This window comes from Candoia aspera, chromosome 3 (assembly GCF_035149785.1).
Source record: "Candoia aspera isolate rCanAsp1 chromosome 3, rCanAsp1.hap2, whole genome shotgun sequence".
In the NCBI taxonomy this organism is placed as follows: Eukaryota; Metazoa; Chordata; class Lepidosauria; order Squamata; family Boidae; genus Candoia; species Candoia aspera.
In genome coordinates, this window is record NC_086155.1 from 195,774,667 (window position 1) to 195,828,191 (window position 53,525).

Sequence of the window (53,525 nt, forward strand, 5' to 3'; positions counted from 1 at the left end):
AACAACTGTATTATTTATTCATTCATCAGCACTACTGTACTTGGCCTGATAAATGCAAATGCCAATTAAAACCTGTTGTCCTTTTTTAAAGACTCACAGGGCATTTAGAACTGGCATGGGACAATTTAAGCTGCTGGCACATCTATGGAAAATCTTGTAATAATACACAATGCTAGATTACAGTTTGTATTTGTGCAAGATGCTGAATTCTTTTTTAATACATGAAATAGTTTGTTTTTTTTTACTAAGCCTGGCACCAACTCAAGAGAATGTATTTGCATAGCATCCTTAATTTTCTTAGTGAATTAACCCATTTTCTGAGTCTGCATAATACACTGAATCCCAAACTAACCAACCAACTAAATGGGTTGAATTTATACAACAAGCTAACTCACAAAAAGGGGCTCTGCATGTTGTGTGAAACCAGTTATTAGTCATCAACTGTCCTGGGTTAAATAAGCTGTTTGAAATCACCCATAATGAGCACCAATTGTATTCTCAAGGCACATAGCCATCCTACAAAATTAATCATTCCCACCAATAGCAAATGTGGGTAGTCAAGTACCAGTCAGTTCAGTAAAGGACCAGTCAAAAACAACTTATTCTTGCATAAAAATGTACTTCAGTAAAAACAAATGGAAGGACACTTAATGGTACCAAAAAGACATGGACCAAGTGGGGTCAAAGATTTGCAAAACATTGCATGTCTGTTGGGAAATGAAGACAAAGAAAGATGGAGTGAAGTTAGAATTTGCCATCAACCATCATCTAAGGTTAAACAGGATACCAGAAGGTCACACACTTCCTCACACTAAAATGGTCTGAAGTTTACCCTAAAGAAACAGGCCACAACTGGTCTTTTGCTTGAAGCTATCCCATTAAAGTGTCAAAAAATCAGTCTGAGCCTTCAGCAGGAAAGGTTTCAGGAGGACACTGCTTTTATGCCCTGTGCTTTATCTCCGCAGGAGCCCTAGAGATGGTAACGCTGTTCCAGCTTCAGCCAACTTGGATCTTCCTCTTAGGATCAACTGCAACATTTTCCTAGGGCTGTCCTTGTAACTCTTATGAAATAAATGTTCATACACCTTCAGGTCACCAAACAATCTTTGAAAATGTTAAGACTTTTTAATAAAAAAAAACATCAACTGTAGCATTACAAATTACGGAGCGTTCTTGAATTGCTCTAATTCATCATGCCCACCCAATGCCTAGTTCATGCATCGTGACAAGACAGAGGTGAACAAACATCTGGAAACACGGGGTTTATTTAAAAGTCTGGGATGCGGGGCTGAGGACCACAACAGGTGGGATGATGATGCAAAACAAGCCAAATCCCACCAGGATTAGTTTTGGAAGGAACTCTTTATTTGGGGTAGGTAAGCTTTTTTTCCTAATGGGAAAAAAGGAAAGTTACACTTTTTAGAATCTGGTTTGAGTGTTGCCCCCAGTTTTCATCATGCAAGCCACCAATGGCAGTGGTGTCATTGGAAAGTTCATAAATACATTAAAAAGTCTGGAGACTACATGCTGCTCTAGTGCTGCCTATCCTTGAGCTAAGTTATGGTCTGTTTAACCATTGTTGAGCAAGGCAAAGACTGTTGGCACAGTACACTTAAAATGGTTAAGAAATTAATTCATTTTCTGGTTCACACAATACTTGGAACCATTAACTAACCAGATGGCCAAGTTGGTTCAACATGCTAATCCACATGCAAACCAAGATTAAAATTAACCAAGGTTAGCATGCCATGTGAACACAGTAGGCCTTAAACTGACCTACATAAGGGTGTTGGGCAAGATGCATCAACATTTGTGCACTGTTCACACGTAAAATGAAGCCAGAAAGCATAGCTTCAAAGCCACAATGGCTGGGACCATACATCACCCTAAACCAAAACCAAAACCCATGATAGTTTAATGTGCTGTGTGAACAAGGCTTAAGTTTCCTGCAAGCTTAACATCCTATGCAATGCTGCAACATGGACTTGTGGTTCCTTTGTAGCTGCCCTTCATACATTTTGTTGGACCAAAAATGGCAGCATGGCAGAAGGGAAAAAAAAAATGAGGCAGTCCTCACCAATGCTTTTCCCCATACTTGGCTTTTTGGTGCCATCTAGTGGTAATTCAGACTTTTGCAGACCTCATCTGGCAGCCTTCATGACCCCAATGGCAGATCAAACTGCCTGGTTGGAAAAAGTTGTTTTTCTGAGTGACAGCAACATTTCAAAGGAATGAGGCCTTATAGCTCCTCCCCTTTCATCCCCAGGCTCCACCCACCTCACTTCTTAACAAAATCAGAAGTTGGCAGATAGAGCACTTCTTCATATAGATATTCAGTCTCCCAGGTTTAAAAATTAGTATAATTTTAGGTCATGCAGTAAACTATATCATGCTTGCGTACAGAGGAAGGACCAATCTGGAAACAAGGTAAAAAAAGTTTGTCATTGTTCAAAATATTATAAGCAAAAGGAACACCAAATAAAAAACCCTAAATGTGTGGCTTTATTATATTTAAGTTTCTATTTTCTATGAAGCTTAAATATGTCTATCACATAGTTAACAATCATTGTCATTTTACATGTATGATACACAGTACAGGACTTAAAAAAGCAGGGGACAAGGGAATGCAGGAAAAATTACATTTCCTCAGCCTAAGTAAGTGATTCTGCTGTACCATTTTAAGAAGCTTTGGACCAAGGGACCCTTTAAGAAGCTGCACACCAAGAGATCTTTTAAAAGAAGACCAAAAACATATGCCTTACATTAAAGATTCAAAACACAACGGACACCAATTTAATATATTTAAGATTTGTTGCAAGATTAAAAATACACTAATAATTTTAATGTCCTGTTTCAAATTAATAAATATAATATAAAAATATACAGCACTTCATGAGAGGATGGGTGGGCTGAATTTTAAGAGAAAGTTAAATTTCACTTTCAAACGTATGCAGGTATGTTTTTAAAGAAAGGATTTCTGGGTAGCTTCGACTGGTCTTCCGAAAGAAGTCTAAGCCGGTAAGCTGTTCGATATCACGTACTCTAGCCGTGTGCATTTTCAGAAGTTCTTCAACCCACCGTGATTCATCTTCAGAAGAGTTCTGGAAAGGAAAAAGCAACTTTAAAAAAAAAAAATAATAATATTCTTAACATACACAATTAACAAAACAACCTTTAAACTTAAAAAAAAAAGTTTAAAAATTAGAAAAGAATTTTTCAAACTATCTAAAAATACAAACTAATAAAAGAGAAAAAGAAAAAAAAATCTATCTTATATTTTATACTTATTAATAGACACTGGTTTATCAGTAAATACACTACTATTATATAATCAGTACAAAATATTATTGTAAAATATCACAAAACCTCTACCATAGTAAGGAAAAAGCCACTTAGCTCTGTGGGTGCTGTCTCTTGTGAAGAAAGTATTACACCTTCCATAATTATTTACATGAAGTGTAATCATAATGTAAATAATTGTGATCAAAGTGATCTTTGATGAAAAGAGTGAATCTGTTGTGAAATGCTGGCAGGAAAATCAATTTGGAGTCCTTTGATTCTCATATATACTTACAAGGATTTTAAATGCTTCTTCAGAAGCCTCCCTCAAAATGCATTAGGTGGCAATTTAGAGAGAAATAGACCTTTTCTATGATGATGTCCAGTGATGGACAGCACAGATGTTCCCATGGACATTAGTTTGGTTTCTACATTGTTGTCTTTTTCAGTACAAAGGACCATTTTTAGTGTTTTGGCTTATTTTTCTTAAGCAGGCAGGGAAATAAAAAATCAGATACTTCCTGAGAACACCAAACCAAGGCAAGATTGACTCACATGCTTTAGTTATTTAAAAAAACAAAATGAACCGAGTTTTGGTTACTTGGACCTTCAACAATGGGAAGAACTATACCTCAGGATCAAAATGTGTTGAAAGCACTGAAAATGCCAGACACAATCCCCAGCATATCTATTCAGGGATAAACAACCTGGAATCTCCAGATATTTGGGACCAATTTTCATCAGCCCCAGCCAGCATACCCAATACAGTTGTTACACAAAATATTTGGAGAGAACCAGCTTGCTCTCTGCTCGACCCAATGATCTAGAATTCATAAGAATAATAAAGGTTTTATTTTAAGAGATAAGAGCTTCTCCTCCAACCATTTAGTAATATCAAACTCCCCAAATCAAACTCTTCCCTTGTTCTCTTTAAGACCATTCTTTACTCCCCATGTTCCACCTTAACATGTGGCTTTAATTGGGCAGTAAAAATGTGCAGGAAATTCACTACTTCACTTTCATTTCATATTATTTCATTATCATATTCATATGGAAGTATTTACTAAACTGTTTTATATTGAAAAGGATACCTATCAACTTAACCTTAATTTCAAACAAAACATCAGTGCAGTGCCAGGCAGACCAGTTCCATAGGGCCCAAATCCAAATCCAACCTAACAACTTCCTTGCTTGTTCAAAATTAGATTGCTAAATGCTCACATGGGGAGATTTTAGAAAATTGCAAGTAGTCACCTGGTGGTGATTTATCATCTGAATATTCCTAAAGTTCAAAGCAGCTCTAGACTGAAGGAAATGCATTGAGCTCTACTACTCTAGTATTAATTCTGTCTACAAATCATTCCTGATGTACTTTCAGTCCAATCCTCATTTCCCCCACTATGTCTTTTCCATCCACAAATTGAAGATGCATTCAATATGGCTCATCTATACCTTTGTGAGTCTGGAGCTCTCAATACCTTCAACCGATCAGTGCTCAGTCTAAGCTAGCTAATAGTTAAGGGCAGAGAAGGTAAGCCAGTTAGCATTCTCTCCACTTCAGAGTTGCTGAGTTAGGTGCCACCTCCAGTTTTCAATGCTTCAAAAAATGACAAGTAGCTTTCCTCCTTGAAAAAGAAGTAAAAACCTTTTGGTGCCTCCAAACAATCACTCCAGATCGTTTTCCACATTTATCTGGGTGCATTTGTCTGACAGTTTGTAAAATCAATGAGTTGGTTGCAAGGGAAATTGAGGGTTAAATTATTGCCAAATGCAGAGGAGCCTCAAAAGTATGCCTTTCCCCATAGTGCCAGTGCAGCAAGCCCAATGGACAGTGTTACCACAAATCCTGAGCTAAGTTGTCAACTTTACAAGCAACTCATTCATGTAACCCACTTGCCCTGGCACAAAGGCAGCCTGCTTTTATTATTTATTTCCATGAATACCCCATGAATAGCAATTTAAAGACATATGCATTTGTGAAATGTTGAAAAGCAAGGTAATTTCACCCATACATTATAGCAATGGCTTCAAACATGTCTCTGTTTCTATTGTGTGGATAGCAATGTCTTGGATCCTTAACTGCAGTAAGATCTCTGGGAAACCTACATAATTACATGCAAAATGAATATATGTGTGCGTGTGTATGTGTGTTTAACTGGAAAGGAGACCTGGAGAGTCTGCAATTTTAAGTACAGAGAGAACACAAAAGAACTTTGTTGGCCAAATCATAGCATTCCTCTCTCTGAAATCTCTGAGTCAAGGTTGACTCCTGATGATTACATGGACATGCCCATGCTCTTTCTTGACAAGCATATGGAAGGGGTCTAACATTGCCATCTGTTTTTGTTTGTTTGTTTGTTATACTTCTCAGAGTATTTACAGACCACAAATACATGTAAATAAACAGTGTATTACAGGCATGACATCTGCTTCCAGTGATCTCCCCCTGAACCTGGACTAAAAACGATGAGATGACCGTATAATGAAAGACAAGACATTCACACCACATGGACACAAACACTCTCCCAGGCCACCTTGCAACTACATAAATACCAAAAAAAAAAAAAAAAAAAACCCACCCCAGACTCCATTCATAAGAATTTCTCTAAAATTCTCTTCTTATCTGAAGGACATTTCAAAAGCCAATTCTCTTCCATCAAGCAGAGTAAGAAGTGTAACAGGATAAATTGTCAGCATGGCGCTATCCTTTATGGCTGGCTATGCAACCTTTGCTTAAAACACCTTGTTTTTCTCACAGTCTGCCAAAGTTAAACAGTTCTAGAAGTTTCTCCTACTGAGTGTTTTGCTCAAATCTGATTATCTCCCATTCCCTCCTATTGGTCTAGGCCTGCCTTCTGGCAAACAGAGAACAAACCTGGTCCTGGGCAGGGTGGTGGGCTGTCAAAAAAGTCAGGGTAGTACCAACCAACCCTTTTTAATATGTTCTTCCATGTGGCCACCATCTTGAGTTTGTTTTACTCGGCCTCCCTGGTCTGTTTCATCAGCTTTGGGACCTGTTTTAATTCTGCAACTATAACATGGTTCAAAAGACTTTTGAAAACATTGCTTCAGACTTTGTTTGGCACTTTGGTTTTGTGACTCCTGCTGCCCCACCCCAAGAAAGTCAACAGGAACCAGTTTGAGCTTACATTGCAGCTTTCATCGTTGTCAGGCCTGTGGGGGAAAATGTACGATAAAACGGAAAGAGGTCCATCACACTTGTCGGCAGGCTGAGTGAAGTCTAGACAACTTGTTATGATACTGTAGTAGTGAGTTGGAACTGGGATTGAACTTCCTTCCACATACCTAGAAGATAGGATAGATTTTTAATCTTTTTCCAAACCTATTTTAAAGGAGACAAGGCAGCACAGGTTCTGAGAAATGATCTACCACTGATTTATTGGGTCTGAACCAATTATTTAAACAGTCTTTCTTGCTACACAAAAGAACGAAGAAATCCCTACCTAACTGATCATAATGAGGGGAAGAAAAATAGCCTCACCATTGCATGGATTATATTTCAGTCCAGTGTTTCTCAACTGTGGCGACTTGAAGACGTGTGGACTTCAACTCCCAGAATTCCCCAGCCAGCCCAACTGGCTGAGGAATTCTGGGAGTTGAAGTCCACACATCTTCAAGTCACCATGGTTGAGAAACACTGCTTCAATCCCTACAAAGTTTTAAAAAAAAATCTTTGACAAGGGAAAAAAAAGTACAATATTAACACACATAAAAATCTTTTTTATAGCTGCAGGTAACTTAAGCAGACTGATTTTGTGTAACTCACCCCACCCCATCAAAAGGCTTGGCTTGTAGATTGAAGTGAATTTAGCCAAACAAAGTTGCTGGATAAATCTCTGGGTTTGGGAATGGATACAAGAAAACTGCAGACTCCTAGCCAAAGCTTCTCTAGCATGGATTACAGTCATGGAGAGGGGTTGCCAGTCAGCGCTGACAGTATTGGGCCAGTTAGATGAGTGGTCTGGATTCTGTTAAAGCTTGTCTTCAATGCCAAGAATTCCAGATATAAAGGACTGGGTTTCAGAGATGCCTGATTTAGCCATTTTTGAGAAAATTATATATTCTGTTAATCAGACAATGTCACATTACCTCTCCCTTTAGGAAAAAAAAATCTTGAACAGGCTGGGGGAACTTTGTAAGTTTAGTTTTCCTCTTTAAACTTACAAAATCAGGTGAACTTGGGATATAGTTGTAATTATAGACTCTGCTTTTTCTCTCTTTCTGTATTTACTGGCTGTTTTTTCCTTTCTCTTTGGTGATTGTTCATTTTTATTTTATGTATGTTTAATAAAGCTTACAGTTTTTTAAAAAGCTAGTTTTCCAACATTCTAAGTGTAATGCATTTATGAACATTTTCATGGAGTTTAGTTGATAGAAAGAAGAATGAAATTGATAATAAAAAAAATAATCACGATGGAAATAAATCAGCTCGTTTCCTGGACCCCATCTGATTCTGGATCAAGTCCTAAATCATTTTGAGATCTTTTCATGGGAATTGATATATACGTGTTTCAAATAAATAGTTAAGCACCAGCCAAAAGACTTAGCACAAGATGGCTCCTTCTTAGGTGAACATGCATAGGGTTGCAACGTGGGAGCAGAAGATCCTTACAGTTTGATTTTGTCTGGGGTGTCATGCAAGCCGTCAAAGTCATAGTCAAAGATTGGTCCACTGATCACATTGACTCCATTCCGTTCAATGGCATATCTCTTCACCAAAACCCGCTGAAAATAATTCCAGACCTCTGTATAGGTACAAAAAAATACAGGCAAGATTATCCTAAAAACCACCAGAGAAAGCATTACATCGTAACAGGAAACACTATTCCCTGAGTAAAGTCCTTACTTTGCTACTCAAAGCTGTTTTGCAGAAGAACATATACTAGTAATAAAGCCAAGACTTTTATTTTCTCATTTTTATAAAGCCCCCCAACTGCATAACAACACTGGACAGTAGAACAGAATAGATGTAGCTCAGGGTTGAACTGAGGAGTCCTTGGTGCTCTCTGAGCCTTGTTGGTCTCTGAGCCTTTGCACTGAAGATGTTGCCTAGTCTGGCAATGAAATGGCTGCAAGAAAACAACAAGGCTCAGAGAGCACCAAGGACTCCACATGCGGGACAGCTTACAATAAAAATACTCTGGAACAAGCACCAAAAAGAAAAAGCAATGCACATCTGGAAGAGCAATAAAACATTCATCCTAATGCACACAGTCCACAAAAGGCCAGCCCCTCAACTAGCAAAGCCCGGTGGAGCCACACTTTAAAGAGGTCCATCACACTTGTCATGCTTTAAAGACCATTTCAGTGAGCCCAAGGTGGGGAGCATAGGGATCCCTGGGGGGATGCTGTTCCAGAGGGCAGGCACTGAGCAGGTCCACTTCCCGAGTCCATCAGATGACGCTGTTTAACCAATGGGACCCAGAGCATGCCATTCATGTCTCATCATACAGGATGGGCAGAAGCTACAGTCCCTCAGGTAGCTAGAATTAAAATGAGGACTCAAGCTCCTATTAAAGTTAGAATGAAGGACAAAAGAAAAGTGTCCCATTACATTACATTTTGAGTGATGTGATTGATGGGCAATACAGTTCCTATTGTCCCATCTACTTAGGCCAGTAGGTCAGTGACCACTTGTTTTCCTTTAACAGCAGCTCACTTTCCCCTGCTTCAGAAATTACAAATTTAATGAGTGAAGTTCATCTCATTTGCAAAAGCAATTTGTCAAGTAACATGGCCATCTGAACCACTCTGGACTTCTGCCATGTTTCAGAGAATCTCATTCTCTGGAATCTTTGGGCCTATCTTCAACAAGGGTCTGATGTGACTTATAAAGCCCACAAATGGCATGAAGTACAGGGCACCAATGCCATAAAAGAAGGAAAATAAGGAGTCTGGTAGCACCTTTTCGGACTAACAAATTTCATTAAAAAGCATAAGCTTTCATAAGCTTTTCAGTTGTAGTCTTTGGCTGCCATAGGCTAACATGGCTTTCATCCTACAACATCTACATTAAAAAAGAAGCATAAACTGTAGATTTGGGGAAATCTTGCAAGAATCGGGCCATCTATTTATTCCTTTGGGCACCCAGCATCTAAAACATAAAGATATTGATCTCTGCTATAAGCAAAAATATCAAGTATTGAAGATATATTTTTGATTTGAGCACAAATGCTGGATGAACCTCACCATACCCACATGACTATGATACATCCAGTGCAAAAAGTGTAAAAGAAGACCTTCGTTCCTGAACTGTTTATAACACGCTGGCTAAATCTCCTATGCTGGCAGCTGATGCCTACAATGGGTATTTTTCTTGACAGTCAATAAATCAGCTATGGAAGGAGACATGGAATGCCTTACGCACCATATTCTGATATACATTAAATGGAATATCCCAAAACTTACATAGATCTGCATCTCTATGAGCATTCTTTAGATAGGAGATTTTGGTATTTTGATAGTAATAGTAATGATTCTGCTGCCATGATTATCTAAACTGGATTTTAGTGGGATTATAAAACAGAAAAAGGAGTATTTTTAACTGATGCATTTCAGTTCCACATAATACTAGCTACAAATCCTAAAATCAGCCTAACATTAAGTAAAGATAGGGATTTCCTCCCTTCTTTCCCCAGCAAACAGAAGGGGCATGAACAAAGAACAACCCAGTGCCCTTCGGTGGCTGGTACCGCTGTGCAGGCTGGACAAATACCACATTGTTCTTCTCCTACAAAACAAGATGAGCTCTACCAGGACTGTTTTCCCCATGGCATTACCTACATCCACAGTGATGCCACTGGCACTTCCAGTCATCTAAGTTAGGTGGGTCATGCCTTTCAGCCTCAGCTTATTTTAAGGAATTTCGCAATTACTTAGTGCAAGGGTAATTAATTTCAATTTGTTACTGAATACTGGATACAAGCAGTATTCCTCCAGCTTGAATGAGGCACCATCTGTGACCATTTCTGGAGCTCCCTAATCTTTCAGAGTGACTCCGTGCCCTTATTATTATCTCTCGGTTTAGATTACTGGAATGTTCTACATGGAGCTATCCTTGGAGACTCCTCGGGAGCTCTAGTTGGTCCCACATTAGTTAAACTAGGGCTTAACTAATTTTAAAAGACCAGAGCATCAAATGCCACTTTTATTACAGCTACACTGGTTACCACTTTGCCTATGAGTGCAATTCAAGATGCTGATTATGACCTTTAAAACCCTAAAAAGCTTGAAACTAAAGTATCTAGAAGATAGTATGCTTCTTCAGGAATCTGACCAAGCTTGAAAGAATAGCTAAAAAGGCCCCCCTCTAAATTTCTCCCCATTAAGCCATATTAATATCCACATGGAAGCAGACTTTTGGTGGCTCCCCACTCTGTGAATTCATTATTACTTGAAAATAATCTATTTGAATTCTCATCAAAGTGTAAAGCAAATATGTGGCTTCTCCAAAGCAAATTTTAAAACTATTTTTATTTATTTACCAACATTTATACACCATTCTACCTCAAAGACACAGAGAGGCAAAAACCATGTACTTACTTTTGAAAGCAGGATACATGGGAATGACATTTGTTATCAGGAAAGCATCATATTTCGCTTCTGCCGAGGAACTGAGTTCTGAAAATAAATTTAAAAGATGTTTTATGGCATGCCAGAATTAATTATACCGGTAAACTTCAGGGCTGATGCAAAGACTAGCTCTAGGTGGTAACCAAGAACTAGCAGAGATCCTATTCTTAGAAGAGGTTGCCAGCATGTGAAACCATCTGGGCTGAAGCCACTTCCTGCCTTCTTGCCCCAAAACATGGAATTAGTGGTATGCCTCTTCAAGTCTCAAAATTGTGCAGCTGAAAAGAAGACATTCTCTTTGCGTACAACATCTATTTTGCATTGACAGCTTGTATCTATGCCAATCCCAAGAAACCTAAAAATCTACGGGTGTCCCACATCAGCTTACGAGGAGGAAAAAGGAATCCGTAAGACAACTGTCTGTCCACTCTGTATGCAGTACAGCTCTGGCTATTGCTTGGAGAAATGCGCAAATCCGGTCTTACACAACTGATCAACTGCTCTGGGACACCAGATACCTCTGCCTGCATCAAAAGAAGAAGATAGGCATGAGACATTTTTTAAAAAATGTATTCTGTGTGCAGTAGTAGTCCTCATTTACTGACCACAACTGGGACTGCCAACTCGGTCACTAAGCACCGTGGTTGTTAAGCAAAAATTCACGTAACTGCACCAGACTTATGACATCTCTTCCGCTTCCATCATTAAGTGAATCACCATGGTCATTAAGTGAGACATCATGTGACTACGACTTGCAATTTCACTTCTGTGTTCTCCATTAATTCTGCTTGTTGGAAGCTGGTTGTGAAGCTTGCAACTGCTGATTACGTGACTGCGGGATGCTGCGATGGTTGTAAATGTGAGGACTGGACACAAAGCTCTTTTTTTTAACTGTCATAACTTCAAGCGGTTGCTAAAGAAGGCAGTTGGTAAGTGAGGACTACCTGTATTGTTGTAAATAAATATATCCTGCAACTCCTTCAGGAGTTCAAGGCAGTGTTCCTAACACTCCCTCCTCCAATTTTTCTCTTGTTGAGCAGAGAGTGACTGGTTGTAGGTCACCTAGTGAGCTTTTATGGCTCAAGGTGGACTCGGACCTGGGTCTCCCCAGTCCTAGTCCATCATCTTAACCATTACTGGCTCCAATTTTTCAACCCTCACCCTCTCCCTCCTTCCCCAAATATATATAGTTGCAAATTATATACATTGAAAGATTACTGTGCTGAACAGAGGCTGGATAAACTGAGGATGCTATCAGCTCCTAGTCTCCCCATCCCCACTACCCAAAAAGAGAAACAGGCTAACATATTGACCTGTTTTGAAATAGTGTAAGATGTCCAGAGAGGCATCTGGAATGTTTCGCTGTAGCCACTTTCAAAGTCATGATGATGCAAGATACTGTATTTTGTACGATAAAGCACAGCCGGACGGCCATAAAGGAGGTGCTTCTCTGTGAATTAAAGACAACAGTGGGGGAACAATGAAGTTTCAGTACACAATTTTCTCAAAGCCATTTTATACAACTCTACAATAAAAACAGGCCCATGTGTTCTTCCCCCACACACAGCCATATTGTACCGCAAGGAAGATTTAATGCAGGAGTTTGGAGAGCTGATGCAGAAGGTAAGAATGAACTGGAAATTCTTTAGTCTCCATCCGTCTGATGACATGCTTTGACTAAATTACCTTAGTTTGGGCCTTTTTGATGTTATTCAGCAGCAAATGCAGTTCAGTACTAGAGGAGTATTGGGAGCAGCCAGAATCTATACAACCACTAGAGGGCAACAAAGAGATGCAAAGGTCCCTTGGTTCCACCTAGTGGTTGGCTAGACTTCTGCAGTTCAGGTCTGGTACCATTAGTATATAAAAGCCAATCCTATTGTTTTTCATGACAGTCTACAAAATAACTTGTGTCCAAATCTATACAACATTATAAACATTAAGGAAATGACAGAGGCAGTGATGCTGACCATGAGGGAGAAAAGGCATATCTAACATTTACATAGAGGCAATATTTTTTTGAGGGCAACTGAAAATTTAAAAGTTATTATGCAAACATTGGAGTTTCCAAGAACTCTTTTGTCAGGGAATATCATCGAGCATAATATTGCTCTGTTTGACTTTTTACTGATGTTAACTGCCATGAATACCTGTGGATAGCAGTGATATATAAATAAAATAGATAGAATTGGTCAATCAAAAATGCAAAAAAAGGGGAGGGGGAAGTAATTGGTCTTTGAGCTACAGGCTACAGTCTGCAAACATGTGAAATGGGTCCTATCACACCCAGAACTGCTTTCAGATTCCACCAAAACTTGCTGGGAGGAAGAACCAGGCACATTTTCTATTTCCACATTTTTCAACTCAGAAAATCCAAACCTGCTTTTCTTCATAATGGGATACAGGTTCCTTGGTAAATGGAAAATAAAAGAAAGATCAACTAGGCAGTCTTTAGATTAACAAAGCTAGAGATAATTTAAGATATTGTACTAGGTAAGAAGAAGCCAAATCAAGTAAGATTACCTGGTGACGGGAGGCATCCATCCTCAGATAATACATTCTCAGGGTCGTTGGTATAAAATCCTTCTCCTCCTGTGTAGGTTCTCGCTGTTGAATAATATCTTAAATTATAACATCTTAATTTAGGCCCAGCTTTAATATAAAGACTGCATAGTGGATCTCTCATTGAATTTGCGCCAAGCTGATTTTGAGCTAATTCAACAAGAGATGGGGAGATAGGGTAGAAAAGAGCTCACAGACACCATGTCTAGGTAAGTATAGTTAGAACAGCTAGTTGAAAAGAGGAGTTAGTTCATGATTCGGTTAACATGCAAAAGCAATTCACTGATTTACATATATTTGCATATGTTGTTGAACACCAACAAATTGCTTTTGCAGTTGCGTTGATCAAAGCTTAGCTACCGAATCTCTTAAAACCTCGCTGTACCGATGGAATGCACAAATTAAAAAATCAGATTTATATTTGATTTAGAATGCATAATTTTAGAGAGAGGCCCACACACCGATATGATTGTCAATAATCAGTCTTTTGCTGAACTTTCTGTTGGATCCTTACCTTCCGTTCCTTTGCTATAAGGACGGCGATTCAGTTCATCCAACCTATTCTGTTTAAAACAAAAACACACACAAGAAAGGATGATCTTCTTTCCATCTCTGATTCCCTACAAAGCCATTCTGGTCTTATTAAAAGAGTTACTGGTCACTTTTCCTAACCAAAAGGCACATTCTACCAGTTGATGCAAAAGTTTTGCAATTGGCCAGATCAAAATGGATTCCCAAGATCATTAGTCCCTCTACTCAGAGGGAGGTTTAGGCTATTTCATACAACCTCTCCAAGGCAGTTTGGGCTGAATGGGTTTGGGAAAGGTTCACCAGCATTCAGCTGATTTACCAACATGCTCAGATAGGTACATCATATCATATAGCTTATGCCAGAATTGGCAGGTGGAACTCCACACCCTGCTGACATCACAGAATGGGTGCTGACACTAGACTGGCTTCCTCACCTATCTCTTGGGTAAGGTAAAGGTAAAGCTTTCCCTTGATATTAAGTCCAGTCTTGTCCGACTCTAGGGGGCGGTGCTCATCTCCGTTTCAAAGCCGAAGAGCCGGAGTTTGTCCGTAGACACTTCCGTGGTCATGTGACTAAACGGAATGCTGTTACCTGCCTGCCGAAGCAGTACCTATTAATCGACTCACATTTGAATGTTTTCGAACTGCTAGGTTGGCAGCAGTTGGGACTAGCAACGGGAGCTCACCCCGTCACGCGGATTCAAACCACCAACCTTCCGATCGGCAAGCTCAGCAGCTCAGGGGTTTAACCCGCAGTGCCACCGCGTCCCTTAGTATCTCTTGGGTGCAAATATCTATTTATTTTCACTATAACTACTGCACACTGTCAGATTCTGTTCATTCATTCATTCAGCCCATGCACCCCTAGGCAGAGATAATCTTCATTTTTGGCCATATAAATAATCAGTGATAATTTGCTCTTAAGAGCCACTCATTCAGAGGCCAGCTTTGGATTTGGTATTGTTTTTCATGATGATTTACTCTTGCTATTAACAAGGAAAGATGACCTATTGTCAGCCTTGCAAGGTGGTCCAGACAAGAAGCACACCCAGGAGTACTAGCTCTATCTTCATTGTAAGGTTACATTAACAGAATCTTGCAAGTCTGAAAGTACATCTCTCCCTCCTCGCCTTTTCAGCCCCCAAACTAGGGAGGGTTCCTTCTGAGATGTTTGCCACATCCCCATTTTTTCTGTGGGCTCAGCTGCCTCTTATCTGTTACTTAGTCTGGGGCTCTTCCTCCTGTCTCCCAAGGTCATTCCCACATACCATTACAGCAATGTTTTTTTCACAGAGCATACTTCGTGCACTGTCATCAAAATAAAGAGCTGGAATAAACCTACTTTCTAGGTTGTAAGGGCAGGTATGGAAATGACAGGCTGGGAGAACCCCCCTCCTTGTTGGGGATTCAGAAGTAATAAAACAGAGTTGTTTTGGAGGGCTCTCTCCTGATTTGATCATGCCAACTATACTTTTATTGTTTGTATTGTTATGTTTGGTGTTGTTTTTGTTGTCTTTAATGGAAGTTTGTATCATGGAATTAACTTTTATATTTTATGTAAACTGTTGAGAGTCTTTTGATTGCCGCGGGATAGAAATATGTAAAATGAAATAAAATGCATGAATGAATGAATGAATGAATGAATGAATGCTGTAAAATGGCACATGAAGGAGAAGTGAGTTCCCTGCCTTCACTGATGTTAGCTATGGGATGATGGCAGAATCCTTGTAGTTACTACACAGACTTTGATTGTTGACGGTCTGGAAGACTGGATATGAACAAGGTCACCCTGAAAGTATTAGGAGATCCTTCATAATTAATTTGCTAGTGCAGTGTTTCCCAACCTCAGCAACTTTAAGAAGTATGGACTTCAACTCCCAGAATCCTCCAGCCAGCAGTTAAGGAGTTGAAGTCCAGGCATCTTAAATTGCCTGAGATTGAGAAACATTGGTCTAGTGGCTGGTGGAGAGGGAGACAAAATCAACGCAGTCTCCATTTTGCCAGAGGAATCAATAGGGAGAGGAAAACGGTAAAACAGCATACAAAGCAACAATGGACTGGATTTTACACAATACAGGTAGTCCTCAACTTACAACCATTTGTTTAGCAACCAAAGTTACGACAGTGCTGGAAAAAGTGACTTGCGACCGGTCCTCACACTTACAACCATCGCAGCATCCCTGTGGTCATGTGATCAAGATTCAGACACCTGGCAACCAGTATGAATTTGCAACAGTTGCAGCATCCCAGGGGCATGTGATTGCCATTTGCGACCTTCCCAGCTGGCTTCTGACAAGCAAAGTCAATGGGGGAAGCCGGCTTCACTTAACAACCATGTGATTCACTTAAGAACGGTGGCAAAAAAGGTCATAAAATTGGTGTGATTCACTTAATGACCACCTCATTTAGCGACAAAAGTTCCAGCCCTAATCATGGTCATAAGTCAAGGACTACCTGTATCAGCTGTTACTGCTATAGGATCATTTTACAATGAAGGTCTAGGATCTGAAAATTTTAATACATAAATAGATTACAGTATATGCCACAGAGTTCCAGCTGATGGTGTGATTCTAGATAGATATAATTCACCTCTTTCTAGCAGACTGAGAAGCAATCACCTTCTGGTCTTCCAGGTACCAGTGAACGTCATGAGTTTACCTTATCATCACAACTGCATCCCAGGTCATAGTCAGATGAAGGTATTGTAGCTACTGGATAGAGTGGCCTCGCTACTTCCTCAGGCATGATAGGTCTATAGGTACTGCTCCGCAGGAGGTGATTTAAGCTTCCATGTGACCCGTTATTAGGAACAGGCTTCAAGCCAAGGAGATCTGGAGCAGGATTAAAAATAGCAAGGAAATGCGGTTACAAATCAGCTAAGGTTTGATTCAAGTCCTGCAGACTAATTTGCTGCTGCATTTCCAAAATTCTAAGCTGGAATTACAATGGCAACAGGACAGAGGCAGGCACAGTTTCCCCTTTGGTGCACTGATGAGACTCACAGTGTTATCATATGAAGACACATGCCCACTGATTTCCTTTCGATGGTGGCTAAGAAATTTTGCTCAAATTCTTTTGTAGGCAGAAGGCAGAAAAATTCCCTTGAAAATATAGCAACTAAACCAGGTTTAGCTTACTGGATTCAACTTTGCACTTATTTATATTACTCAATAATTAGGATAACACATTATAGTAAGCCTTCATGTACTTCCTTTCTTTTTAGATTAGGGTGTTGTAAGAACCAACCATCATGGTTTATTTTAAAAATTAATACCTTACTGCAATATGTGAACCTTTTCGTTAACAAACCATGTTTGCAGAAGTTGGACTTTAGTGCTATATGTGAACTCAGCCTGTGGAAATTGACAGACCCTATTCATATACATCCAATCTGGAACCTTTTCTTGGTCTTCCTAAAGCAGCCTTTCCTAACCTGTTAACTTCCAGATAATGGCTTTTGGGTCCAGATAATGATGATGATGATACAACATTTGATGTTGATGATGATGATGATGATGATGATGATGATGATGATGGTGCTGGTGCTGGTGATACAACATTTCTGGAGAATACCAAAGACTCTTATAGAGTTTAGTTCTAAAATGAAAAACCTTAAGGACTTCAGTTAAGTCCTGTGAAGATACTCCTATTCAGTATAAAGTAGAGGGAGAAACAGGAATCCACCCACCCACCCATCCATCCACCCACCCACCCGTCCATCCATCCATCTGTCCATCCCGAGCATGTACTGTGTCTACCCAACGATCATGCAGTTGATTTCAAATAAAGAGTACATAAAGCCTACTGCACATATACACTCAACCACAATGCTCAGTACATCTGTTATATATACCACATTTATGCGTGCAGAATGTTATGCATGTGTAAACACCAAAGCAAAAATATGAGCTGGAGATAGGCAATCTTGCCCATCCCAACACTTCTAAGATCTGAACCACTGCACAGAATTTAAATGTTATGTAAATGAATTTGTCCAACTGGTCTTTCTGGTACAGGGCAGTCAAAGCTCTTTGAAGCAATATGAGGGTAAAAGGAAAATGCTCCTAGACTAGAAAAACTGGATAATGGTAAGTTTCATTTTGAAGGGAGGTTTATATTTCCTATCTTTCCCAAGAGCTTTAATATACTCAGCCTTGACATCCAAAATGTGAAACCATTTGTAAGAACTGACTTTGCAATTGAAGTAAGTGTGTTTTTTTCCAGTTTGTTTTGCTAACACTACAAACGATTGGACTGACAGCAGAAACCTTATTTCTCCCACAGACTATCTTCCTGGGATGTTCCTCAACATGTGTCTTCAAGCAGGTAGAACGTCTCAGTTGTGAAACTCACACATCCTCTGAATGTCCTTCTCAGGCTATTTCTGCAATTTATACCCCATTAATTTCTGCATTTAATATATCATTATTTAATATATCATTCAATCCCCCTGCCGCCCAGGCTCTCAGTAACTACAGGTCACCCTTGTTTAGCGACTTCCTTGTTTAGCAACTGTCTGCAGTTACAACAGTGATGAAAAAGTAACTTCATGACCAACCCTCACATTTACAACCTTCACAGGTCTGTAAAGCAAAAGAAAGCTGAAGTAAGATCATCAGCACGGTTGCAGTTTCACTTAGTGACCACTTTGCTTAATGACCATGTTGCCAGTCCCAATTCAGGTTGCTAAACAAGGACTACCTGTACAGAGAATAAATTTAGGGTTTGGTTCTTCTGTTAGATAGCTTGCAATAGAAACAAGCTAAGTGAATCCTAAGATGTTAGCCAAAATGAAAGCTGAGAAAAGGAACAGCATATTTGTTTTCAACTGTAAACTTTTTTTTAAAAAAAAGTGATACTACTTACCACACATAAGGTTGTACAATTCAATATTCTCAAATGGAGGTACTTTTGTCTTGTATTTAAATGAAGGGCCATAGCCTAGAAAAACTGTCTGAGAAAAACACAGTAATAATAACGCCATCAGCTCCTGTGTGAGTTTTTCTGTTGCTGAAGTTCAAGAATGAAGGAAGGACCCACCAAGGATTAGCCTTTTCTAGGTGCAAAACAGCCTCCCAAATTCATTGGCTTGATGGTCTCTTTTTACAGGATTTGCTAAATTAGCTCTCTGTTCCCAATTTTGTGTCAAGATAGCGAACAAAATTTTAGTTCTTTTGAAATGTAAGCTGTGGTCTTGCTTTTGATCTTAAGGGACCGTTTTTTGTTCTATCTTGAGGGATTCCCCCCCCCGTTTTATATTTTATTCTAGTTTCATTCCAAAACATTTGGGTATAAACCACCTGGAATGTCCAAAGATGAATACAATAAGCTGCAATGAATCTTTGAACGTTTTCTCACTACAGCATTGCAATCAGAAGACTGAGGGAACATGGCTTCTAATTAAAATACACATTTATAAGTTAATTATGCCAACAATACTATTTACTGACTACCATCTGCTACTCCAGGTAGTTTATTGCCCCTACCTGCATACTGTTGATCTTGTTGTCGTAGCCATGATCTCCATGAAAATAGCATTTTCCACTTATTTTCTTAAACATATCTCCAGGCCTCCTAAACACATTAAGAAGATTCTTTAATATACCAGCAGTTAATTTCTATGAGCATTAGTGTTCAACTTCAAGTGGGCTGTAGAAAATATAGCTGATCCACAAATCTGTTTGGATAGAAACAGCCAACTTTTGTTTTCTTTTCCAAATGGTGGTTGAGAATAGCAGCATTCTCAGCAAGCCACAATGACACAAATTTAACAACACACACACAGTAACACCATTGTACAAATCTTGCTTCTGTGTAGCTGCATCCCAGCAGCTGACAAGTACATGAGTTATATGATTTATGCCTTTGCACCATGATGCATATTCCATCACTTGTCCCCTGTGGACACCCATTGTCCTGGAGCTGAAAACCAATTTTGCAACATAGTCCAATCCCTTCTTGATGCCACATATGTGCTATCAATAGAAGAGAATACATGTAGCTCAGGGTTGAACTGTGAAGTCCTTGGTGCTCTCTGAGCTTGGTTGTTCCCTTGCAGACATTTCATGACCCAACTAGGTAACATAATCAGTAATGAAATTTCTGCAAGCAAACAGCCAAGCTCAGAGAGCACCAAGGACTCTACATATGTGCTATCATCAACCTCCATCATCAGATTAATATCATTCGATAAGCATATGTTAGGAGCATTATATATAAGATGCATTAGAGAAACAACTCATAGAAATTCTAAAAACAATTTTCATTTCTTTCTTTAAAAAGAGAGCAATTTTTTTTAGTACATCTTGACTAAAATCTAGTGGGTTTTCAATGGCTGGAAAATACTGTTCTACAGGCTAAATCTGGCCTCCAGGCTGGGGATTGGCTATCATCTGCAAGCTAAGGAATGCTTCTATAAAATAAAGACACTTTGAAAAAAATAGTAAGAAGTTATCTAAATTATGTTATAATTCTATAGCTGCCCAACATTAAAGAGACACTATGAAATAAGGAACCCACTTTGCTCTTACTACATTTTTGGGCCAAAGACTAACCAAAATACAAAAAATTATTTCCATAGCCATACAGATTGGGTGCAGAACTATCATATCACAGATGATTTCTTAACTGTGGCCCAAAATCACACTGAACTAATCAGTTAAGAGAGTTTGCAAATATCACATTTGGTTAAATGGGAGATCTACAGCAAGTCAAAAGGACAAGAAAATCCTTATTTACTTGGCCACATGCCATCTTCTTTCCACCAACAAATGAATATCCTCAATTCTTCGGTTATTTGCATAATGCAAACGCTTGGGAAGATATTGCTTCAAGTATGGTTTGAAATGCTGGTCTGGCTTCTTGCACTGAAACAAAGCAAGAATGTTCAGAAAATGGCTGTGCAAGACATTAGCCAATCTACCTGCTAACTGGAAAAACCATTGTTTAGAGAGGATAAACAATCCCCATTTTATAATTGTAAGGGAAACTGTAAGACCTGGAGAAATCTATCTGTGTGATCACTAAGAGTTGACATTGACTTGATGGTACATACATAATCAGTGCATCAAGACCAAATGGTCCATTGATCCATCTTGTATCCTAGCATCATATTCTCCTCTGTCTGAAAGCAGCGCCAAAATAGTTTTTACCCATCATTTAAACTTTGCTTCCCTTTCTCCACTGGCAATGTTGGGAATTAATGTTCTGCAAATATTCTGCAGTAGTACAGCCCAGTGCTGCAAGACATGGTAAGAACCACCACAACCATCATACAACTTTTCCAAAGCTTGGGCTTTGAGTGTCTTTAAAGAAGCCATGTTTGTTATTGTTTTAAAAAAACAAAATAGAAGTATTTCAGTGATGAGTGAAGACATTCAAGCTTCTATTTTCCAAAAAACAATACTTCAAATCCAAGCCAGGGCTCATTTTAAATGTTAATACAACACTAATTATATTACTTGTAATGTGCAACTTAAAACATCAAGTTTTCAACACAATCCTGACAAAACTTTTCTTTCTCAGGAGAATGAAACATCAAACTGCAGGCAATCCAGCAGAACCATAAAATCTATTTATCTATGAAATCCACATTTATGAGGATTCCTCCGAGAATGCTCTAAATCTCCAGTTAAAGCCATGCCAGAGATAATAAACCCAACTATACATACAATAACTACTTTTTTAAAGTGTGCTCTAAGAAGGAGGGGAGTACTAAGGAGATACTTACTGTGAGATTGGCTACAACGGCTTTTGGGTCAACTGTTCCGTGGATGGGGAGATTTCAAACAGAACGAGAGAGAAAAGAAAAGTCAAAACTGAGCCATTAGCTGAGTTTTCAGCACAAGAATGTTCATATGTAATTAGCTGCATTAAACTAAACAACAGGTTTGTTTATAGAAATATTTTTTTTTCTCACCAAAGAATCACAGTAGGCCTCAAGGAAGAACATGATGGGGAAAAATGAAACTCAGATCTCAAGATAAAACACTGCTAGGCCAAGCTGGGCACACCGTAGAACCTGCACAAGGTTGTTGTTGTTGTTTTTCGCAAACATTTGCAGAAATGCACCATCTAATTTCTATTTTCTCATGGTTCTTGCAGTTTAGTTCATTGTGAAGCAAAATCTTTTAGATCTCAAGTTTTTTCAAGTATTAGTCTGGTCTAGTGGTTAAGGCTCCAGGCTAGGAACCAGGAGACCATGAGTTCTAGTCCTGCCTTAGGCATGAAAGCTGGCTGGAGGGCTTTGGGCCAGTCATTCTCTCTCAGCCCAACCCACCTCATAGGGTTGTTGTTGCGGGGAAAACAGGAAGAGGAAGGAGTATTAGGTATGTTCCCCACCTTAAGTTATTTGTAAAAATAATAAAGGCGAGATAAAAAAATAAAATAAAATAAAAATAACTATTGGGACTTATCAGTCAGGTAAAAGAGCAATTGTCTTTCTAAATAGCAATCACATCTCTCTGAAGGTAGAAGGATCTTTATAAATATGTATGTTCCCTGCCACCACATCTATTGGAAGCTGAGCCACAGAGAGGGCACAGAAGGAAATGGACACATTCCAAAGTACAGGGTGAATGTAGAAAAGTTAACTTACATTTAACATTACTATTAGCTTTGGCACGAATACGCCCCAGTGTTCCAGGTATCAATGTTATGTCATCCACGTTAGACAGATAGTTGCTCAAATATTCAGTTCTTTCACAAGCAGCATCTTCCATGCCTACAGAATAAGCACCACTGCATTATTATAAGAATTATGTGTAGATATTTGCTATCCAGATGTTGAGGGATGGGGGTAATTTTATGTCTCTTTCAGCTTTAAAACACATATTGTCCATGCATTTTTTGCCTACAACAAATACAACCAAAAGTATTGTGAGTCAACTTTCCCAAGAGGCTTCCTTCCATGTTAGAAGAGTTTGATCCTTAAGATTTTACAAATCTATAACAACGAAGTGTTTTTTTTAAGTGGTAAGAAATCAGAGGAAAAATTCTTTGAAAAGGAATCAGGGGATGCACATATTAGTCTAAGCTTATTGTTTAAGCTAGAAATAACTTTTTCATATTTAAATGATGCTGAAAAATGACTGCCATTTCAGCAATTAAAACGTATTAATGTACTGGATTAAGTTTTAAAGATTAAAATATTCCCACAAATATCCTGTAAGTAGCAGTAAGAGGAGATTTCTAACCCCAAGGCTCTGAACAACAGCCAAGAAGTCTTATCAAGTTGTGCTGGTAAAAAATGCAAATTAGAGAATAAAATTATATGAGATCATCAAACATGTCTATAATCAGTTCAAACTATTTCTGATTTTTAAAAAACCACAAAGTTGCACTATGAATTAACTATAAAGAACCTATGTTCGGAAATCTGTTCACAATCAATTTATTCTCAAATCTTTATATCTTTGGCTGAACCCATATGGTGTGCTGGTACATGACAATTTCTACATCTAAATGCAGTTTCAGTTCAAATACAGCTCAGCTTAACAGATAAATAAAATGCCTTCCAGTAGAAACTGAGTCTTTCCTACATCAAAGCCAAGCAAAACTTTTTAAATTACCATGGTCACCCACGAAGATAATATTGGCACATCGGTGTAAGTTCAACTGCTTCAATCCATCCATTAGTTGCCCAAGGATCTTGTCAATATCTCTTAATGGAGTTAACATCTATATATACACATATATTTACACAAAGAGAGAGAATTAATCTTCTTTTTTAGCTTTCACCACAAGGTGACATTATCAGCCCCCCTGAGTTTTGATCTGTTGGTATGTTTACATCAGCATAATTATATCATATTAATGGTACTATATTACTTTGTATTATTCTCTCTAGCACTGCTTCACACCAAATTCCAATCTAGTCCAGAATTCTGGTTCTTGCATGACCAACCATAAGTGTTTTTGGGGAAAAAAAGACTTGATGACAATAACCCCATCCACATTGATCCTTAGCAACTGTTTTCTGAGACATGCTGTCTCTTATCCCTCAGAGTCATTGATGTCTAGAGGTGATGGATAGTTTTTATCTTTCGTGTATTTATTCTCTTTCATTATATTCTTCTCCCACACTTATCCAAGTAGCATGATCAGTACTAATCGTATGTGAGATACAGAACACATCAAGATTTTCCTTAAAACCAGCAATGTGCTCATGGACTCTGACTCATCATATGAGAAATCATTGATCTTAAAGAGTTAAGCAAACACGAGGAGATTCTAACAAGCTTGTGAGCTACGCTATAATGTGCACCCATACTGTAGTTTTCTGATACTGATATTAAAGAATATCACACCTATGCTGTATCACTTAACATTTTTAAAAGTTGTGATGGGTTAGGGCTCTTTACCCCTTTTTTAATTCCTAAAAACGTAAGTTCAATTCAAGATCTCTAGAAGCCATATTCTAAAATAAAGAATCAAGCATAGAGCTAAGATAATTTTAAAAGAGAGCAATGGGTCACTTCAGTCCATAAAGTTCTTGCAATCATATTTTTCCAATCTTGATTCCTAACAACACACTTATTTTAAGAGGCTAGAAGAGGCATATGGGAATCCATGCAGCCTGCCAGTCTCATGGACCTCACTCAATAAATGTGTTTTAAAGCAAAGTTGAGTAGCCATTTATTTAAGAAAGAAAGCTGCTGGGCATGATTTGTATATAGAGCATGATAGAGAAACAGCTTCTTTCCATCCTCTCTTCCCTTTCAATGTAAGAACTCTAATGCTGGAGTTCATAAAGGGCACTCAGTTCTTGAATCTCAACTGAGTGATTCGGTAGCTTTCATTTGTTTGTTTTATAAGAATATTTGCTTTTGAGGAATAATACTATGGTATTGCCAGGATGAAGAGGACAGCCTATCCCAAACATTTAGATCCTATATCCAAATTCATCAGGAAAGTCTGAAATGACATTTCAAACTGTGAAACACTCAAACATCAAGTTGAGTCCATTTCAATAGGTCCACAGCTGGAGAACCATGGCCAACCTTTCACAGTCTCAATCTATGTTTAAACCACATCCATGACCAATACTGATTCTATATTTAGAATGAAGGCACCTTATGGATATGTAACTTCCTTACAATCATGTTCTCATCTAACTTGATCACTGAGAGTGACAGTTCAAATAGATAGCAGCCTCAGATAACCTCCCTTTGAACTTACAGATATTCATTGCCACAAAACGTTCATAAAGCTCCAAGCATAATCCAGTATTTCAAAACATTTGATACCATATAGGATCAGAGACCAATTCTTACGAAAGATGCTTCATTTGATGTCTCCTGCTAAAGGAAACCAATGGTTTCATGTCATGTTGTGAAAGGAAGCAACCTGGCAACATTTCTCCAACACACTGCAAGTATTACAAGTAGAACATTCCAGATGGGCAAATCATCAGTTCCAAGGAAATCATTTTGGCTGAAAAATTTAACTGAAATGGTGACAATAAGCTTGATTCTGCAGGCTAATCCAAAAGTAGCTACCTGTGGCTGGAAAACTTTAAATGGATTTTTGCATCAGAATCTGCAACATTTAAAAAAAATATTTAAGAAGGATTTTAAGAATAAGCCAAGATATGAAGCTATTCCAAAGAAAAGGGGCAAGAAAAAGAAGGAAGAGGAAAACATCAAATTAACCAGCTGCTTTGTGGCAGTCTGTTGTTGCCTTTCAAGATGGCTGCACCGAAAGTTCCATCTGGAAGAAGATCAATTCCAAAGTTTGGAGGACCAAATTTTTTTTAAAAATCAAGCCGTTTAAGAGTCTCAAAGGTTGATATGTACCAGTTTTGAAAACTTACTTTGTTCCGACGGGATTCCGGAGACGAGTGTTCCATTCTAGGTACCTTTCGTCTTCTCTTTGAAGGAGCAATGCGTCTTTTCTGTCTCCTCTTGTGACTGATCTTTCTTTTAGGTCTTTTAGATGAAGTAAGAGGGGAGCCAAAGCTACTCTCCTGTACTGGCGGAGAGAGATGCTTGGACTCAGAAAAAGCTCATCTCAGCTAATCTAACACCAGATTACAGGATCTAGGACACCATGCACCAAAGCTCTTGGTTAAAACCATTTATAGTGGTTCTATAGTCAATTCAAGGTCAAGATTGAAAAGAAGAAGTTAATTATTTGTAATAGGAGTCCTGGGGCCTGCAGGAAACAACACTTGGAAGAGGATGTCTGAATTATTTATTCATTTGGGGGGGATATTCTTTTCATGTTTATCAAGGGAAAGAAAGCATCCATAGTAGTAGTCATTGCTATCACTGGATGCTCAGCATATTTACATCTTAAATTGTTGTACCAACTAATCAGTACTTCACTATCTAAATAAAGGTAAGGATTTTCCCAAGTCAATAGGTGCCCATGAAAGCAGTCTCCTTCAGAAGAAGGAGTAGTATAAAAATATGATATATCTATATCTATATAGATATATATAATAAGCAAATGAATTAAAATTGTTTATATTGTATTTCTATACTGTCAAATTTCCAGTCACTATCTGGAAATGCATGCCCAATTTTTAAAAGAAGCTCAGAAGGCATGGCATTATTAACTGGCAAATCCTGAAGACATTAATATCTTTTGAGGGAGATGGGCGGTGATGAAATTTGAAATATAAACAAACAAACAAACAAACAAACATTGGCCTGTCATTCATTTTGATCTTTAAAGGGGGGGACGACACACTGAGGAACACATCCTGCATTTGCTTCCTGTAGGATATCATTAGATTATTTAGCTATGTGCTTTCCATGACCATTGTGTAGTGGCATGTGAGGAAGGGCTTTAAAAAATATAGGGGGGAGGAACGAACCATGTATTAAGAGGAGGGGAAATCACCTGAAAAGAAGAGCTGCAGATCCAAGCAGTGCACAGACTTGGGTGCTATTTGAACTGATCTTAAAAAGAAGCAACTTTGCATGCAACTCCAATTGACAGCTGCAATGAGAGTTCTTGGCATCTTTTAGGATCAGGTTCCCAGAAGAGAGAAAGAGAACACATACAGGAAGACAGTGCAGCTTATTCATTAACAAAAAATGGAGAAAGAAAGAAGCGAAGAGAAAGGAAGTTGAGAACTGGCAGTGATTTACAATGCCATTTGCTTCTATCTGCACAGCCATTCTCCATCTTTGCTGTTCCAATCGCAGAGCCACACCCTTGGAAGAGAAAACAGTATTACCATCTGCCATGCCGTTTCTTTGCTCCTAGACAAGCAGCTGGAAGGGAAATGCTAATCCAGTTCCATTTGTCTCTCTCCAGAAAGCAGCTTCAGAGTTTTCTTTTTAAAAAATAGGAGAGGGGGGGAAAAAAAAGAAGAGAAGAGGAAGAGTTCAAGCTTCGTGCAGCCTTGATGAAAGCAGCAGCAGGCGGGAGAAGGATTCTCAAGAGTTTACTCACTCTTTCCAAGAGAAGCGCAGCCAGAGTTTTAACTATGCCATCAAGTGGTTCTAATAACAAGAATCCCCATTCCAGGGTAGCATGTTAGAAGAGCAGCAGAGCAGTCCTTAAGTGTACGGATGTTGTCCAGTTCATAGATCATGGTAGACAGCATTTGTACATACATTCACAAAAGGGAGAGCTTCTCTTTCTTAAGAAATTAAAGCTAGGAAGAAAGCCAAATCTGTATTAATCAGCCAAATCTTAGCCTCGCTCCTCACACTGAAAGAATGAGATCAATACAAGCTGAGGATGATGGTACCTAAGGTCCTTCAACTTCTAGAACTGAAAGAACTAATCAGCCAATTACTCGTGCTTGAAACAGAGTGTCTCAAAACAGTACATTAAATACCAAGGTATAATGGGTGAACATGCAAAGTTGGATGGTTGTCAGACAGAGGATTTTTCAAGTGACAGGGCTAAAAACACACAAGCAAAAAACAACGGTGAGACCAGAGAACTATGATTGGATATCTTAAATCATTTTCTCTCACTGGTAGCTCTGATTTGGATGAATTATTAAAAAAAAAAAAAGAAGACTGACCCAAGATCTTGTGCATTAGCAATCCAGCATTTCAAAGTATTGGACTCCAGCCTCTCCAAAACTTATTGTGAGTTTACCTATCCGCATACAGATTGGTACTTAATCCAAATGACTGGCTATTCTTGCAAGGTGAAAAGGGTGACAGATCAGAGATGGGTCTAGATGTTCCTTACTTCATCAACCTCCACTTCTTTCAGTTTAGCAGTAAAGCATCTATAGCAGCCTTTCTCAACCTTTTGACCCTGGAGGAACCCTTGAAATATTTTTCAGTTCTCAGGGAACCACTGCACATTCAGGCTCAAATATAGGCCAGATGTCACAAAATTATTATATTCGTTTCATGTGTAGACCTGCATTAACAGTGTTCTTAAACTAAAAGTTAAAAATTAAACTTACCTCTTTAATGTGAAGTTGCCCAAATTTTAAATATTTTTTTAAAATAAACGTGATCTCCCAGGGAATTCCTACTGACCTCTCACAGAACCCCAGGCTTCCACAGAACCCTGGTTGAGAAACCCTGATCTGTAGAGGGAGACTGCCTAGAGTCCCTCTAGATTAAGGGAGGGATGAACTGCACAAATAAATAAATTTACTGACTGGAGTCAGTCTATCATGGAGAAAGTATTCTCCTTGTGAGTCAATGCAGTACACTGAATGGAATACTAAATATAAACAGGAGAGACCAAACTTCAAATCTTGGCCTCAGTAGGTGGCCACCACCCAAAATCCTTACAAGGAAGATCAGAAGGGGAAAGAATCTTTCATATTCAATATTCTGACTTACTTGGCCAACCTGGAGCCCGGCCCAGACCATTGGGCTGCATTACTTCCAATCAGCATGAGCAAGGTTGAGCTGAGAAGTCAGTTAGCATCATCCTATATTGAGATCAAAGTTTATCTTGCAGCCAAGTTAGTTTTACATTCCTCTTGTCCTCCTGGAATGGCTTTGTAAATTATCTTCTAACACAAGGGTGGGGACCTGTGGACCTCTACATATTACTGTACTGCAAACCTCATCAACCCATGGTAATATGATCAACTAGTAAGAATGATGAGGTTTCTTGTCTGGCAATGTTTGGAGGACAATAACATCTCCTCATCTCCTTTAGAAGAAAACCACCCTGATCTTTCCAGGGGAAAACTGTTTTGCTGTTGCTGTTGCTGTTGTTGTTCTTGCTTTCCAAAGGCATTTTTTAAAAAAGGATCAAAAAGTAAATGCATTTTGCAGATGATAATCTTTCAGGTGAAGATTACCGTCTGCAAAATAGAAGAAGTTAAGTTTACTTAGTATTAAATTTATGGTTTATGATTCCTGCCATGAATACGATCATCACTACAAGCACTACCCTGAAATAAATATTAATACACAAACGCACACACTAACACACATACGTACATACATAGACACACACTGTAGTAAACATCCTAGCAGTAATTACATGCAATCTCCTTCTCCCACAATTTTGGAATAGCTAGTATTTCTTTATCTTAACAACCACATCACCATAAAGTTTAATTTGTGCTGGACTTCAGTGCCTTGTGTATATTTTCCTTTGCCCATTTCCAGTCCATACCTCAACAGTGATGCAGTTAGAAAACCATTTTTACCATGACATTAACTGTGAGTTCACAACATACTTAGTTATATCGTAGTAACATTCCTAAAGTAATAGAAAATATAAAAACCCATTGAAAATTGTCAAACCTTCTAAAACTACAGCTTCATGTTCCTAACATCTACCTAACATAAATGCCATTTTAGCTTTGATTTCATACCAGAAGAGATTTTAGGGGTCATTTATATCACGACATGTCTCTGTGTGTGCGTATAAACACACACACAAACTTTCACTTTTGTGTGTGTGTATGTCCTTTTACTTTCACTAATCCTAACATTTTACACATACAGTACTAGTCCAACAGTGGTTGTGGAAGTGGATGCATAATGCGAGAAAAAGGTTTACATCGTTTTTCAGTATCCCTGAGATCAGTTATGATGAACCCAAACGGGTAAGAAAATAAATATTTTAAGACATTGGGAGTTGGGATCTTCTATAATTTGCTTCCCAGCTCTATTGATTAAGCACCATCTGAATACCTAAGATTAATCCCAAATGTTTAATGTGTAGCCAGCTCAAAACAATGGAGTGGGTGGGATAAAGGTGAGGAAAGAGAAAACAATTGCTTTTGATTGTCAAAAAGCCAATATTAATAAGCAAACCCTGAGGTTTTTGTCCTCTAATGTCTTCCTTCTAACTGCTTCCTGAGATATTTACAGCTTCTTATAAGCTGAAAAGGTGAAGAGAAACATTAAATAAATACTTCTTCTGCTGTCTTAAAAAGAATCCAGATGTAAATCAGAACATCTGTGTAATTTTCACAGAAGAACTGACTTCTCCAAAGGTTAATGAAGAACCTTGAGGCCAAACCTACTGTGATATATGAGATCAAGATGTCTCTTCTCCATTTCATCTCAAGGGAAACAGCAGCTTGTGAGTTGAGGGCTGAATATTTCAACAAGGGGAGGAGAAATCTGTCCCTTCTCCTCTGAACTCCAAACAAATAGGGCTCCCCTGCTTTTAGGTGAGAGACAGAAACCTGTGAGATTCGTGCTTTATTCCTTGTCACCTCTGACTCTCATATGACCTTCAGTCACTTTGACACCAACTGCAGGTTTGGGACTAATTGAAGCAGGGTTTGACAAAATGCAGCTGGACTTTGCTGCCAAACAAATACTTGCAAAAGCTTCACAAATCTGCAGCTAGGGAGGAAATTTGCTGCCCCCACGTCCAAGTCTGAAGCTTGAACAGGGTGGGGATGACGTCCACAGCAAGAGGACCATTCCATAACAGTGAGGATGAGCTCTACAGCCAGCTCCAGGTCTAAATTTAGCAATATTATTTTGGTGTTGGCCTTCCAAAATATACTAAGAACTGCAGGACCGAGTGTTGCAACAGCCAGCTGGGGACTCCCAAGAGCCAAAGATATAAGAGATGAGTCTCAGCAGGTCCCTCAAGGGTTGTCTATAGCCATATTGGCTACAAAAGAGTAGAAGCTGACATCCAACACATCTGCAGAGTACAAGTCTAAGGAAGGGTGTTGTAGGGTAAGTATTCCACAATCTTGGAATAAAATCAGGAAACTTAGATTTAAACAGGTATAATTACATTAAGAAGATTTTTGAATCGAGTTGCTAAAGAAATCAATCCTCTCCTTGTCCTCAGATATAGACTTCTTAAAAGCCATTTCTTTACCCAAGAGTGAAACTGTGGATAAACTTCTGCCACACTCTGATTAACCTTAATAGGCCCATCAGCATATGCATAAAATTGTTTTCTATGGTGGCAGTGATCCACCAGTTTAGCAGTCTCAGCCCTGGAGCTGCAACCCAACACTGACCTAGTCTTTCCATGTTCTCCCAACTCTGTTGGAGCTGTTTGTTTAAGCAGTTCTTATGTAGCTGGGAGAATATCCCCTTAGAGTCTATGATCAAAGGTTAACAGTGTACGTCTTCCCCGTGGAACAGCACTTTACTAGGATTTGAGGTAACAGAATAATTAACCACTGTGCCTGGAACTTGGAAAACTTTTTCTCAAACTTCACGTTGGCCCTGGATTCACAGAGGAAAAGGAAGCAGGAGGAAAGTATTAGAGTGCTGGAAGGTTATAGACAACCCCCTGCCCCAATGCCACTGCCAGGGTTCCAAATATGAATTAGGTCTCTGCACTGGGTATTTCCATTTATTCTCAAAGTCAAAGCACAGGATCAACAAAACGTGTAAATTGGACCTCAGTCTCACAAGTGGTTTGACAAGCAAGATAAAGCTATTGCTCAAACACACACATGTATACACATACATACACACAACCATGGGTTTGGCTGCATGTTTATGTGGATTGTAACTGGAGGGGGCTTCCAGAGAGTCAATTCAGTGAGGGTCAATCCCCTCTCCACCCCTTTATATTTTAAAGCATATCTGCTTATTCTCCACATTTTTACCCAAGTGGCCAACATCATCTACTAGTGATGGTTAGAAACAGTTAAATAAGCTTCTGACTTAGCATACCGTGCACAAAGTAAAAATCACTATAAAGTCAGGAGGGAATATGCATACACGATTTGCATGACATTACTGAATTATCATAAATCATGAAAAAATAAATGCTCTTTTCACACCACAATGATTTTTTTTAAACTAGTCATCCTTGATTATATCCAAGAGTAGGCCTGCAAGTCTTCAGTGATAATCCTAGCCCTGTCAATATACCCACCCACACACACACACACACAAATCACCAGTCCCTGGAACTTCAAGTAGATGGATAATGTCACTAACATTTTGGTCCTCTCTGTAAATGTAGTCTCTATATTTTCAAGAAAGCCCTCTTTCCTTTGGAGGCTTATAAAGATGAAGAATTAACTAGCTGCTTTAAGCAATTTGATTCAGGACTAGCAATACAGGTTAATGTGACAGTGGCAAAACCTGAAGCACCAGGATTTGCATTCCACTTATGGGCAAAGATGAACTATACTAACCTCAGAACTAAATGGACCATATCTGTGGCCAGCAAGATCTGGTTGGTCAGAGTAGAATGCATAAGCATAAGGCCTGGAAAGAAAAGCAGACATCAGCAAGTTTTGTTCAGCACAAAGATTCTCAAAATTTCCAACTCATTCACGTGACCCCATCCCTATGAATAAAACTAATGGTTTCCTTGGGTTTAGGGTGGGTCAAGAAATAAAAATCAATATATCCAGATTGCTAGAGGCTGCAACTCTATAAAATAAAGCCTATTGATTGGAAATAAGCAATAAAACAATCACATTTCAAACCATGAGGATAAGCTTGCTCAGTTTTGCATAACTCCTGAAATCTGGGGCTGTTTTTGAGACAGCCACTCTCTATTGGATCAGTATCTGCTCTCTGTAGCAGTACCTTTAGAAAATCCTGACTCTGCTACCTGTCTGGCCAGGCAGAGTTCTGACAACTTTCAGCATACAAACTGTGAGGCTTGTACATGCAAAGCTGGAGCCCAATCAATACTCGCTCCAGGTTTCACTTGGAGAAGCCTGCTGTCAATTTCTTTAGACAAAGCAGGAGCAGGTTCTGACAGTGTCATCTCCCCGGGGAGCATTCTGGACTTTCCCCTTCACTTTGTTGGGATAATGCAAAGCTGGGTTGTCCTGGTAGAACGGGAGCAAGTTCAGACAGGGCTCTGACCTTGTATGCACTCTTGTTTATGAAAAAAACAAAGAAACAGAAGGCTGCCATCTCATATATTTTCCAGTGATGAAACAATGTATTGTTCTATTTTATAACTTCATTAAAATATTAGTAAGTATGCCAAAAGAGTCACAGTCTTTTGGAAAAACATTCTACAATTTCGCCTAAGAGAGGAGAAAATGCTACAATTGTTCCTTCTTGGACTCTCTCTCATGGCAAAATATGATGCCATGTATTCTTAATTATTACCCAATTAAAAAATCTTGATATCTGCCCAACTCTTGGATTATTACTCTAAATAGGAGTAATAGAAAGCCCACATATCAACAGCTTTAACCCATGTAATTCAGTTTTTCCCAGTGCAGCATTCACATCATCAGCTCATCAAGCAAACAAATATGGCTGATCAAAATTTGATGTCTACCAAGGATATCAGTAATGTAGTCACTGTATTCACTGCCACAAAAGTAAGGGAGGGGACAGAGAAATTACCAACCTTTCACCGTCTGGCATAGTTAGCCACTGCAGTATGGTTAATATTCTGCGCTCGTAAGGGATCACACTAAAACAAAACAGAGAAAAAAAGCATGAAACCTCAGCTAGATCTTTAATTGCTTATGGTCTTACAGAGCTCATCATTAAGATTAGATGTTCCATTTTTGAGCTCCATGTGGTGGCTCACCTTGAGGCCATATTTACATCAGAAATGTCTGCCTATTTCACACCAGCTTAACCAAATTGATTCCTCAACACCAAATCCCAGGAAGCATGGTTACTAAATGTCCTCAAAATGCTCAGTTCAAAAAGATTCTTTGCTTTTCTTCAAAAAACTAAATGTGGCAGGATGTCCATAGTCTTTGCTAGATGGCAAGCTTTCTTCTCTACTGACTGAAACTTAATTGGACTATTAATTTGTGCATGGTGTTGAAAAAGTGAGATTTTTTTAAATCAAGAGAGACTAGAAATATTAAAACTGGGGTCATCTAGTGATGCCAAGTGGTGGGAAATTCATGACAGATAAATGAAAGTATTTCTTCAAGAACATGTAGCTCAAAAAATGAAATGTAGCTCAGCAAGTGAACTTTGCTTCCCTATGATGTTTTAGCAGTTGCCAGCTCAATAGCTTTAATTTAAAAGGGGAAATAGCACACATTCAATGGATCAGTGGCTATTTGGAATTGTGGCAAGATACTACCTTCAGCATGACTCTGAATATTGGTGACTGAGTAGCATGCATAAGAGGATGCTGTTTTATTCATGTCTTCCTTTTATTCATGTCTTCCCATCAGCCTCTTGACCACTAATGCAAGACTACATTGGTTGATCCAGCAGTGGATGTTAGATTAGGTACAGCAACGAAGTACTTGTAAGGGAAGGCTGGATAATACATTTACAGGCAGAGGACACTCATAACAATTGGAGGATGGTAGCAACAGCTTTACTAACATGCAGAAAAACAAGCTAGCTTGGTACTTTGCTCACTCCAACCACCACTGCAGATCACTGATTTCCCATCCCTGCTTCAACTGATTCCTGTAAGAATGTTCAATTAAGCACTGCAGAAAAGCACTATATAAGTAAGTTATATAGGTAAGTAGCATCAGGAGCACACAGTAAGTATAATTTAATCCATTCTAAAGAAGTGAGAGAAGAAGAGTGGAAAAAATGTGCTGTCTGATTTAAAAGCCATTAACAGGTAGGCCAAGGAAATCAGTTTTATCTTTATTTGAAAGTTAAGTCCTATTCATTTAAGAACATTTGGTTCCAAATACCTGCATTTAGGATTGTAGCTTTGCTTCTAAATCTCTTTTGTGTGTGAATTTTTACTTTCGAAAAATCAATAAACATCAACACTTACTTAGACCAAAAGAATGTTCCAGCTTTCACTCCTTGCTTAACAGCAGTAATCCATATCTAATGAGGAAAATATAATCAGATTACAACAGCTCAAAATGTCTGGGTTATAAGGAAAAACTTTCTTACAACATAAATCTTTTTAAAACCAACTAAAATGTTGGTTTCTAGTACCGCACCTAAGAATTTAAACATTTGGATCCAAGAATTTGTAGCATTCATCAAATTCTTAGACGGGTTTATAACAAGCCGTTCAGATAAGAAATAGAACATAAAGCCAAAGAATAAAGCTACATAAAGTATATAAAAAGAAGCTCACAGCAGCCTCAAGTTATTTTCAGTCTGAGAGGATCAGAGAATCATTATTGAAAAAATCTGGTTGTATAGAGAGAAAATAACAACAACACACTACGTAAATGGATACAGGGATGGCCTGAGTAAGGCTATCTGGAATGGCAATCCACAATGATGCCACTCTCAAAGCAATATTTAACGTCTGGTAGAGATGTACATCAATCATGATCTGAAGTGGGTTCTTTTGGTTGGTAGTAATCTTTTGATCTTTCCAAGTGAGCTCTTTTCTTCTGGGTGTAAAGATGCACATACACTGGAGAAATGCCTTTTATGGCACTCTGAAGTGACCCTCCAATAATAGGTTTCTTAATAATAATAATAATAATAATAGCAGCTACCCTATTAAATAGAATAAAGAAGTTTATTTAAGACTACCCTTAAAAGGAAGAGAAAACCCCCCCTAATAAATAAGGTCAAAAATCCTGTGCAATATGCAGCTTCCCTACTTTGCTAGCCCAGAATTGGCAACTCCAGTAACTGAAGACATTCCTGGAGTTTCCACACACATGCCCTTTGTAAATGTGTGTATTTTAATGAATGCCTTTAATGAATGAAGAAACAATCAATGACAGCTTTTGAACCAGTTTCATAAGCCTGGAGAAAGACATGGCTGCTTTAATAATTCAAAGGATTTACATAGCCTAGGGAGTATATGTACCTGCTACAAGCCATGCTTCGAAAGGGGAAGGGCCAAGACAAAAAAAAGGTGAAAATTAGCATTAACTGAATTAACTACTGACGAAAATTAATTGCATGTAAAATAGTGAAAGCAACAAGTGCCACTGCAAGAATTCAAAAGCCACAGGTATAAGAGTTAACCATAATGGACCAAAGTCCAACTAAACTGATATTTACCGGTTGACCTCCCCACCATCGGTGATTGAATTTCTCTCTTCCTCGAAGGCTAAAAGTAGCATCAAACACAGGGTCGTACATTGAATTTCCAATTATTCCATGAGATTCAGGATACAGCCCCTTTGTGCAAAAGTAAGTTAGTTAATTGATATTACATCAATTCATAAAACCTATTTTATCTGTTTGATGGCCTCATTTTGCTTCTAAACTTGCCACTGAAGCTTCCACTTATAGTCAGTGATCATTCTGCCAATCTTCCCCAAGATATACCCTGCAGACTTGGGATTTCAGTTCCATAATCAGCAGCCAGCATGACTAGGATGGAGCTGAAAATATACTTTATCAGGGGGACACCAGTATGAGGCAACACTTCTTTAAGCCACAAGTCCAGAAATATTTCCATCAAGCTGTAATGATTAGAGTTTGTCTTTTCTTAACTCTTCAAAGATTACATAATCCTGATTATTTCTCCACTCCATGAATACAAAGGGCCATCCTTAAATCAATGAGCATTTTTTCCCCAGTTCAAAAGAGGAAAGATGGTAACGTATTCAAGAGTTTTAATCTCCCAGCCATGCTAATACTAGAGAAGGATTTTTAAAAATAGTTTTATGTATGCATGAAGAACAAGAAAACTTACGGTTGCCAGAGTGTACAAGTTTGGGAAGGTTTTTGTTGGATAGACAGGTCTCATATAGGGAGCATGGGTTCCACAAGATCCTGAAAACACCATGGTTCAGTTCACACAACATACTAAACCTTAAAACTGGGTTAACAATACACAATATAACAAACTAAACTTAATGTAATGGTTTGATTCACATGACATGAGAAGAGAATGGATGGGTTTCCACAAATTATTCAACTCAATTTCTCTAATCTAGCAACTTGTGTAGACTCTGCCAATATGCAGTATGGTTAAGAGGAGAACATAATTTCTTTTAGCATCATATAATCCAACATTCAAAGAAGGGGAGATGTGTATCCTGCTACAGTAAAAACAGTTCACTTCTTGAAGATGACCACATTTCTACAAATGCAACTGGTAAAATTTTAACCGAGTATAATTGCAGTGTATTTTTTTTTAAATGCCTCATTCTATTAAGTATAAAATTTCAAACATTTCCAGGAACACCAAACACATTCTCATAGCCATACATTTGGACACACTGTAAAGCTGGGTGTATCACATCTGCTTTGAACAGAGGAAGGCTTTTATGACATTTCTTACCAAGATGTTAACAGCACATTCAACTGTTGACAAATTCAGTTTTATGCATGCCCCGCTTGCTTTGAACCACATAAGACCCAAACGTGACATTTTTCACAAAAATTAAACAAGAGAGTGCAAACATTTCAGTTACAGATGGATTGTCCATACATATGTATGTGTGTTCCTTTCACTAGAGAAAGGAACACACATTCATATGGCTCCAAGAAAATATAGAATTTTATCTATTTATTTACTTCTCAAGAAACACCTCTCAAGAAAGGCTGTAACAGATGTTCATCCTATGCTAAGCCTGTGTGTATACAGAATAGAGCATTTCTACAATTAAAGGTTTAAGTTCTCCAAAGACTCCTCTTTCAACGTAACCAAATCCTGGGAAAAGCACTGAATTGGGATAAATGCAAACAACAGAACAACGTAAGTTCATTCTGTAGATACACTTATAAAATGCAAAGTTTTCTTCAGGCTGATCTCAATTCCTGGTCAACTACTTGGACATGTCCATGTAGTTTCCTTCGTAACAATGCAGAGGGGGCTTGCCATTGCCTTCTTGCAGGATTTGTTTTTCTTCTCAGCCCAGACTACTGTACAGCCCCGGATTATTATTTTTTTCCTGTCTGCATCCAAATACTGATCAGGCCCTACCCTGCTTATTGTCTGAGCTCAGGCAAAATTGGCACACCAGACCAGCATAAGTCATGGCCAGCCAAGAGCTTAACCATAATAATCAAGCATGCACACTTACTTAGCTTCTCAATATTGCGCATCACTTTGTCACCTTTCTTCATGTACGATGCACGGAAGCCATCCACAGAGAAAATGATCAGTGGAGGGCGAAGAAAACTGAAGAGCAAAGATATCTCAGTAAGCCAGCAGTACTGGCTGCAGTAAGAACATGCAAGAGAGAACAAATGCAGTCCAATCTAGCAAAAGGATTTAAAAGGTTCCTAGATATTTTCATCTGGGATACAGATCTTGTACTCATCCCCAAGAGAAGATTAAAATGGCTGGTTATGGACCCTCTGAAAGCACATATTTCATAGTTCAGGGCAGCTTTTTCCAATCTCATTCTAGATGTGTTTTACTGCATAACCTCCAGCTATTGCTTTCTGTGGCTATTTTTGTTTTTGATATTGTTTGAATTTACCTATTTATTATTTTTGTTTGTTTTCTTTTTGTTTAATGTTGTACGCTGCCCAGAGAGTGGGGTAGGTTATAGGTACTGTAAAATAAGCAAAATAAATGAAACACTTGGGCTAACTTGAAAATTACAGGAGTTCAGATCTTAGACTAGACAGATCTTATCGAAACCAGATTAGAAAGGTCTATTTTAGAATAATAATGAAAATAAAATGCATAAAGTTATTGAAGTAAGATATATATACTTGATAATATATTTTCAAAGGTTAGTAACTTTTCAAAGAGATTTTGTAAAGCACTGACTATAAAATTTTCATTTGAACCTGCATTTATCTTGATGCTTCATTATTTAATCTTGGGAACTACTGCTACATCTGCAGTACCATAAATCACAAACATGACTGCTTTATGCTGTGTTTTAAAAAAAAGTGTTCAAAATATTTTGTTAAAAATGCATCCAAGAACATGGCATCAATTATATTCAGTAACCATATAATTATTTCCATTTCTTGATCCTTCTGTCTAAATAATTCCCAGTTGGTTCTGCCTTAATGTGCATTATTTTTAATATCATGGAGGAGATCATTAGGGCAGAATAAGCATTTAAAGCGGAACAACAGCTATCTTAATGTATGGCATTTTAATGATTCTGCTTTGAAAGTATTGAAGGATATGATCCAAATAGAGGCAATATTTTCTTGAGATGCACACAGAAGAAATTTTCCATCACACAATTGTGTTGGATTGCTCATGGAATTTATGGGGAGTCCAATGATTTTTTTCATTTGTAACATACCTGGGCTTGCTAACCACTTCCTTACTTCCAACTTATTTTCTTACACACACATACAGTATGTCAGTGCACAAGTTAAGGAGGGAAAAACCAAGTAGCTCTGCCTTTTGATAATAGCAATGGAGCTATCCATCTGAAAACGTTTTTAGCTTTATTTCATTTTTCCATCCTATCCATCTACTGCAGCATTTTAGGTACCCACCAATCCCACAAAAGCACTTTCAACCTTGTTTGGAGAATTTAGAACCAAACCATTACAATGATCAGGGAGCTACAAATAAGACAAACACAACCCTTAACAGGTTGCAAAATGTTATATTTGGTCCTGGAAACACATGTTCTCTGGTCTTTGGGTCAGCATGTCTTGCTCCTTTCCTAGGCAGTAACTTTAAAGTTCTATGCATATGCTTACATAGAAATAAACCTCACTGAACACAATGGGATTTGCTTCCAAGAAAACATATATGAATACACTGCAATAACTACTCCATCCAAGTAGGACCTTCTACAACCCTACTTGAACAACAACAACAGCAACAAAAGTCTGGCTTTTCCTCTTTTAGTCCCTCCTTTCCCTGCAAAAGAAATCTAATTCAGGGAGTTGGGAAATTATCTGGAGCAGCCTCAGGATAAAGAGAGGGAGGGAAATTGTGCAAACAGAAGTTTGCAAGTACATAGTTCAGTGTAGCCCTGCGCATGGGTGGAGGAACCTAAGCATTCAAAATACTGCTGGAGACCAGCTCCCATCATCTCTGGTCATCACAACCCATGGTCAGAGATGACAGAAGTTGGAGCTCATCAACATCTGGTGGATCAAGCTTCCCTATCTCTGCCCTATAGTTCAAAATAAAAAAGTGTGCTTTAGTCATTTTATATTTAGATACACTACAGAAATGTTAATGGGACGCGGTGGCGCTGCGGGTTAAACCGCTGAGCTGTCGATCGGAAGGTCGGCGGTTCGAAACCGCGCGGCGGGGTGAGCTCCCGTTGTTAATCCCAGCTCCTGCTCACCTAGCAGTTCGAAAACATGCAAATGTGAGTAGATCAATAGGTACCGCTTCGGCGGGAAGGTAACGGCGTTCCGTGTCGTCATGCTGGCCACATGACCCGGAAGTGTCCTATGGACAACGCTGGCTCCAAGGCTTAGAAACGGAGATGAGCACCGCCCCCTAGAGTCGGACTCGACTGGACTTTACGTCAAGGGAAACCTTTACCTTTACAGAAATGTTAAGGCTACAATTTAAATGAACACTTAAGGGAAATAAGTGTACCCCAAGGTTCTTCTGGTTTCCTGCCCTCCCCTGCATAAGTACTATTGCTGAGATTTTTTCTTTTCCCATTAAAACTCCAGGGTTCTTTATCAAATTGCAATTACATGCTGGGAGATGGGCTTGAACAGCATCTACTCTTTCCTTTCTTCAATCATATTATTGAGTTGGACATCAACTTTTGGAAGGACCTGAATATATTTAACTTCACCTTGAAATACTGATTTTGGGATAGATCAAGCAATTCCAATATTAAAGAAGTCACACAGCTAGTCTAGTCTGGCAACCAGGAGAAGCCAAAACCAGTTTCTTATTTCAAGTAAATAAACAAAAAAGGAGAATTTACCCTGCTGGGCATTCTGGAGTTCGAATATCCTCACAATCATCCATGACCCAGTGAGTGTCTCCTAAAGGAAAACACACATGCAATGTAGAGTTGGGTTAGGTTTCAACTAAGTCACATCCTATGCATTATGATTGCCTAGGTTTATTCTCAAGTAAACAGACATTGGATTGCAACAGGAATACTCCTCTACTCTCCCCATATTGGCTCAGGTCCCAATGAGGTATCTGGGGGTGACCATGTGCTGACCAGCAAATTCTTTAATGCCTACCAAGCTCCCTCCTTACCTAATTGTTCAAGTTTCTTATAATCTTTAAAAAAAAAAAGAATTGGAAACAAGTATGCCAAAAGGCAAAGTGCCAGCTTCAAACATAGCTGGCATTTCTAGCAATGCCTCTGGATTCCAAAAGGTTGAAGCTGCAGTCCCATGGTTAGTTGCTTTCAGAAAGAAGAGTGTCTTCTGACTGGCCACAGCTGCCATGACCACTCTCTTTTGAGAGTGCCCATAACATGATTTCAAAGTTCTAAATGTGCATATCGGTCCAAAAAGTTTGGAGACCTCTGCATATGGGTATGTCTAGAGGGAAGACGCATTGTATTTGCTAAGGTAAGAGTGCTCTGTTGGCTTGTGAGTTACTCAGATCCCATTAATTGCAATTTAATGTATCTGCAAGTCAGGTGACACTGACCTGTTCAACAAATCAGGATTTAGTGAGATATATGAACTGAGCTTTTGTCTAATGTATGCTCACTCTGATTTTGCTTTTGATGCTTAGCTTCAACATCAAGTAATCTAGCTGGGCTGTTTAAAAATTAGATAACTTACTAACAAGGCCTCCAGGTTTATGTGTATCACACATACACACTATTAATGCCACTCTAGAGCAAATTCTGGGAACAGAATAGTTGTTCTCATGTCCACCCCATCCTTGCCTTTAATGTTACAGCTTCCAACGTCTTGCCTGAAGAGAACTGTGTTGCAAGATGCAAACTTGGACTTGATGATGTCAATTACGGAAAATAAGATCCTCAGCTCTCTCCACTTAATAGCGAGCACAAATGCAAAACAAACTCCCAAAGTTAATATTACCAGTGGAAACAACTTTTGAAGGGGTAGCTATGTTTGTTGGTTGCAGCAAGGACAGAGAAAGCCTTGTGGCACTTACAGACTGACAGATTTGTTATGACATAAGCTGTCATGGACTAGCTTTGATGGAGCCACAGCCTTCTTTGTTTTTAGCAACAGAAGTGCACCTTTGTATGATAGGGGGCACAGAACAGAAACTTGAATTAGTAGGATTAGGAAAAAGGCACCTTTCTGGACTCACGTAAAAGAGGGAAATAGATGCATTCACAAGTTTTTTTTTTAACTAGAGATGAAGTTCAAAAGACATTCATTAGTAGAACACTGACTATTTCAAAATAAAACAGCTTGGTCTGCAGAACAAGCAACTAAAATGGTCAGACTTGTTTGAAGAGTAATGTTTGAAGGCCCTTTCATGTGGTCCTTGAATAGAAGAAATAAGTGAAGAGACATTAACCATTTTCCTCTGAAATAAGGGTAATGTATTATTTTAATGAAGAGCCAGTTTGGTCAATTGGTCAAGGTGCTGGACTAGGAGAAGGGGGAACTAAGTTCTAGTCCTGGTTTAGACATGGAAAACAGTTGGGTGACTTTGGGCCAGTCACTTTCTCTCAGTCCCAGGAAGACAGCAATGGCAAGTCATTTCTGAAAATCTCGCCAACAAAACTGCATGGAGGCACTCTTTCACTCTTCCTCCTTTTGGTTAGGGTTAGGAGTTCTTCACAGACCCCATCCATTTTCCATCAAAGGCCCTTGGCCAAAAATAAATAACTTACTAAGGCTGAAGAAGTTAACCCATAAGTAGTAGTATAAGAGCTTTGTTAGTCTATGGTGGCAAAACATCTGATGGTACAGACTTCCTAAGAAGTAGAAACCATTCTCAGACTTCAGTGCACTAAGCAAGAATTATCACAGGGCATTGCTTTTATCAGGGGTGGACCTGATCTCTCTCCCTTTGCACAACTGGGGTGATCGTCATCCATGCAGAAGCACTTCAAAGCTTCTTGAAGAATAGAAAGAAAAGAACGGGAAAAAATACCTTTGCAAACCACTTGATAGTTACTACAGCAGTCCCCTCTTGATAAGCAGTCTTCTGAACAGTGGCAAGCATGGTCTTCATTCCTTGTCTCTCCACAGCGCTCCTTGGTGCATTCCCAACCACCAGCTGGTGTTATCACAACAGCAGAAATGTTAATAAATAAAGCAGCATATTTTGAGACAAGAGAATTACATTAAGTATCGCCTGATACCTTCACTGAAACATGTTGGAAACATTCTAAACAGGCAGCACGGTCCAGAAGAAAAGAGCAGATCTACAAAGCTTACAGGGTCTCTTGTAATATCTGCTTAATTATCATAACATTAAACATACCACCCTTTGCCCCGAACTAGAGAAGAGAAGAGAAGAGAAGAGAAGAGAAGAGAAGAGAAGAGAAGAGAAGAGAAGAGAAGAGAAGAGAAGAGAAGAGAATAGAATACTTTATTGGCCAGGTATGATTAGACATACAAGGAATTTAACTTCAGTAGAAGAGCTCTCAATATATTTACATAACATCAAAAATAAACAATAGTGAAGTAATGTTATTTACTAAAATTATACAATCAAGAAAGAAAAAAAATTATAAATTTTAATAATTTTCTAGATAAATTATTCTAGAGCTTTAATGTTGGTTCCATACTTCCCAAGACTCTAAAACTGCTGTTCAGTTATCAGATTGGTTCCCCACATTTGGGAAAATCCCAACGATCTTATTCAAACATTGCAGCTAGCCATAATGTGATTTAGAGTCTACAATTTATGGTTGAGCATGCTTGTGTAAACCCAGCCAACATCTCAATTCCTTATCTATGAAAGTAGTATTAGACGGGAAGTGAGTAATACTTCTGCCTTTATATTCCTTCCATAAGAAAAGTCTGAGAACTTTGGTCCCCAAGCAAGGTATTTAAACCTATAGCAGAATTTGACAGTTGCTTAAATATTTATGTATTCTGGCCACATTCGCATGCAAGAGAATCACAAGAATGAAAACTGGTAGGCTCCATTTCAGATTAACCAGTTTAGCACACTGTTCAAACCTTTGATTACTGCCAGTCTTCCAAGTCAACACTGTAAACTATTTAAGCCACGTCTCTTTTAAGGAAAGGACGGAAGAGTATCACAAACATGTCTACACCTGTAGAGATGACTTTACTTTTCATACAGATTTTCTCCTGTACAAAAAAAGGATGAGTGGAGCACTGGGAAATTCAGGAAGATTATAAATGGATGAGGCCATCACCAGGCCTTCTGTAAAATGTATGTCATTGAGCCATGATGATTCCCCAATACACATCTTGTCTGGAATGCTTTGGCCTCAGTGCTTCATGGTCATCATGTAATGCCTAGCCAGAATGACTGCAGAGCACTGCAGTCATTCTGGCTAGGCATTGCATGGCAAAGAAGGCTAAAAACATTGCTTGGTAGAAGGAACCATAATAACTCTTCATTAGCATAGCTCTCTCTATGGAGCAGGCACTTAGGTATATCCTACCTGTCTTTAAACACAGTTCATCAAAGTCAGCACAACAGCTGCTATAGTAGCTCTTGCACAGGTTGTCACAGCGGCAGCCCGGAGGCTCTGCTTCTTGAAGTTCAAAGCATCGGTTTTTGCAGGAGCCCGAAGTACTGATCCAGGGGGAATCAGATAAGACTTAGTGGGGAGAGAGAGAGAAATTCAGCACTGTAAGTTAAGCCACTACTGGTTGATCAATGGTTGTTCAAAGGAGGTTAACAGCCCAACTGCTTCATCCAAGGAAAAAAAAAGAGGTGTACGGTAAAGAAAGCTGAGAGAGATGCAGGAAAAATCATTAAATAAAGAGTTGATATATCCCTCCAATCACTTTTCTTATCCTGGATTAACCTGCAATAAATCAAAGCTGCATATATTCCATGCCAAAAGAACATTCCACATATTGCATGAAAAACCCACATTTTGACCAAATTAGAGACTGCGGATCCTGGATATAAAATGAGTAGACTGTCAAGAGAACTGAACTGAGCATTCTTTGGCCCAATGAGGAGAAAAGTCAGGACAGAGTGTTACAGAAAGTAGATGCCTTAGAGGGAAGACTCCTCACATCAAGTTGTGCTGTTAAAGATGCTCCTAGAACGCGGGTCCTCAGTAGAGTCAAGGGGGCAAATCTGTGTTTGTATGAAGAGACATGCCTGCTTCCAAGCTGTTATTCCATTTTACTAGACCAGTGTTGCTCAACCTTGGCTACTTTAAGAGGGGTGGACTTCAATTCTCAGAATTCCATGCTGGCTGGGGAATTCTGGGGGTTGAAGTCCACCCCTCTTAAAGTAGCCAAGGTTGAGAAACACCGGACTAGACTGAAGGCTTCTTCCCAAGGATGTAGTTAAGCTTTCCTAGGAAAATTGAGCACTGGTTGCCACCGATTAAGGGTTATGTTTTTTCTTTACATACAAGGCTCAGCTTCCAAGAGTCTTTCTCATTTTGTTCCAAAGGATTCAGCAAAGCAATTAAATTGGCTGCTATCCAAAAAGCAATCACTTGAAGGACAAAACACACTCTTTTTTAAAAGAGGGCATCCATGGCTTTGCCTAATCTAGTAATTCTCTTCTTTTTCCTCCCTGGGAGATTGACTAAATTGGCACAATATAAAAGCTTTGTTTATCTCAGGCATCCTCCTTAATTGTTCCCGCAAAATAATAATTTCTTCTCTCCTTCCCCGTTGGCCTTCATCATAGGCTATTTTCTAATGTAAAATAGTTGTGATAGTCTTTATCATTTCTTTAGTATAAAACACTGATCATTCAGGTATCAGAACAAACATCTGGGGCCAAAGTGTGAAGAGTTGAAATCTTTCCTGGGAATGGTGGAATAAACATTCAAGTATATTTGGTTGCTTGTAATAAAAGATATGATGATAGGGCTTATTTTGTTTCATTTTTCCATGTGTTCTGGCTTACTCTAAGAGGTTCATGAGGATGGTGGAAGAGCTATGTTTGATAAGTATAAGGGCACAGTTTATAGACTTGGGGTTTTTAAAGAGCTATTCTGTTTTCCAAAGGCCATTTAACAATTCTAAAACTATTAGCTTAGCCAAAGGAAGCAATCCAGTGCTTGGGGGAATATGTTACACTTAACACCTCATTAAAGTCTAAAAATACATTTTAAAAATAATTCTAAAAAGTAGAAGCCACTGAACTCCTTCAATTCTCACTGGTGTTTAGTCTCTCCTGCACCATCCTATCAAAGCGCAGGATAACTTTTTGTAAGATGGTGGCATGATGTGCTTTTTCATGGCGTCTCTCATAATTTCATTTATCTGCTTAATTTGGCCTAGATCACTTACAAAGCTTGCACAACTGAGGTCTTTCTGCTTGGAACTAATCCAGCCTGCAATTACAATTGTGGACATCATGACAATTGTTGGGGCACAGGCAACTTGGACAAGTCCATGTGTAATTGTTCAAGCAATACTGTGTGTGTGAGAGAGAGGGAGGGAGGAAGAAAGACAAACTGTTGTTTAAAGAACAGCTTTCCATTTTTTAACATAAGACACAGTATTCTGTTTGCTCTGGCCTTGTATGGAATCTTATGCTTTTGTTCACGTTCATGTTGAAAAACCAACCTCATGAAAAATAGCTGCATCCTTTAGCTTCCCAGTAGCCGTAGGGTAAATTTACCGCATGAGGGAAAGAATGCAATTTTCTTTTCGTTTCCTTTGGGGATTACTTTTTAAAATTTATGCAAACAATGTTTATATGGACGCCAAATGCTGGGTCGCCAGTCACGCATTACAGCTGAGCAGGGCTCAGCACAGGGAACTTTTTTTTCCTACCTGTTTCATTTTCCAAAAAAATAAGTAAAACAGGTTTGCAAGGGATCCACTAGGACAATCTGTGACAGGATTATAACCTGAGGGCTGCCTTTCACGCTAATGGTTATCATTCTGTTGGTACTTCCCAAGATGTTGAGATGGTTAGCCTGTCCTACACGGATCCATGAACTCTAGGTAACCTATGAAATCAAAGGGTCTACTTACTGCTGGTACAATGATGGAGTGGATTAGGGCTAAGACCTTGAGGAAAATCATATGGAATTTGTTTACTACACAAGAGTCAAACAATAATTGGTATTCTTGATATGGACATGTTTTCATATTCCAGACAGCTAGAGCAGGCAACAGCATTTCCATTAAAAATGGGATATTATTTTTAATTAATTCATTTCTTTTTAATTAATTCATTTCTAACAGAAATGTTCTTAATGCTCTAGCTCTCTGGAATGTAAACATAAGCCAAGACATTCACTCCGTGGCATGTCAAGCTTTACTTTCAGAATACAACATTGTGTCCTAAATGGAAATTCTATCAAGAGGCAGAAATTTCCAAATACAGTTCCTTCCAATTTCATCTATGAGAGTAGAAGTGATTTAATAAAAAATAACCCTTTTAATGACAGTGCTATGGGAAGAAAGAGAGTCTCCAGTTAGCGGCAGGGCACATACACGTTGAAGGTCCTGGTTCCAAGCCACAGTTTTCCTAATTTTAAAAAAGGAGGGAAAAAAAACCCTGCTTGAGAATATATAAACCGGCAGAATGGTTTAATAAATTGCATAACAACAGACTTGTTTTCAAATCACCTGCCTAAGATGGTTGTGTTGTATCTGTTTGCTTTGCTTGACTAGGAAGCAAAATGTATAATGCTACACAAACATTTATAATAGGAATACTGCTGAGTGGTCATGCCCTGTAAGAGGACAGAGGGAAATCAAGGACAAAACTCTGCTGTGGTTTTTCAGAAGTATAGATCAGCAGTTTCCATCTACCGTTCTATGAAAATGCATCAAGGTCACAATGCATGACATTGCAAAGCAAGCCTTCCCTACCAATAATGACAATGCAAGCTGCAGTGAGCAGAGTATCTCCGAGCAGCTAAGGGTTTTTCTTCCCAAGTGTAAGAGAAACTACCCTGCTAAGGTAAGCCTTAAGACTATGTTTCGAAGTGATAACAATAGAAGCTATTCATTTTGTGGACAGGAGAAACAGGTTGAAAGAAGTCAGATAAAGGCTGGATGGGCAAATCAGAGCCAGAAAAGGGCTAACTTCTTTGTGCAAGCTTTAGATACATGGTTTACACTGAGCTAAGAGGTGGGCCACTCTGGATTTGAAACAAAACGGTCCAACACAGCCATAACGTATCTAAAAGCAGCATCTCCTGCAAGAGAGTTTTAATTCAGAAGTCAGGGTAGAAGAGACTTTCAAGTCAGTTAAGTCCTTGATGGTAGCTGGGCTGTTTTAATAAATCCAGCCATGTGTTTGGAATTTGCAAATGCTGTACTGCCTCCAACACCTGCAGGGACATCTCAAGCTATCTCCAGCAACAGATGGAGAAAACATTTTCTACGTCACCTTAGAAAGCAGCTGGATCAGACAGCAGAATGGGTTTAAAAGCGATGCAAAGTACTTGCACACGCAAGCCAACTCTTCCATGGTGTCAAAAGGCCTCTGTCTCAAACATCCAGTTTGCTTTCTCTGAGAGAGGCCGCTCCATCTGCAACTACCATTACTAATAATAGGAATCATGTGTGCTTATCAAAGCCTAAGACAGCCTCCTTTGATCTGAGCATTTGTTACGAGTTAAACCTAACTTACCCCGCATAACAGCACTCCCTTCTTTTCACAGACAATTGTCCAGCTCTTCCATTTATGATACTGAATGCAAGGCTTTCTGATCTCACATTCTGTACATCCTGTTTCCATTATTTTGATACATTAGAAACAACTTGGGCAAGGACAGTGTGCACACATGCACACATGCACACAGATCGTGATCATTCTAATAGAACCGGCAACTTGGCTGCAGTTCCACTTCTCCAATGTAAATAGGCTTTGTTCACTATAAACAAAGGAATACTATGGCATAAGTGGGGCATATCTGCAGGTTGCTCACATCTATCCCTAAGCAACGTCAACAGTTGACACTTAAACGATCAAGCTGTTTTTACTATGTTACCAAGAGCTCCTTCAAAAGTTGTCCCAAAGGAGGCTAGGCTTTCAAAAAAAAGATTTTGAGGCTCTGATTCTTAGGAATACCTACCAGAATAGCTACAACAGCTTTGGAACTTAGACAAGTTCTGTAAACGAAAGTTTTGTTCCTGAGATATTAATTCAATTATCCCAATTGGTGCCCCTCCTGAAGCATTGGGTGATCACTCCCCCACCAGCTAGTGCAGTGTTAGCCATGCTGTCTTGAAAAGAAAAAAATAGAGCTGGAAGCCAACACATCTGGAGGGCTCCAACTTGGAGAAGGCTGTACTACTGCCAACTCCTCCACCTCCTTTGTGTCAGAGGAAAAACTACAGTATGAGTCAGGAGTATCAACGAATCTGAAACCCGCTGATCAGTACAAATAGAAATGTGCCACGAGAGTCTTTCTTAGATCAAGGAGACAAGTCGCCAAGGGTGTTTTAGCCAAACTCACACAAACATCTTTCAATGTTAGGGCCAAATAAGAAGGAAGAAATGGGGGATTATAGAGGCATCAGGGCAGAATTATTGGAAGCAGGATGACAAATGAAATGAGCCTTTGGCTTGCCCAAGTGACATTTTTATATATTTTCAAGAATAGCACCACTATCGCACTGTTTGATGCCAACTTATGAAACTCAGAGGGACGTGGCTTCTGAAAACAGACATTTGTTTGCTTCTTGTGGCCAACCACCAGTGACAAATGGTAAATACATAAATGATAAATTTATTAATAAATAGTAAATGATAAGTCCATCGTGATTTTAAAAGCCATTTAAAGTAACTCACTGTCCCACCACAATGAATGGAAGGCCATTCCATAGACAAATTACCAGTGTAAAATAGCCCTTCCCTTCCTCTATTTTTTAAACAGATCTGAGATGTTGAATAGGCATGTTGACAAGGAACGTACGGGGGAGTGGGGAAGTCTTGGCTAGCCTATATTTCCTTCCCCTTGAAACTAAAGGAACCCAACTTTAAAGGAAAAAAAAAGTAAGTTGGAGAACATCTGCTGCCCACAACTTCCAACATGAAACACCTGTTTTTCTCAGTCCTACTATTCTTTCTCCTCTCTTTCTGTGTTTGCTCATTTCTGGTCATTTTCAGAGCCAACAGGACTATCTAGCAGATAATGAGAAGTCTATATCAGTAAACAAACTAATCCAATCAAACAAGAACGGTCCATATTATATCAGGGATCGTGGGCACTGCCTCCATCCAAATAATATCCCTGTTAGCTTGTTTTATATTCTAAGAGCCACTTCCTGCACATACACATCAGCCCCAGAACATACATGGAATATGTCTGTCTCAATCTCTCTCACATAGAGAGAAGTAAATAGGTTACCTATAAGCACACTCTGAAGGTCAACCAACGCAAGCTTTTTCACATAACCTTTGATATATTGGGGGGCAGTTGGAAAGAAAAAAGAGGACAAAAAGCTACATTTTAGGATTCACCGGTCCCACACCCCCAAGTTGCTGCAAAAATGGACCCTTTAATCCACATTATACCTGAGTCTGGACCCTCCTCCCCAAATTCACCAGATCTTCTGAAACGATGAGCTGTAAATCCAGCACAGACGTTCATGCCCAAAACCAAACTGAGCAAGGAGGTTACCTGAAAAGAAAGAGAAAGCCAGAGAGAGGGAAAGAGAGAGAGAGAGGGAGAGAGAGATATTAACCAAATGAAGCAAGCCTCGATTTCTTTTCCTGGCTCCCTTTTTTAAGGGCATATCTACGATTTTGGAGCACAGGAAAGCCCCTGTTCGGACAGGGCTGCCTCTGGGTCACCCCGTCTCCTTGCCGAGAGCCCAAGAGGGAATACATTAATCCGCCACCGGCCTCGATTTCGAGGACCAAACCAACATTTCTTGCCATGCACCGGGGGGGGGGGCTCCCGACCCCGCTCTTCCCGAGACAGCGGCACTTTCGCCCGCCATCCCGCCACCCCGGGCCGCCGCTGCTACCTGATAGAGCTGGAGCCCGTTCGCCTTGGCCATCCTCTCCAGGTGCCCCGCCACGCCGCCGCCGCCGCCGCCGCCGCCGGGCGCTCCCTTCGGCAGAAAACTGAGCGCGGCGCTCTCCTCGCCGGGCTCTCAGCTACAACTGAGCCCACCTGGCGAGGTTGGCCGCCTCCCCGTGCTTTGTCCAGGGGGAGGTGTCACCGCGCTCCGCTCGCAAATCGCAGCGCGGCAGGGCCCGCAGCCGCAGGCATCGCCCTCCCGCCCCCGCCCCCTTTCACCGCGCACGCACCCGCTTCTGCGGCTCCCGCCGGGCCGGGCCGGGCCGGGCCGGCCGGCCGCGGTGTCCCTGCCTCGCGGTGGCCGCCGATGCCGTGGTCGTGGGGATCCTGCTGGCGAAGGGAGCGGGGTTGCGAGGGGAAGCCGAGGCTGTGCGCGCGCTCGACCGTCGCTGCCTGAAAACAGCGGCGGGGAACGATTTCCTCGGGGTGAAAGGCAGGCGAAAGCGAGCCAGCCAGCCGCGGACGTCGTGAGGGGCGAGAGCCGCGCTTCGGCTTGCAGCAGACCCCCGGGAAACCACGCTCCCCTCTTCTATCGAGCCTTCCTTCCGGATGTGGGAGCAGAGATTTGCACTATCTGTGCGGGACAGCTGCAGTCTTTGGATTAAAAGATGGAGCTGGAAGAACCTGCCACTTTTGACAGACGACCTTCCAAAGGTCCCTGAACTACAACTCCCAGTGGCCCTCCTCAGTGAGCATGGGAGCTGTGGGTCCTGCTGGGAGTTGCAGTTCCCCCTCCTCCAGGGGGTTACAGGTCCCCCGCTTTGAGATGTAACCTCTGAAAGGTCAAGGTGTGTTGTTCATGCTGAGAAGTGAAGTTATGCGCTTAATGAGACCCCAGGAGAAGAATGGAGGTCTGTGATGCTGACCTGGATTGAGCTCCCTATGCAGTGGTGATCGCTTTACATTTGACTAAGAGAGAAAAGGGCCAAAACTACATATGAAGGTAGTCCTCACTTAACAACCATTTGTTAGTGACGGTTCAGACTTACAATTGGTCCTCACACAACCATCACAGCGTCCCGGCAGTCACGTGATCATGATTTGGACACCTGGCAACTGGTTCACATTTATGACCATCACAGCATCCCGTGGTCACATGATCACCCTTTTTTACTTTCCCGGCCGGCTTCTGGCAAGCAAAATCAATGGGGAATCACCTGCAGTGATTCACTTAACAACCACTGCAAAAAAGGTCATAAAATCAAGTCAGATTAGCCTAATGACCGCTTTGCTTAGCAACCAAAATTCTGGTCCCAATTGTGGTTGTTAAGCAAGGACTACATGTATTGGGTCCAGATGTAACCATGCTTTAAATGAACTCATTGAAATCAATAGGACTTAAGTCTGCAATGGCTAACTGAAGGCTCCATCAATTCAAGAGGGTCTGTTTTGAACCCAACAAAGTGTGCACAATCTAAGGTAAAAACTAGCCTTTAGCATTTGTGATCAAGGTGTGTGTTTCATCTCCAAGCTCCATTTGCTATCCAGATATGACATTTCTAGAAGCCTTAGGCTGCTGGCTCCTCCTGAACTTTTTATCAGGGACAACACCTATACTAACAAAACATTTGGTTGCTATTTACATCAATCTGATTTACAAGGCCACATGAGTTAAAAGTGAGGGATTCTAGCTGGATAGTTGCTTCCCCTCCAGATACTCTGGAAGGCAGTCCTGATTATGGGGCTGTCCTTGAAGACTACTTGGTAGCTATAGTTGGTCCAGAATGCAGGGGCTCAAATAGTTATGGGGGTGCCTCATTTTTCCTGGATAGCACCTCTGCTTTGGGGACTGTACTGGTTACAGGTTGACTTTCAGGCTCAATTTAAGGAATTGGTTATCACCTTTAAAGCCTTACATGGCTCAGGATCTAGAGATCTTGGTTTCTGTCCATTTGATAAGGTCTGGAAGAAGGACTCCTTTGAGTCCCCACTCTGAAAGAATGTTATCATGCAAAAAGGCCATGAAAACAGGCCTTTTTCAATATCTGTTAGCCCTGGTTGGCTAAAGTGGTACATAGAAGCAAAAATTCCAGCCCTCGATCAATCACTACCATAATCTTTAAAAAAAGAGAGACAGAGACCACCATTGATAAATTGTCCTATTTGCAGAGTAGATTATCATAGTGGATAGAGTTATGGTACAAACTGAGGGTTAAAATTTATTTGCTCAAGCAAATTATTTACTAAGGTAGGGGACACTTTTTTCAGTCTGATGAAAACACTTTTCACTGAATTGTTTACCAACAGCCATTTGCCAAAACCTCTTTTAAAAGATAATACTTTTTCTTAGATCTTTCAGTAATAATCCTAGGTATTGTTATTAGACTTCAGCATAGTTTGTTCATGTATCTTCAGTTCACTGCAG

General features: G+C 39.6%; 1 protein-coding gene across 4 annotated transcripts; it reads right to left on the reverse strand.

Moving 5' to 3' along the window:
- Nucleotides 1-2,483: 2,483 nt before the first annotated feature.
- Nucleotides 2,484-51,179, reverse strand: ENPP2 (ectonucleotide pyrophosphatase/phosphodiesterase 2). Of its 4 annotated transcripts, XM_063299622.1 has the most exons (27): nucleotides 51,105-51,179; nucleotides 50,650-50,755; nucleotides 44,630-44,788; nucleotides 43,138-43,263; nucleotides 41,018-41,078; nucleotides 38,216-38,313; nucleotides 36,880-36,959; nucleotides 36,240-36,359; nucleotides 35,035-35,090; nucleotides 33,673-33,738; nucleotides 32,489-32,561; nucleotides 25,778-25,930; nucleotides 23,535-23,643; nucleotides 22,562-22,687; nucleotides 21,695-21,726; nucleotides 20,704-20,831; nucleotides 19,452-19,539; nucleotides 18,832-18,919; nucleotides 16,624-16,796; nucleotides 13,949-13,997; nucleotides 13,396-13,479; nucleotides 12,186-12,322; nucleotides 11,261-11,396; nucleotides 10,843-10,920; nucleotides 7,913-8,045; nucleotides 6,429-6,585; nucleotides 2,484-3,101 (listed from the first exon to the last, which is right to left on the reverse strand). In XM_063299622.1, exons 1-27 carry the CDS (start codon nucleotides 51,135-51,137, stop codon nucleotides 2,928-2,930), a joined length of 2,823 nt encoding a protein of 940 aa, XP_063155692.1. In that variant the 5' UTR covers nucleotides 51,138-51,179; the 3' UTR covers nucleotides 2,484-2,927. The 4 variants fall into 4 exon arrangements, with proteins under 4 accessions (XP_063155692.1, XP_063155694.1, XP_063155693.1 ...); XM_063299624.1 differs by lacking the exon at nucleotides 25,778-25,930; XM_063299623.1 differs by lacking the exon at nucleotides 13,396-13,479.
- Nucleotides 51,180-53,525: the final 2,346 nt, after the last annotated feature.

What these genes read in the sequence shown, in the direction of transcription:
- ENPP2 (XM_063299622.1), bottom strand. Translation starts at nt 51,137, where the DNA reads ATGGCCAAGGCGAACGGGCTCCAGCTCTATCAG. An exon ending in ACTCCAGAATGCCCAGCAGG is followed by an intron (nt 38,314 to 41,017) that starts GTAAATTCTCCT and finishes TTTGCTCTTCAG; the next exon opens with TTTTCTTCGCCCTCCACTGA. An exon ending in CGGATTCCTTTTTCCTCCTC is followed by an intron (nt 10,921 to 11,260) that starts GTAAGCTGATGT and finishes ATTTATTTTCAG; the next exon opens with AACTCAGTTCCTCGGCAGAA.